The sequence below is a fragment of the Lepidochelys olivacea genome (assembly GCF_965140295.1).
Source record: "Lepidochelys olivacea isolate rLepOli2 genome assembly, chromosome: 5".
NCBI lineage: Eukaryota > Metazoa > Chordata > Testudines > Cheloniidae > Lepidochelys > Lepidochelys olivacea.
Window position 1 is genome coordinate 136,827,916 of NC_140415.1, and position 70,836 is coordinate 136,898,751.

At 51.4% G+C, this 70,836-nt stretch overlaps 1 protein-coding gene across 3 annotated transcripts; it reads left to right on the top strand.

Annotated features, from left to right (window-relative positions):
- Positions 1-23,868: 23,868 nt before the first annotated feature.
- On the top strand, positions 23,869-57,020 carry LOC311520442 (class I histocompatibility antigen, F10 alpha chain-like). 3 transcript variants are annotated; one of them, XM_084627887.1, is made up of 8 exons: positions 23,869-24,010; positions 37,556-37,819; positions 48,300-48,575; positions 49,777-50,052; positions 51,713-51,814; positions 52,228-52,260; positions 55,200-55,241; positions 55,786-57,020. In XM_084627887.1, exons 1-8 carry the CDS (start codon positions 23,944-23,946, stop codon positions 55,788-55,790), a joined length of 1,065 nt encoding a protein of 354 aa, XP_084484013.1. In that variant the 5' UTR covers positions 23,869-23,943; the 3' UTR covers positions 55,791-57,020. The 3 variants fall into 3 exon arrangements, with proteins under 3 accessions (XP_084484013.1, XP_084484014.1, XP_084484015.1); XM_084627888.1 differs by lacking the exon at positions 55,200-55,241; XM_084627889.1 differs by lacking the exons at positions 52,228-52,260; positions 55,200-55,241.
- Positions 57,021-70,836: the final 13,816 nt, after the last annotated feature.

The window sequence follows — 70,836 nt, forward strand, 5'->3', positions numbered from 1 at the left end:
TTATCCTTTTTGGTTTCCCTTTTCCTCTTTCCTCCTCTTCTTTTGCTTCTTTTTCCCCTTTTCCCGGCTTCCCTCCCTCTACTAAGGAGGGGTGTGTGTGGCGTGTGGGCGAGGGAGGGGGGGTTGCTCTCATTGCGGGAGGTCCTCACAAAGAGGTGGGTCTGGATCTGAGAGTGATCCCCTCTGACGGTGACCTGGCCCGTCCCTTGGGACATCTGGTGAGACCTCTCAGCCTCCCACCGCTCAGCGTCTCAATGCTGATTGGCCGAGCAGGGGGCTATCGACAGCAAAGAGACTCAGGTCCTTTGGTCTCCTTTCAAATCAGGCAAATAAGTCACAACCAATCCAATGTATGGGATTAATCTTGCTGCTTCTCTCCATTAATTGTCTCTGAGCAGTTCGTGATTTCCTCTCATGTTCTAGGTCTTCTAAAATACTTGCTGAATAATTCCTATGAACGACTGTTGGTCTGTAGGTCACCTGAGAGCACTTTATTCTGATTGGTCAATATATGAAATTCAAGATGTGACAGACGGGTTGAAAGTCAGGAGCAGTGTTTCCTCTAACTTGTTATGTCCGTGTACGGAATGAATTTTGTTATATGCACCTGTCATAAATATAAAGGGAAGGGTAAACACCTTTAAAATCCCTCCTGGCCAGAGGAAAAACACTTTCACCTGTAAAGGGTTAAGAAGGTAGGATAACCTCGCTGGCACCTGAGCACAATGACCAATGAGGAGACAAGATACTTTCAAAGCTGGAGGTGGGGGAGAAACAAAGGGTCTGTGTCTGTCTGTGTGATGCATTTGCCAGGAACAGAACAGGAATGGCGTCTTAGAACTTAGTAAGTAATCTAGCTAGAGATGCGTTAGATTCTGTTTTGTTTAAATGGCTGATAAAATAAGCTGTGCTGAATGGAATGGCTATTCCTGTCTTTGTGTCTTTTTGTAACTTAAGGTTTTGCCTAGAGGGATTCTCTAGGTTTTGAATCTGATTACCCTGTAAGGTATTTACCATCCTGATTTTACAGAGGTGATTCTTTTACTTTTTCTTCAATTAAAATTCTTCTTTTAAGAACCTGATTGCTTTTTCATTGTTCTTAAGATCCAATGGTTTGGATCTGTGTTCACCTATGCAAATTGGTGAGGATTTTTATCAAGCCTTCTCCAGGAAAGGGGGTGTAGGGTTTGAGGGATTTTTTGGGGAAAGACGTTTCCAAGTCAGCTCTTTCCTTGTTATATATTTGTTAGACGCTTGGTGGTGGCAGTGATAAAGTCCAAGGGCAAAAGGTAAAATAGTTTGCATCTTGGGGAAGTTTTAACCTAAGCTGGTAAAAATAAGCTTAGGGGGTTTTTCATGCAGGTCCCCACCTTTGTACCCCAGAGTTCAGAGTGGGGAAGCAATCTTGACATGGTGGCAAAGCGGTGGGATTAACTTGAAATCATTTTGAGATCAATTTTGAGATTTTTTGAACCAGAAACACAGATTTTTTAAAGGAAATATTTTTTTTCCTTTGGGCTGCTGGAAAGCAGGTTTTCAGCTGAAAGCAGTTAGAGGGTTTTTTGTCTCTACTTGGGAGCCAGAGCAGAGACAAAAGGGAATTGTCTTTTGTGAGTTGGAGTTTTCTCTACCTAAAGGCAGGGTAGTTAACCTCCTGCAGGGAAATTCACAAGTTTGTCACAGACCTGAAGAGGGGTTTGTTTGTTTGTTTTTTTAGCTAAGAGCAGCTGGAGGGTTTTTCTGTCTATTTGCCTGGAGACAAAGGTGTTAGTTTTTTTTTTTTTAAGGATTTTTCTGTAGGCTGACAATCACGATCCGAGAACATCGGGATCCGGTTACAGCACTATCTATCTATCTATCTATCTATCTATCTATCTATCTATTTTTGTCAAGCCAAGTTTTTTGTTTGTTTGTTTGTTTTATTTCTAACTCTCGGGTGTAAAGTTAGTTAAAAACAGAGAGGCAAACATGACAGTGCCCAAGGCAGAAACAGCCAAAGAGGCTGCCCACAGGAGAGAACTGGAGGCAGTGAGAGAGACAGAAAAAAACCAAGAGGCTGCCCACAGGAGAGCTATGGAGGCAAAGGAAAAAGAAATGGAGGAAGAGGAAAAAGAGAGGAAGCATGCTGAGGAGGAGAAGGAAAAAGAGAGGAAGCATGCCCTGGAGATGGAGAAGGGAAAGGGTAAGTGGAATCAACTGGATAACCCTAACCATCCTTCCCCAACAATCCACAAATGGGAGCGACTACATCCACAGTATGATGAATCCAGTGATATTGCTGAATATTTTCTCACCTTTGAGAGACTGTGCACTCTCCATAAAATTCCTGAAACTCACAAGATGACCACATTGGTCGCAAAATTGACTGGAAGAGCTCTGGACATATTCAATAAGATACCTATTGATGAGGCTTCTGACTATAATAAGTTCAAGGATTTGGTTTTAAAGCAATTTCAAATTACATCTGAAATGTACAGAGTAAAATTTTGAACCCTTAAGAGAGGGCCTGGACTAAGTAATATGGCTTATCTAAACCAGATGAAGGATCTGTTAGATAAATGGGTCCAAGGAAGGGGTGTCACTAACTTTGACGGAATGTGTGATTTGATAGCTCAGGAGCAATTCCTGAATATGTCCAAGGAGGAAATAAAACAGTGTTTATGGGATAAGGAAATGGACTCTGCAGAAAGTCTTGCTTCTTCTGATGATCGATACGAGCAGTCCCAGACCGCCAGAGAGGCAGGGCAAGCCGGAACAAAACGGGTGGAGGGAGGAGAGAGGAACAACCCTGGTCGCAGTTGGAGTGGATACCAGAAGGGACATCCTCAGACCACACCCTACTACCGGGGGCAGCCCAAGGCCCCAACTACACACCAAGGAACCCTCCAGCCACCTTATCGTCCTGCCACACTGGACTCCAGCAACCCACCTTGCCCCAGTGACCCGTCAGCTGGATGATGTTTTAAATGTAACAAGCCGGGGCATGTGAAGGCCAACTGCCCCAAGAACCCCAAAAGATTACAGTTCATTGCACCGGAATCACACCAGAGGTCCTCGGGCCCAGATACCTCCCAGATACCCTCAGAGCGGAGGGAAACTGAGTGTGGATGGAAAAAAGGTCACTGCGTGGAGGGACACTGGAGCGCAGGTGTCGGCTATCCATGCTTCCTTAGTGGACCCCAATTTAATCGACCCAGAGATCCAAGTGACGATTCAACCCTTCAAGTCCAACTCTTTCAATTTACCTACAGCCAAGTTGCCTGTCCAGTACAAGGGCTGCTCAGGAACATGGACTTTTGCAGTATATGATGATTATCCCATCCCCATGCTGTTGGGGGAAGACTTGGCCAATCACGTGAAGCTAGCCAAGAGGGTGGGAATGGTCACCCGGAGCCAGGCTAAGCAAGCCGTTCCGCCTAGCTCTGTTCCGGAAACTTCTACCAGGACCCGGTCAGAGGTGATGGACCTGGACCCCATGCCAATGTCTGCAACAGCAGTAGTGGATCCAGTCCCAGACAGTCCCAGAACTGGAACCGGCAGCAGCCGATAACCCTCTAATGCTCTTATCACATGATCAGTAACATCTGCAAGTTGCTGCCCTCACTTGCCACCAGAATCTGCTCCCTGCAACGAAAGGCAGGGAAAATCCCCCTGAAGGGGGGAAATTGGAGGGGAGGGATGGGCAAAGGGACAAAACGGGGACAGGATCAGGGGTTCAGATGGGGGGCTGCCCTGCCAGGTAGGTACAGAAGGGAAAATCCTCAGATTGAGGGTGGCAGAGGGGATAACAGTTCCCACAGATGGAGTGAGCCATCAGCAGCAGTTCCAAAACAGGGTGTGGTGGATGGTAGAAGGACTTGTGTTCCTCACTGGATGGTCCATCTCAGCACCCCCTTCCCAGGGCTGTGGTGTTAAAGGTCCCCGGGTGGCCCAATGCCCAGGGACCGCAGCTCTTCTCTAGCTGAAATGGTGGACTGAGCTGCCAAAGGAAACTTGATTCAGGGAAGTAGTTTACACCCTCGCCCCAAACCCCCTCAGCATAAAGCAAACGGAAACTTTTATAAGTGTTTAGCCAGTTTCAAAGAATTCCTGGCCAGTTTCCGTCTCTATAACATGTCTGCTTGGAGCCTCATAGTAGCTCAAAATTTGTCATATCTGCTGTTCTGAACCCCCCTGGATTTCTGTAGTTCCGCATCTTTTCATGATTGATTTTTAACAACGTTATTTGGGTGACACTGTCCAGTAGTTCAGGAACCCACCGGAGAGGTCGCAATTAGGAAACCCTGGTTATCCAATCCCCCTGGCCCAAGCTCTTTCATTATTTAGCCTCAGGGGACCAACTTCAAAAGGAGCGCTGGAGAGAGCCCCACCACAGCACCGTGCTTCACACACTGACCTGGAACACGGGGACCCTGGTTCAATCCTTTCTCCCTTGCAGACAGTGGGGGGTGATGCTGGCAGCACCAGCTCATGCTCAGGCCTCACTGAACCATGGATCTAGAAGAAAGGCAGGCTTGCCTAGGTGGCAGGATAGAGCACAGTACCTAAGGGGACTGTCTGTGACGCCCTGTTCAGGCTGTTACCGTGCCTGGGGAGTTTGCTCTTGGTGGGTGAAATCAAAATGTAGAGCTCCCACTCCCCATGGGTTTCAGAGTAGCAGCCCTGTTAGTCTGTATCCGCAAAAAGGGGTTTGTGCCCTGGTGTGTAGCAGTCTGCCCTGAGGTTGGTACTCACGCCCCGAGCTACGCGAGGCAGCTGGACACAGCCCAGGTGAGTGCTGTGAGAGACGGGTCAGGCTAGGACACCTCCCCCTTGACAGTCTCTCCCATTCGCGGGTTTGGCCGGCTCCCTGCCCAGTGAACTGGCTTTTGTGAGTTGTATTGTAAGGTGCCCATATCGCCCAAGCATTGTACGAGGAGTTTAAGCACCTAACTCTGCTTTATGGATCAATGTTGTTCCTGTGATTTTCTAGCTGTCTAAAACCATGCCCTTCAGAATTGCCACACCTCAGTCCTGTCCTGGGCTGCACCCTGTGTAACCAGTCAGCTCTCTGCAGAGCACAGCTGAGCAATTCCTGATTGACAGGGGTGTGTCCAGGACAAGAGACAGAGCACTGACTGGAAAGTGACACATCACAGCAAACCCCAAACGCTCCTCCTAGAGGCACACTATTCCCTATGGGTGCTGGAGGAGGACACTGTGATGGGATCCCCCTGTGGTGCAGCCTGGGACCATGGGACCGCTGTGCCCCCTGAACCCTCTCCAGCCTGGGCTGTCTCTCACAATGCCCTGCTAGTGACCAGCAGCACCCCGCCAGGTGCTGTGATCACTCAGCACAACCACATGTGGAGCCCCACACCCAGCTTGATCGCATGAATGCTCCCAGAGCCACTCATGAATCACACAGGGAGGCACCAGCCGGATCCCCCCAGCTCCCAGCCCTGTATCTCAGGAATATGCCACCTATATTATTAATTGCTTCCCCACTTCATCAGTGGAAAGTGGCTATACACCAGCCTTTGATAACTGAGGAATTTACCATCCACTTCAAGGAAACTCACTGGTAAAGTTAAACAGGTCAACAAGTTTATTGGCTACAAAATGGAGATTTTCAGTGGTATTAACTGAGAGGCAAAACATCCGAGTTAGTTACCAAAAGAAATAAACACATAAGCGCGCAGTCTGAACTCTCAACCCTCATAGGCTGGGCAACAACAAGACTAAGCAGTTTTTATCCCTTTCCTGAATTTTGCAGTCTGTAGCATCCAGATTTCTCCCTTGAAATCTGGGCCAGTCCCCTCAGTTGGAGTCTCAAGTCTTCAGTGTCCTTCTTGCTTGCAGTGTAGGTGGGTGAAGGAGAAAGGCCAAGCATGGGCCCCTGTGTTTGGGTTTGGTTTTTATACCCTCAGTCCATATGCTTGGGAAGCACCAATCCAGGCATGTCTGGGGGGGCGGCTGCTCAATCTCCCAGCAAGGTAGAGCAGTTCCCTTGCTGTGGCCTCATGCAGGTGAATCACTGAATGGGAGCTTCCTTGCTGGACGATGGCTATTGATGGGTTGTTTCACACCCCACCCGGGGGTTGCTGACCTTCCTTGCTAGTACCTCTGGGGAAGCTAATTTTTGGCTGATTCCACAACTTACAGCATGTTTCAGTGAAAACCGTATGATTCTTGTCATTTCATAGGCATTGAGGAGGCACATATCTAGACAGAGAGAAGAGTGACTTTTGGCAGCTCCTAACCTTTCCCCTGATCCCTTGCATGGCATGGTTTACGTGTAATATCACAATTCAATCCAAGATGAGGAATATGGGGGTTACAGGGCACCTAGAGGAGTAGGATTTTATGTTTGCATTTGGCATAATGAAAGATAAGGGATAATCATGTATTAAATGGATTGATGTATGATAGGATTTGACCATATTCTGCCAGCCACCCTTTCTGAGAGCAGGAAGAAACGGCCTCGTGTGCCATTGGTAAAGAGGCATCAGCCAGGTTCTGATGTCTGAAGCTGATTTCAGGCAGGAATAGACCAGAACAGTCCTGGCCACCTTTTGTTTTAGGATAAGGTTTCATTGCAGGATTTGCTAGAAGGTCTTGTTTCTTATCTGCATTACAAATTAAGTTGTGTTTCTTGTCTGCATTGCAAACTAAGTTGCATAAGGTTCTTTTGTAATCCCTTTAGTAACCATATCATCCTTTCTAAAATGTTATCCTGTCCGAAAGTCTCCGTCAAATTGTTTGGTGTGAGTGAGAAATGTGTGCATAGTTCAGAATAAGTGTGAAAAGCCATCACAAATGTCCAGATGGTCAAGAAGAAGTGAGAGACTTGAAAACACCAGGAGACAATCAGAAAACATCCATTGTATCCGACGCTAAACATGTTAGCAGCATTGATGACCTCACAGGCGAGGCAGGCACCCCTGAATGCAAGACAACAAACAAGAGCTTACGATGGGAAGCCAACAAAACCACCAAATGATAACAGCGGAAAACCCGGAGATTAACCCCACTTAAGTACTAACGATTACAGAATGACATTGCAAAATCCATAGAGTAAAGTGGGAACTGACAAGTATAAAGCTGGGGTGTTTTGCCATAAGAATCTAGGTTCAGTACTGCAAAGCCTCGGAGCATCGGATCGCAACCAACGGAGCCCAGCTCCTCGCTTATGTTCAATCTAACTGGCCATTAGATTGACAAAGAGCTGGTCACTGTAACTGGTAACTGTAAGACCATCTGCAGGGTGTGTGTGAATGAATAAATGCACACGCTAAGAGTTGTATTTTCAATAAATGCGGCATATTGCCTTTTCCCCTGAAAAGATCCCGTGTGCTTCTTATAAGCATAACACGCTCCCCAAGGCATAGAGTGTCACAAACACATCCCATGACTCTGCCCCCAACAACTGGAACTAGGACATGAATGTGGAAGAAACAAGAAGAATTGTGTTAATGGTTTGTTTACAGTAACTGGAAAGCAGGAAAGTAAAAGGAGCTGAGAAGGAGCTTTCATAACCACAACATAGGACAAGGAGACCCACAGATTTTGAGAACAGTTTTCATAATGGCTCTAACGTGACACTAATGGCTAGGAAGTAACCCAGGGAATTAATGAATTACCATCTCACTTGAATAAATCTCTCTGTCCCGCTCACTGTCCCGTTCTTTCTCCTTTTCCTTTGTTGTTGGTCCAAGAGTAGCTTTTCTTTTCCTGCTCGAGATCATGATTGGCTGTCGGTTGCCCCATCCTCTTCTGGGAACATGTGCAGAGAACTAGAAAAGCTTTCAAAGACTGGGCTCCTTCCGTTTTGCCTGGGAACGACGGGGCACAGTGACACCAATAGGATGGGGCATGTCCAGAAGGGGCAGTGTTGCCTAGTGCAGTGTTTCTCAACCTTTCTGGTACCAGGGACTAGCTTGCTGCCTTCCTGAACTGTCAGGGACCACTGGAGGGAACAAACTGAACAATGGTTCCTAGGTATTTCTTGTTCAGCAATAATTGAATGGATACACTGATTGCTAATGCAAGTACAGAAAACCTTTACATTTAAAATATTCATATTCTGTGTCAGGGAAATCTCAGGGACTGGCAAGGAGGCTGCCATGGACCAGTCGTTGAGAAACACTGCCCTATGGAGAGTGCACTGAGCTGGGTCTCAGCACACCTGGGTTCTATTCCCAGCTCTGCCACTGGCCTACGAGGTGACCTTGGCCCAGTCATGCCCCAGCCCTGTGCCTCAGTTTCCTCACCTGTACAATGGGGATAATGATACCAACCCGTTTGTAAATTGCTTTGAGGTCAACTGATTAAATGCACCAGACAGTGCTATGGGCTGCTATTTGTGCAGACAGATTATTAGCCAGTGATGGCAGTTCTGGCTGCCTGAGCATCTCCATTCTGAAGGGCCTTTCCCATTGGTTTCCAACTGCCTCAGACTTCCCTTTTCAGGCTGAAACACTCCTGCTCTGGGCTTTGAGTTGGGCCAGAAAAGGTCCAGCCATTTGTGAGTGTGAAGATAACAGTAGAGGCTGGGGCAGAGGAGGAGGATGCATTCTGTCATTATACAAAGAAAAAACTTGTTTTGAGCTTCTTGTGATCGGGACTGGTATCTCCGCAGTTGAGGGCAGAGATCTGGACCGGGACAAGGACTTGGGGCCATGTGACAAAGGGATTTAAATACCTGATGAGGCAGAAAGGGGACAGCTGGGATTTCTGAACAGAGACGCCTGACTCCCCATAAAATCACCAGGGTTAGGCACTGAGGGGCATTTGGAAATCTGGCCCTTAGCTCCCTAAATCGCACACGCGGGTTTGGGTGGCCTAGTGACAACCTGCCTGGGCATAGCCGTGTTACAGCGCGGGACAGCGCACAGCAAAGGAGACCCGGGCCCAGACCTGTGCTGGTAACTACGCAGGTCAGCTACACCGATGGAAGCAGCGTGAGTGACTCTGCAGAGGGGATTTACACCAGATTCACTAATTCCATTTACAGTGTAAATGGGTGAAGACCAGACCTCATGCACACATGAGTACTCGGCACGTTGTGGGGCCTCTATCTCGTCTGTTACATTGTCCCAGTTCCTGGCATGTGGCTCATGTTCTGTGTCTTCCCCCAGGTCTCAGTTTCCCCACACAGATTCTCCCAGCAGCTCCGTCACCCTCTCCTGCCACACCAGAGTCTTTTACCCACATCCCATTCATGTCTCCTGGGTGCGGGACGGAGAAGACATCCCGGCAGAGACAGACTCCAGCAGGATCCCGCCCAATGCCAGTGACACCGACTGCACGCAGTCATAAAAATCCTAGAAATCACAGAATATCCGGGTTGGAAGGGACCTCAGGAGGGCATCTAGTCCCACCCCCTGCTCAAAGCAGGACCCATTCCCAATTAAATCATCCCAGCCAGGGCTTTGTCAAGCCTGACCTTAAAAACTTCTAAGAAAGGAGATTCCACCACCTCCCTAGGTAATGCAGTCCAGTGTTTCACCACCCTCCTACTGAAAAAGTTTTTCCTAATATCCAACCTAAACCTCCCCCACTGCAACTTGAGACCATTACTCCTTGTTCTGTCATCCGCTACCACTGAGAACAGTCTAGATCCATCCCCTTTGGAACCCCCTTTCAGGAAGTTGAAAGCAGCTATCAAATCCCCCCTCATTCTTCTCTTCTGTAGACTAAACAATCCCAGTTCCCGCAGCCTCTCCTCATAAGTCATGTGTTCCAGACCCCTAACCATTTTTGTTGCCCTCCGCTGGACTCTTTCCAATTTTTCCACATCCTTCTTATAGTGTGGGGCCCAAAACTGGACACAGTACTCCAGATGAGGCCTCACCAATGTCGAAGAGAGGGGAACGATCACGTCCCTCGATCTGCTGGCAATGCCCCTACTTATACATCCCAAAATGCCATTGGCCTTCTTGGCTACAAGGGCACACTGTTGACTCATATCCAGCTTCTTGTCCACTGTCACCCCTAGGTCCTTTTCTGCAGAACTGCTGCTGAGCCATTCGGTCCCGAGTCTGTAGCGGTGCATGGGAGTCTTCTGTCCTAAGTGCAGGACTCTGCACTTGTCCTTGTTGAACCTCATCAGATTTCTTTTGGCCCAATCCTCCAATTTGTCTATGTCCGTCTGTATCCTATCCCTGCCCTCCAGCGTATCTACCACTCCTCCCAGTTTAGTGTCGTCTGCAAACTTGCTGAGGTTGCAATCCACACCATCCTCCAGATCATTAATGAAGATATTGAACAAAACCGACCGCAGGACCAACCCTTGGGGCACTCCGCTTGATAGTGGCTGCCAGCTAGACATGGCGCCATTGATCACTACCCATTGAGCCCATCAATCTAGCCAATTTTCAACCCACCTTATAGTCCACTCATCCAACCCATACTTCTTTAACTTGCTGGCAAGAATACTGTGGGAGACCGTGTCAAAAGCTTTGCTAAAGTCAAGAAACAATACATCCACTGCTTTCCCTTCATCCACAGAACCAGTTATCTCGTCACAGAAGGCAATTAGATTAGTCAGGCATGACCTTCCCTTGGTGAATCCATGCTGACTGTTCCTGATCACTTTCCTCTCACGCAAGTGCATCAGGATTGATTCTTTCAGGACCTGCTCCATGATTTTTCCAGGGACTGAGGTGAGGCTGACTGGCCTGTAGTTCCCAGGATCCTCCTTCTTCCCTTTTTTAAAGATGGGCACTACATTAACCTTTTTCCAGTCGTCTGGGACATCCCCGGAGGTGTTCCCGCAGCAGGAGGACGGGCACCGCTACGCCTGCTGGGTGGAGCACAGCAGCCTGCCAGAGCCCGCACTCATCTGGGGTAAGGGTGTGTGAATGGCAGGGCCCAGGGGTGGGGGAACAGCCCCATGGGAATTACAGAGATGGAGTGAGGCCCTGCAGAAGGAAGGTCAATATCCCTACCCATTGTTAGTGTGAACTCTTCTTGCTCAAGGTATTCATGTGACCCACAGAAAAGGGTGATGTGTCAGTTACTCTCATTAAGTTCCTGGATAAGGTGCCTTCCTGTGGCAGTGAGTTCCACTGGCTGATGACATTATAAAGGAAGGGCTGGGTTGCTGTATTTGCTGCCAGCCGGCATGTCTGGCAGTGCCTGGCAGGCTGCCTGCCCTCTGCACCCATCCCTCTCCCCGTGCCGGCTCAGCCTTTCCCCTCCCTCAGATGCCAAGTCTCTGCAGATGCTCTTGGGGAGACGTTGAAAGTGAAGGCCTGTGGATGCTCTAGGAGGATGCCCCAGCGGGTGCTCCCTGCGGTGACATGAGCCCTTCTCCATCCCACAGCCTCCCGGGGTCCTGGCCATCATCATCCTGGCTGCGCTGGCTCTGGCTGGAGTCATAGCATCCAGTGTCATCCTGTGGAGGAAAAATCAGCAAGTAAGAGCTGGTCCCCGCGGAGCTGGGATGTGGGGCGGTTCAACCAGCCCAAGGGGGAATGGCTCCTCCCACTGCCCCCCAAGGAGAGGTGAGGCAGGGCCATGGGGCAGGGCCGATCACCCTAACCCAGCCCTGCTGGGGGCAGAGTGGGCTCTGTCATTGGCTGGGTACTGTGTGCCCTGCTGTGTGTGTGGGGGGGTGCACTGGGGTGGGGCTGGCCTGGGTAAGGTGCATTCGGGGTTGTGTGGAGCCCTGTGTCCAGGGGAGGGTGTCGGGTTCACTGCGGAGGAAGGGTTACTCTGCTCCTCTGCACTGTCCCTCATTCTCTGCTTGTGTTTCAGGCCCCTACGTTCTGGCAGACAGTGACTAAATCCTGGGCATGGGGCCCAGACACCCCAGTGAACTATGGGTGGGCGCCGGGTCCCCATGCGGGCAGAAGGGAGCCCAGCAGTGACTGAAGATGGGTGCCCATCACTGGTTACTCTGTGTCTGTGGGAATCTGCGAAGCCGTCTCCAGCCATCGCCCTTCCCTGGCTCCCCGGGGTTCTCTGACACACGCACTGCCTGCACCCAAACCCAGGGAACCCCAAAGAGCTGGAGCAGCATCCACAGGTCACCCCTGAGAGCAGAGCTCATCCAGCATCCCAGCATGCCGGGGGCCCCTGAGCGTGACCCTGGGGACAGGACTGCAGGCTGGTACCTGGGGCTCCGAGAGACAGGCGTAGGGTTGTTACGCTCTCTCCTGGAGGCTTGTCCATTGTCCCGCTGTCAGGACCCGGGGTTTCTGTGCAGGTTTCTGTTTGGGGTCCATCGGGGGCACTGCGGGGGAAGCCCAGAGCTGAATTCCCATCCCCCTTCCCTAGCTGGGATCCCCCACAGCTAAAGCCACCTCTCAACAATCTTCTTCTCACTCCACAGCATAGATGGGAGAAGATTTTGCCTCTAGCTCTTCATCGGGGCAGACACCCAGAATGTGGGTCCCCCGAGCTAGGGGCAGAGAGACCCTGCTGACCCCACTGACTCAGCGATCTCTGTCCACTGACTCCCTTCTGCTCTGGGGGAGATTCTGGCTTGTTCGTTATAGCAGTTTTCTCCTCTGCGTGTTGGGTCGCTCTCCTGCAGCTTGTTCATTCCAAGTCACTGATCACTGGGACCTTCTCCAGTCAGGGCCCAGTCTGGATGGTCCATTAAGGGCAGTCAGGGCCCAGTCTGCTTATGCCAGGCTTCTTAGGGAGAACCAGCCCAGCTCAGCCAGCTGTCAGTACTTAAAGCCCGGCTCCGCCAAGGGTTTCAATGGAAGTTAGGAGAATAAATCCCTTTGTGGAGCTGGGCCTGACTGCCTGGGTGGCAGCTAATTGGCCAATGAGCCCATGGCCCGGAGAAAAGGCTCCCAGTGCTCAGGTAGGAGCAAACAGGCCCAAGGGACAGAGCAGGAGAGTTCCAGGGGAAAGAGCTGAGGCGGGAATCTCTCAGCCAGCTGCAGGAGCCCAGCCTGCCAGGAGCTGTCTGCGGCTGGGAGAGGCGCTGCAGTGAGCAGCAAGGGACTGGTTCCAGGGAAGGAATGGAGGGTGGCCATGTCCTGGGGGTGAAGGGCCTGGCTGTGGGGCTGACGCACTCACATGCAGTCTGCCCTCCTGCCAAGGGGCTGGTTGAAGGGCTGCCTTGGGTATGTTGAACTTTCCTTTAACTAAACAATGGAAGGGGGAGCTGTTCAATGCATAAAGGCCTTGGTTAGCTTACTGATGACCCGCTAGGGCAGGGAGCAGTTGCAGAGCTGTATCTGGGTGCTAGGGGTTTGTGCAGATGGCACGTGCCACTTATACCCTCCAAAAATCAGAACACTGATTCACAAATAATGAGACTTTGAACAAAAGAGGGGAGTTTATTTGCATTCTGAGTTTTGAACCTCGGGCAATCACATTTTAAAGCTTTTCTCACTGCTGTTCCTCAGAGCCTACTCGGACCAGAGCACAGGCATCCTTGGCGGCATTCCTGGCATTCATCCTGATCCAGGACGTTTGTCGGGCCTCGACATGGTCCTCTGTCCATACCTTCATGGCCCACTCTGTCACCACGCAGCAGGTGAAAGATGACGCTGGGTTCGGCAGCGCTGTGTTGCAGTCTACATGTCCGTGAACTCCTACCCGCCTCCAGGGGTACTGCTTGGGAGTTACCTACTGTGAAATGGACACGAGCAATCACTCAAAGAAGAAAAGACAGTTATCTTTCTCGTAATTGGTGTTCTTCGAGATGTGTTGCTCATGGCCGTTCCACAACCCACCCTCCTTCCCCGCTGTCAGAGTTCCCAGCAAGAAGGAACTGAGGGTGGGGGGAGCTGGCGGTGCCCTATATCCCACGGCATGTGCGTGCCACTCCAGAAGGCACCAGAGCTGGTCCCCTATGGATATTGCTGTGGGAAAGATTTCTGGCATTGTTGCATATGGTGAGCACACACACCTAAGTTGAATGGACATGAGCTACACATGTCAAAAAACACCAGTTATGGGAAAGGTAATGGTCTTTTACTCCTGTCCCAATAACAAGGAGACTGGGGATCCAACACCAGCCAAAAGTGATCATTTGGGCAAACAGTCCCATCTTGCTGAGCACCTAGGCAGGGTGGTTTTGCCCATGCAAACAAGCTAAGCCCCTGAAGTCCCTTTCCACAGCTCAGCACCAGATGTCAGGGGAGAGCTCATTCAGACTCTGCTTCAACTTAGATAATATCATTCTCCACTGCGGGGGCTAATACCAGTTAAAACAGTGGCATTAAACCCCAGCAGGGTGTGTGTAAGCGCACGCTTAATGCTGCGTGTCGCAGGTACAGCAGGGAATTGATTAGTTCAAAGAAACATGCAGGGCTGCCCCACTTTGCAAATTCCCTTAGGGACTGGCATGACCAGCAGTTCAGCTCCAGCTGCCTGCATGAGGCATGTGCCAGGCTGCCATGTGAGCTCTTTGGCTGGGCTGCAGGGGGTGCCCAGCTCTGACAGCTAACACGCTCCACTGTTTAATTCCAGCCCCAGTGAGTTGGATGCTGCCACTGCTGAGAAATCATGTGAGGAGGGAGAAACTTCCCACGCTGGGCTGAGGAAGGCACTGCAGCCTCAATACAACCTTGCCCTGAGGTTAGCTCCTGCTGGGGACGGAGCTGGGATCCTGGGTTGCGAGGGAGAGAAAATCCCCTGATTGTGTGACCCAGCCTGGGACTCCTCTGTCCCGAGTGGTGCTGGGACGCTGACCATGGAACAGGGACAGGATCACTAATGTTTGCAGTGTTGACGTAGCTTTGTTGGTCCCAAGATCATTAACGGCACACAGAGGAGAACCCCACCCTAGCTGGGCATGGGGAAGCCAAGAGCAAAGACAGAGACTGAGCTGGGGAGGTTGTTTGGTGCCCCGGCTAAAGTTCCCCATAAACACAGAGTGGTCCCCTGGTGAGTGGGGGACAGTGTCCCCCAGTCCAGAGACAGGTGTGTTCTCCCCACTGCATTGAAGGGGAAGGGGGGATCTGAGCCCAGACCTATGGAGAAAAGGCCCAGCAGAGTCAGCCAAAGAGAGGAACTAGAATGAAATCCAACACCTCCCTTCCCCGCCACCCCTGCCACCTGGCTCAGACTGTATCTTTGCTCCTGGATTTCCAATATTAGCCCTACAGAGACAGGGACGAGACAGTCATGCTGAAGAAAGGGTCTGCTGTTTAAACAGTTGCAAGGCCATTGCTGGGGTCAGGCAGTGATGTCTAGTCACAGCAGTCTGAGGTGACAACTTGGGGCTGTGAGCAACACGGATCACACACTGGAACTGCAGGGGGAAATTCCAGCTTCCTCCCCCTTGGACTGAGCTCCCAGCAGGTCACTCTGTGGGGGAAGCTTGGGGGGGGCCCTTAAATCCCAAGGCCTGTCAGATGGGTGTAGGTTAAAGGCCCCATAGGGCACTTTCCGTAAGAGCAGGGTTTGCCCCACAGCCCTTGGCTGATATTTCCTCTATGTGTTTGGTTGATGTGCTCTTCCCCAGAGGAGGCTGCATCTCCATGGGGCTGTGGGTGCTGGGTGTGACGGGTTCAGTCACAGAGACCCCCTTGAGACTGTCACTTGATGCGCTGGGGTACCACTGAAAACAACCCTCCTGCCAGAACGGGTGCCCCTAAACTCCTGTCATGCTGAGCCAGATGCTCCAGTCAGCTCCAGCACAGACCCAGAAGTTGGACCACTCCCCTCTGCAGTTCCTCAGACACTGAGATTCACTCAGCCATGGAGCTTCTCAGTTAACAGGGACTTTCCCAGCACCCAGTGTTCAGCCCTTCTGGGAGCCTGAACCCCAAATAAATCCGTTTTTACTCTGTATAAAGCTTATATAGGGTAAATTCATAAATGTCTGCCCTCTATATCACTGATAGAGAGATATGCACAACTGTTTGCCTCCCCCAGGTACGAATTACTTACTCTGGGCTTAATAACAGACAGAACAGTGTAAGTCACAAAGCAAAATAAAACAAGCACGCAAGTCTGAGCCTAGTACATTAAGAAACAGTCAATTACTGGCCTGGCTGGGTGAACCTGGGACCATCTTGAATCCACTGCCCGCTCTTCCCTACGTCTCGGCTGAGGGAGGGTTTTTTCCACTCCACATTCCCAAAGAAACCCACCCGGACACGTCCCATCCCCTGAGCCTCTGAAGCAGGGGGATGGAGAACAGATCCCTGATGGCGGTGGGTGCACCTTGGAGAATGGGGGGCGGGGGCTGAGCCCTGTTCTGTGCAGGAGGCCCCGGGGTGCGGGATTTAAGGCCCAACTCTCAAAAGTGGCCCCTAATTCTGGGTGCCTCGTATTTGGGGGGCCCTGCTTTGAGCCACCCTGAGGCTGGTGTTGTGGAGTGCTGGGCACCCACAATGCTGGCGGAAATCACATGGAACTGAGGATGCTCTGCAGCTCTGAGAGTGAGGCCCTGGGTGTCTTCACTTGGGCACCTAAAAATGTAAACATCCAGAGGCAGAGGCTATTTTGAAACTATGGGCCCTGGGGCAAGGCTCTGTAATGGCACCAGAAGGGCTGCCCCACAGCCCCACACCACTGATCCACAGCCTGGGACAGATTGACTGGGGCAATCGTCAGATGCAAGGGGGATTCCCATTGGGGTGATCATCTTGCAGTCACTCATGCATGTCAGATATACAAAATAGCTGCCCTGCCCAGAACGAGGCCAGAAATGTTCCACTTCTAGGGTCAGTGCCAGCAGCTCAGAGCCACCCACGGGGAGACAGTCAGTCTGGGGGTCATTTGGCTTGTGGTTGACCATTACCCTCAGCCAGTGTAGGGGGAGGCTCTGAGCGGGGCTGTGGGGAGCGAGAGGTGTGCATGGCAGGGGGGCAAAGCTGGTTTCTGTCCAAACTTCCCTGTGATACAGCATAAACCGAAAGCAAGTGGGAGACCCTCTGATAGCACTGGGAGCTAAAAACCAGGTAGCTGCTTTGGGGCTCACCTCCTGTGAACACCCCTCACTGACCCGACCAAGTGGGGTGAGTGTTCCAGATGCGGGAGTCTCCCATTAGCCTGGCTCCCCAAACCAGGAGAGGCCAACCCAGGGCAGTATTCAAACCCCACTGATACTAAAGCTAGGGTTGCCAACTTTCTAATTCCAGAAAACCGAACACCCTTGCCCAGGCCCCACCCCTTCCCCAGGCTGTATCCCCACTCACTCCATCCCCCCTCTCTCTGTTGCTTGCTCTCCCCCACCCTTGCTCATGTGCTCATTTTCATTGCAGGGCAAAACAGGCATATTGATTGTTTTGATAGCTGTATTATGCTCAGTTCAGGTTTTATTTGTTACAGGACGCAAGAGCTGGCAGCAAAATAGTCAAAAGGGATCATTAAAAAAATTCACAAAGGTTTTCATGGTTCTTTCCCTCCCCTCTTTCCATTTTTCATAACCAGCTCCATGTTTTTTGTTCACTAAATTTATTGTAATTTTATGTGTGGAATTAGGACCACACATTATCACAGCTGCAATGGGTCCATTAAAGGTCCACTTCTGAAGCCCAAATACAAACCCATAAAGCACAACCATAGCAATGCACACCTGTCCATATAATTAAATCTGTAGAAACTGACTGCCACACCTACATGCAGATACACACGTGTATTCATGTGTACACACCTCGCATGCACTAACAGATACACTTCCGCATTATTTATTATTACAATTGTTGGTTAGTGCCTAGAGACCCCAACTAAGATCAGAGCTCCAGGGTGGAAGGTGCTGGACATACACATAAAAAGAGAGTCTGCAACAAAGGGTTTATAATGTAGCTAGACAAAGGTGGGGAGAAATGTATGATCCATCGACTCTTCTGCAATTACTAATCAACAACATTCACTTTTGAAGAAATAATACGTTTCTTTTGGAGTTCCCTTCTCTTTTAAAAGTTTGTTATGAAATGAATACACACATTTTATGTCATCAATATTTTTGTGCGCAAGCCACTAAAAGGAATAAAAGTCAAAGAGTTAGGCTGTAAATTGTATTCACACAGGTATACACACATACGGCAATACACGCACCTCCCTACACAAAGACACACAGTCTCTTACACATATACAATGCATGCATGCACACACTTGCCTACACAGAAACACTTTTTAACACACTTTTCCAGGGGTTGCCGAAATCATCCAGCTGGGAAGGGAGGAGGATGGGCTGGAGGTGAAAAGATGTGGGGTGATGGAGAGAGGATAGGGAGGGAAAGAGGCCAAGGATGAGAGCAGGGTGTGGGTGAGGGGGGCAGTGAAGGAGAGAGGAGCGGGAGTGGGGGGTATGTGGGGTGGACGGGGATGCAGGGGGAGGCAGAAGGCTACAGGTGCCTGAGTAGGGTTGCCAATTTTGTTTGGACGGATTCCTGAAAATTTCACCAAATGGCATAATTTAATTCCTGGAGACTCCAGGCCAACCCCGGAGGATTAGCAACCCTATGCATGAGGATGTGGGGGGCACAGGGGTGTGTAGGGACATAATGGGAATGCAGCAGTGTTTGGAGGTGAATGAGGTGCAGGGCTGTGGGGGTGAGGGACATGGGGATGGCAGCTCTGAGCGGTGGACAGGCTGGGAGGAAGAGTGCTGTAACGGGTACAGGGCTGGGATGGGTAGGTGTGGGGGGCAGAACAGGGTGGGATGTGAGAGAGATGCACTAAGGGGGATGGGGGTGGGACAAGGAGACATGCAGTGAGGGGGATGGGAGTGAGGCGATGCAATGATGGGGGTGCGGGAGAGGTGAGACGGGAGGGATGCAGTGAGGGGGATGGGGGTGCAGGCGATGCAAAGACGGGGGTGCGGGGGAGGTGAGACGGGAGGGATGCAGTGAGGGGGATGGGAGTGAGGCGATGCAATGACGGGGGTGAGGGGGAGGTGAGACGGGAGGGATGCAGAGAGGGGGAAGGAAGTGAGGCGATGCAATGACGGGGGTGCGGGGGAGGTGAGACGGGAGGGATGCAGTGAGGGGGATGGGGGTGAGGCGATGCAATGACGGGGGTGCGAGGGAAGTGAGACGGGAGGGATGCAGTGAGGGGGATGGGAGTGAGGCGATGCAATGACGGGGGTGCGAGGGAGGTGAGACGGGAGGGATGCAGTGAGGGGGATGGGAGTGAGGCGATGCAATGACGGGGGTGCGAGGGAGGTGAGACGGGAGGGATGCAGTGAGGGGGATGGGAGTGAGGCAATGCAATGACGGGGGTGCGAAGGAGGTGAGACGGGAGGCATGAAGTGAGGGGGATGGGAGTGAGGCGATGCAATGACGGGAGTGCGGGGGAGGTGAGACGGGAGGGATGCAGAGGGGGTGCGAGGGAGGTGAGACGGGAGGGATGCAGTGAGGGGGATGGGAGTGAGGCGATGCAATGACGGGGGCGCGGGGGAGGTGAGACGGGAGGGATGCAGAGAGGGGGATAGGAGTGAGGCGATGCAATGACGGGGGTGTGAGGGAGGTGAGACGGGAGGGATGCAGTGGGGGATGGGAGTGAGGCGATGCAATGACGGGGGTGCGGGGGAGGTGAGATGGGAGGGATGCAGTGAGGGGGATGGGAGTGAGGCGATGCAATGACGGGGGTGCGGGGGAGGTGAGACGGGAGGGATGCAGTGAGGGGGATGGGAGTGAGGAGATGCAAAGATGGGGGTGCGGGGGAGGTGAGACGGGAGGGATGCAGTGAGGGGGATGGGGGTGCGGGGGAGGTGAGACGGGAGGGATGCAGTGAGGGGGATGGGAGTGAGGCGATGCAATGACGGGGGTGCGGGGGAGGTGAGACGGGAGGGATGCAGTGAGGGGGATCGGAGTGAGGCGATGCAATGACGGGGGTGCGAGGGAGGTGAGACGGGAGGGATGCAGTGAGGGGGATGGGAGTGAGGCGATGCAATGATGGGGGTGCGAGGGAGGTGAGACGGGAGGGATGCAGTGAGGGGGATGGGAGTGAGGCGATGCAATGACGGGGGTGCGAGGGAGGTGAGACGGGAGGGATGCAGTGAGGGGGATGGGAGTGAGGCGATGCAATGACGGGGGTGCGAGGGAGGTGAGACGGGAGGGATGCAGTGAGCGGGATGGGAGTGAGGCGATGCAAAGATGCAGGTGCGGGGGAGGTGAGACGGGAGGGATGCAGAGAGGGGGATGGGAGTGAGGCGATGCAATGCTGGGGGTGCGGGGGAGGTGAGACGGGAGGGATGCAGTGAGGGGGATGGGAGTGAGGCGATGCAATGACGAGGGCGTGGGGGAGGTGAGACGGGAGGGATGCAGTGAGGGGTATGGGGGTGAGGCGATGCAATGACGGGGATGCGGGGGAGGTGAGATGGGAGGGATGCAGTGAGGGGGATGGGAGTGAGGCGATGCAATGCCGGGGGTGCGGGGGAGGTGAGACGGGAGGGATGCAGTGAGGGGGATCGGAGTGAGGCGATGCAATGACAGGGGTGCGAGAGAGGTGAGACGGGAGGGATGCAGTGAGGGGGATGGGAGTGAGACGATGCAATGACGGGGGTGCGGGGGAGGTGAGACGGGAGGGATGCAGTGAGGGGGATGGGAGTGAGGCGATGCAATGCCGGGGGTGCGGGGGAGGTGAGACGGGAGGGATGCAGTGAGGGGGATGGGAGTGAGGCGATGCAATGACGAGGGCGTGGGGGAGGTGAGACGGGAGGGATGCAGTGAGGGGGATGGGGGTGAGGCGATGCAATGACGGGGATGCGGGGGAGGTGAGATGGGAGGGATGCAGTGAGGGGGATGGGAGTGAGGCGATGCAATGCCGGGGGTGCGGGGGAGGTGAGACGGGAGGGATGCAGTGAGGGGGATCGGAGTGAGGCGATGCAATGACAGGGGTGCGAGAGAGGTGAGACGGGAGGGATGCAGTGAGCGGGATGGGAGTGAGGTGATGCAATGACGGGGGTGCGGGGGAGGTGAGACGGGAGGGATGCAGTGAGGGGGATGGGAGTGAGACGATGCAATGACGGGGGTTCGAGGGAGGTGAGACGGGAGGGATGCAGTGGGGGATGGGGGTGAGGCGATGCAATGACGGGGGTGCGGGAGAGGTGCGCACCACGGGACCCCTCAACAGCCACCTGCTGAGTGCTTGAGTGGCGCTAATTCCTCCCCTGCCCTGACCCAGCCAATGGGACCTGTGCCTGAGGGCGGGCGGAGGGAGGGCCGCATGCCTCCCACCCCCAGCAGCCTGAAGGCTAGGAGCCGGACGTGCTCCTTGGTGCGGTGGCTCGCGGGGAGCCTGCCAGCCCAGCTGTGGTGCTGTGCGAACCGGACATTTAACTGCCCAGTCAGCCGTGCTGACTGGAGCCACCAGGATCCCTTTTGGACTGGGTGTTCCAGTCCGACCAAAACCAGGCACCCTAACTAACACCCACAGTGACTGTACTCGCAAAAGGAAACGGAGGACTTGTGGCACCCTAGAGACTAACCAATTTATTTGAGCATAAGCTTTCATGAGCTACAGCTCACTTCAGAGGCTCGTTCACCTGCACATCCACCCATGTGATCTATGCCATCATGTGCCAGCGATGCCCCTCTGCCATGTACATTGGACAAACTGGACAGTCTCTACGTAAAAGAATAAATGGACACGAATCAGATGTCAAGAATTATAACATTCAAAAACCAGTCAGAGAACACTGCAATCTCTCTGGTCACTCGATTACAGTCCTAAAAGTTGTAATTCTTCAACAAAAAAACTTCAAAAACAGACTCCAACGAGAGACTGCTGAGCCTTGGTACCTCCTCTCCCCGCAAGAGGAGGAGACATACCAAAAATAGTTCCCAGAAATGATGTAAACAGCCGAGTGACTTGCAAAAGCAGAGAACATAAAGGGGTTAGGTCATCCTCTGCCTGTGCGTAGATCAGGGGGTGGAGCCAGGACTCCTGGGTTCTCTCCCTTGCTCTGGCAGAGAAGTAGGGCCTAGTGGGTTAGAGCTGGGGGCTGGAGCCAGGACTCCTGGGTTCTAGCCCTTACTCTGGGAGGGAAGTGGGGTCGAGTGAGGTAGAGCAGGGGTCTGGAGCCAGGACTCCTGGGTTCTCTCCCTTGCTCTGGGAGAGAAGTGGGGCCTAGTGGGTTAGAGCCGGGGGTTGGAGCCAGGACTCCTGGATTCTCTCCCTTACTCTGGGAGGGAAGTGGGGTCGAGTGGGGTAGAGCAGGGGGCTGGAGCCAGGACTCCTGGGTTCTCTCCCTTGCTCTGGGAGAGAAGTGGGGTCGAGTGGGGTAGAGCAGGGGGTGGAGCCAGGACTCCTGGGTTCTCTCCCTTGCTCTGGGAGGGAAGTGGGGTTGAGTGGGGAGAGCAGGGGGCTGGAGCCAGGACTCCGGGGTTCTCTCCCTTGCTCCGGGAGAGAAGTGGGGTTGAGTGGGTTAGAGCTGGGGGCTGGAGCCAGGACTCCTGGGTTCTAGCCCTTGCTCTGGGAGAGAAGTGGGGTGTACTGGGTTAGAGCAGGAGGCTGGAGCCAGGACTCCTGGGTTCTCTCCCTTGCTCCGGGAGAGAAGTGGGGTCGAGTGGGGTAGAGCAGGGGGCTGGAGCCAGGACTCCTGGGTTCTCTCCCTTGCTCTGGGAGGGAAGTGGGGTTGAGTGGGGAGAGCAGGGGGCTGGAGCCAGGACTCCTGGGTTCTCTCCCTTGCTCTGGGAGGGAAGTGGGGTCTAGTGGGGTAGAGCAGGGGGTTGGAGCCAGGACTCCTGGGTTCTCTCCCTTGCTCTGGGAGGGAAGTGGGGTTGAGTGGGGTAGAGCAGGGGGCTGGAGCCAGGACTCCTGGGTTCTCTCCCTTGCTCTGGGAGGGAAGTGGGGTTGAGTGTGGAGAGCAGGGGGCTGGAGCCAGGACTCCTGGGTTCTCTCCCTTGCTCCGGGAGAGAAGTGGGGTCGAGTGGGGTAGAGCAGGGGGCTGGAGCCAGGACTCCTGGGTTCTCTCTCTTGCTCCGGGAGAAAAGTGGGGCCTAGTGGGTTAGAGCAGGGGGCTGGAGCCAGGACTCCTGGGTTCTCTCCCTTGCTCTGGGAGAGAAGTGGGGTCTAGTGGGTAGATCGGGGGCTGGAGCCAGGACTCCTGGGTTCTCTCTCTTGCTCCGGGAGAGAAGTGGGGTCGAGTGGGTAGATCGGGGGCTGGAGCCAGGACTCCTGGGTTCTCTCCCTTGCTCTGGGAGGGAAGTGGGGTCGAGTGGGGTAGAGCAGGGGGCTGGAGCCAGGACTCCTGGGTTCTCTCCCTTGCTCTGGGAGAGAAGTGGGGCCTAGTGGGTTAGAGCCGGGGGTTGGAGCCTGGACTCCTGGGTTCTCTCCCTTGCTCTGGGAGGGAAGTGGGGTTGAGTGGGGTAGAGCAGGGGGCTGGAGCCAGGACTCCTGGGTTCTCTCCCTTGCTCTGGGAGGGAAGTGGGGTCGAGTGGGTTAGAGCAGGGGGCTGGAGCCCGGACTCCTGGGTTCTCTCCCTATACTTATGGCTTCCATGGCAAATCACCGGCCTCTCTTTGTGCCTCTCTCCCGGGCCCCAGGCTGGGGGCAGGACGCTGTGGCGGGGCCGGGGGCACTGGGGGGTCACCCAGCGCCAGGGAAGGGCTCAGTTCAGGCCGTGCCGAAGTCCCTCCTGCGAGAGACAAGGTCCCAGCAGTGGCGGGGAGGTCTCAGGCCGGGGGCTGCGGGGGTCAGAGTAGAGGGGCGCACGGGGCTGGGGTGCACAGGAGCAATGGGAGGGGGGCTGAGAGCCCCTGGGCCGCGCTGTGACCCCTGTGTGATGGGCCGGCTGGCCCCAGGACCCCTCCCGGAGAGGATCCTGCAGAGCAGGGCCCGGCCACGGGCCGAGCATCACTGGGCTGGGCCGTAATTGCCGCTCCGGTCGTTACAGCCCCGGGGCCCAGTTCTCCGCGGCGCCAACCCAGCGACCGGTGACGCAGGCGGGTCTCCGCCACGCTATTGGTGGGATGTTCCCCTCTCAGCCAATCCCTGCAGACTGGAGGCTCTCACGGCCAGGAGCTGGCTCAGCGCCCGGGGAGCTCCCGGGTCCCGGCGCCGCGTCCGGCCGCGCAGCTCGGGGGGTCCGGGATGGCCCTGGCGCTGCGCCTGCTGCTGCTGCTGCTGGGGGCCGCCGCCCTGCCGGGGGGCCGCTCCCGTGAGTGTCGGGGGGGACCCTGGGAGGGGGGAGCTGGGTGTCGGGGGGGCAGCCGGGCCGGGGGGGGTGCGGGGAGGGGGGCAGCCGGGCCGGGAGGGGGGAGCTGGGTGTCGGGGGGGCAGCTGGGCCGGGGGGGGTGCGGGGAGGGGGGCAGCCGGGCCGGGAGGGGGGAGCTGGGTGTCGGGGGGGGGCAGCCGGGCCGGGGGGGCGGGGAGGGGGGAGCTGGGTGTCGGGGGGGGCAGCCGGGCGGGGAGGGGGGAGCTGGGTGTCGGGGGGGGGCAGCCGGGCCGGGGGGACGGGGGGAGCTGGGTGTCGGGGGGGGGCAGCCGGGCCGGGGGGGCAGTTCTGGGCTCTGCGTTCAGAGGTGTTGGGAGACCCCCCCGCGTCCCCCCCCCCGGCACTGAGCGGTCGCTGACAGGGATCGGTGACGTTGCTATAGTGACCGGGGGGGGTCCTGGCCCCCTTGTGCCCGGCGCTGCCGGGGGCTGCGGGGACAATGTGCCGTGGGGGGCGGAGCGCCCCTGACCCGAGCGGTGACCCCGGCATCCAACGCCGACCGCCCCCAGCCGGGGGTGCGGCCCCGCTCGGACCGGCACCCATGGGTGCTGCACCCGCCGACAAGCCCCTCGCAGCCCCGTGAGGCTCCCGGGCTGCGGGGAGTCCCCGGGGCCAGGCGCTGCCCAGGCCGGGTCTGTGCCACGTCTCCGGGCCGGTGGGGCTCTCAGACCCGAGCCCTGTGGGCAGAGCCGGGCTGACAGAGGGGGGTAAATTGACCCCCCGTGGCCCAGGGTTCAGTGACGGGACTCTCGGGCCGTTCACGGCTCCCAGAAGGTGCTTCAGTTTGACCCCCGGGGCCTGGACTCCTGAGCCTGGCTTGTCCTCGGCTACGTGGGGCTGAGCTGTGTCCGCCCCCCTCTCCTCGCACCCCCAGTCAGCCATGGGCCTGGGCAGCGGGTGGGTGGGTGTGGGGCCCCCTCTCTAGGGGAGGCGAGCCCCCAGCCTGCCCCTTCTGCTTGTGTCCCTCTCCCAGCGGCCGGGGCCACGAGTCCCCCTCGGCCGGAGGAGTCCGGGGCCAGCCCACGCCCTGAGTGTCCGCCTTGTCCCCCACCCCACCTGCCTGGAGCTGCCCCGGGCCAGCCAAGCAGCAACTCCCCTCCCCAGACCCCAACCGCTGAAGCCCCTCGCTCTCCTCCGGCAGAAGCATTTGCTGTGCCCCATGCAGGTTCCCGGGCAGCCGAGGAGGCTGGGTTTGCTGCTCGGCTTCCGGGAGTCCAGGGAGGTCACTGATGAACCCAGGAAGCTGAAGAGCACATCCAGCCTCCTCAGCCCCCCGGCATTGCAGGGGGGATAATAAAGCAAAAACTTCCCTCCACAATCGTGCAACTGGGGGTCTGGCGGCAGCGGCAGGGGAAGACGGGGCCTCCACTGGCCTGATCTACCCGCCACGCCTGCCCATGGCAGTGGGTCTCATCTGTCCTGGATGCACATCTTTAGAGGTGTCATCCTAGGGAAGAGATGTTAACCCCCTTTCTGTCTCTGGCTGTGTGTTGGTGCCATGGGGGGGATGACACGACTTTGGAGCCCCTGGAAACGTGCATTAATCAGGTCTTAGTTTGAGCGTGAGCTCCCGTTGCAGAGAACAGAACAGGTGCTGCGTTTGTGCCGTTAGGATGTCCTGTAGCTGCCGGATAAAGAGCTTCCGGATCCCATTGAGGGTGGGATGAGGAGAGGGGAAGGCACATCCTGCTTTTCCAGGCATGGATTTGAATCTTCTTTGTTCTCCATGAGGCAGGGACAACAACTCCAACCTCCACAGAGGCTGGGCAGGGGCAGGACATCAGCTTGGAGGGGAGGGGTGGGTGGGGCAGTGACATCACAAAGGCCTTTTGCAGGAACTCAGCCCATTGGGCAAAGGTGGTGGGGAGGGGGTGACCTCACAGAGAGACCCCGACATCAGCCGGGCAGGGCCGATTGAGCTGGGTGAGGCTGTGGGGTGGGGTTGGGGTATGTTCGAAGTGGTTTAAGTGCATTGGTGCCCTCGTGTCACCTCAGTAACAGGCTTGGTTTGACGTAAACTGGATTAGGCCCCAGTGCAGCCTGGCCCTACAGGGTCAAGTCATGTCAGGGACCAGGAAGGAAAGCAGAGAAGTGGGGGTGTATGTGTCGGGTTATCCCTGCAGCAATGAGGCAGGAGGCCGTCGTGTCAGGAGGTCACACCCAGAACTGGTGTAACTCCAGTGGTGCAGAGGTTTGGCCTGGGGCCTGCAGGGCTGGGTGTGTGTGCGTGGGCAGAGGAGGACGTTGATGAGGATCAGAGAGAGTCTGGGCCAAGCTGACATTCTCACTGGCTGGTTTGGCTTTTTTAATGCATTACATCCAGCACCAACTGCCGTGGGTGCCTGGCTGGGCCTTCGTTGAAAGAAAAATCCTCTGTGCCCATTACATTAGAGGTGACCTGACAAGGGGGAAATAGGGTGTCCATTTCTGTTGCTGCCTAAGGGATAGCAAAGGCCCGAAAGGGTTTTTTCCCCTCCTTGTTTTCTTGTAAGCATCATCTGCCCTGTTTTGCTGGAGGTCTGCTTGGAGCAGCAGAGACCTGGGGTGGGAATTCTCAGCCCTCAAATGGAGGGCCACTGGGTGTAGAATCTTTACCAAGGACAGCTTTTCTTTCTTCTGCTCGACAGGTGTTTGGTTGGGTAGGGCCTTTTCTACACTTCAAACTTGCTCTGGTTTAATTAAACTGGTGCAGATAAATCAGTGCCAACCCCTTTGTGGGCCCTCTTATTTTGGTATCACCGTGGCCTTTTTTAGTTTAGCTTAAACTGATTCCCAGCAACTTAACCTGAACTGAAAAAAGCTTCTGTTACATCAGAATACAAGTGTCCACGTGGGGCTTTGTGCCAGTTTAGCTGAATCAGTTGTGTTTAGTTACACTGGTGCAACTCTCCATGTGGACACGGCCCAACCGACGTAAGGTAAACAGAAAAAAAGCCACTCTTAGGCTAAGTCTACAGTAGACGGCGCAAAGTGCTGCCATGGGAGCTCTCCTGCGGCCGCGCTTTGAACTGTCAGTGTGGTGATCCGCGAGCGCTGTGGAGAGAGCTCTCCCAGCGCTCCTGGTAAACCAGGTTGACGAGGGGAATAGCTCCGAGCGCTGGGAGCCTGTCTACATTGGCGCTTTACAGCGCTCTAACTTGCTGTGCTCTGTGGGGGGGCGGTAATTTTTCACACACACACACACCGCCGAGCCAGCAAGTTAGAGCGCTGTGAATTGCCAGTGTAGACAAGTCCTTAAACTGGAAAAGGAGGGTCCACAGAGCCTCTTGCACTGGTTTAACTAAACCAGTTTAACTCACACCTTAACTTAAACTGGTGTGAATTTGTGGGTAGAGAAGTCCACGGTTTGAACAATGAAGTTTAAACAGTTGGAATAAACTTTTTAGGGCTGTTTTACATGCAGGGTTTGTACTCTTTTTACACCAATCACTTAGGCTGTGTCTATGGTGCACACCTTACAGCGGCCCAGCTGTGCCGCTACGGCCATGCCGCGGCAAGGCACGCAGTGTGGCTGCTCTTTGTTGGCAGGAAAGAGCTCTCCCGCTGACAAAATAAAACCACCCCCAATGAGGGGCAATAGCTTTGTTGTTGGGAGAGCGTCTCCCTCCCACAAAGCGCTGTCCCTACCGGTGCTTTTCATCGGTAAAACTTTTGTGGGTTGGGGTGTGTGTTTTTTCACACCCACCGATGAAAGTGCAGTTGGACATAGCCTTAGTGTGGACACAGTTGTACTCAAGGCTTTAATTGTCATAGGAGTATTTCCCGGAGCCCCCAGGCCTCCCCCATGTTCAACAGCATCAGGCTGGAGTCAAGGTTTGAAATTATTTACTGGCGCTCCGCTCCTGCTGAATGTAAACCCTGGTTGTACAGATACAGATTATTCCCCTACATTTACTGGTGTAAAGCATGGCTGTACCGATAGCACTGCACTTGCCGTAGGGATTTTAATTATTTTGAGGAACTAAAACTCTTTTGGTATTGAACCGATTTAACTATTTGGGTGAAAAGAAACAAACAACCAAATTCAACAGTTAAAGCCAAAGAAAAATGGTGTGGAGCTGACCTCGGCATAGGGTTGCCAACCCTCCAGGAATGTCCTGGTGTCTCCAGGAATTAAAGGTTAATCTGCAATTAAAGAGTGTGTCCTGTGATGAAACCTCCAGGAATGTGTCCAACCAGAACTGACCATTACGATGAGTGTAATGTGTTCGGGGCAGGGACTGTCCCTTGCTCTGTCTGCACAGCCCCAGCCCCAGCATGGTTAAAGCTGGGCTGTGCTACCATGACATGAAATAATAATTCCTTCCCCTCTCATGTTCTCGGGTTACACGCCCGCCCCTCAAGTTCTCCAGCTCACTGTCGAGTCTTTCACGAAAAACAGGGCCAACAAGACGGGCCTTTCTAGTGGGAAAAGCAAGCCAATTTAAAAAGTAAAGCTCCCTGCTATCCTCATCCTCAGCGTTATTTATTATTGTTTTATGGCGGCACCCAGGCACCCGAGTCCTGGACCCCACCGTGCCAGGCGCTGTACAGATACAAAACAAAATATGGTCCCATTGGAGTGTAAGGCAGATGGGGGATTATAAGGAGACCGCACTGACCAGAGTGACAGGCTGTGGTTTCAGAGCACCAGTGGTCTAATGGTTATCCGGGTTTTTAGGCATCCTGCCAGAGGAGAGTGTTGAGAAGGGCGTGGAGGATAATGAGATAGTTTTGCAGACATTTACCAGGAGCTCCTCCGAGGCATGAGGGGGTAGCATGGGACACGGCACAAAGGGGCTTGTGTGAAAATTTAACAAGTGGGTGATGGAGGCTGGGATCATGTGGCGTTGAGAGTTGACATTTCGGTAGCGAATGAGAGATGACAGGTCTGTTGGGGATAGGCTATGAAGGGCCTCACAGCTGAAAATAGGCAGCTTCTATTTGATGAGAAGGAGGAGCCAGTGGAGAGAGGCAAAGAGAGAAATGACATGGTCAGATCAAGGAGCTGGGAAACGATCTTTTCAGCATCTTCTGAAGGGATCTGAGTGGGCTAAGTCTGCGTTTGTCAAGGCCAGAGAAAAGGATGTTGTAGCAGTTGAGACACGAGATGCTGAGAGCCTGAACGAGAGGTTTAGCTGTGGGGGTGGATAGGAAAGGCAGTGTCTTAAAGATGCTCTGCTGAAAGAGTCAGCAAGATTTAGACATAACCTGGATGTGAGGACCTAGAGAGAGCTCCAAGTCAAAGATGACACCCAAGTTACAGTCTTGAGTGGCAGGCAGGATGATGGCGTCGTCCACAGTGACTGACAAAGGAGGTAGAAGCGAGGTCTTGGGAGGAAGATTGGGAACTCTGTTTTAACCACATTGAGCTTGAGCTGATGACGAGAAAGCCACAAGGAGATGTCAGAGAGACAGGCCAAGATTTTAGTTTGTGCTGAAAGAGACAGATCTGAAGTGGATAGGTAGATCTGTGAGTCATCAGCATTGAGATGGTAGTTGAATTTGTGTTTGCAGATGGCTTTGGTATAAGGTGTAGAGGGAGAAGAGAAGGGACCATGACAGAACCCCACAGAAAGCTGGAGGGGGATGAGGAAGATCCTCTGACGGACATGGTGAAGGAGTGATTAGAGAGGTCAGAGTAGACCCAGGAGGGGACAGAGATAAAAAAGCCAAGGGGGACAAGGTATCAAGAAGAGCCTGGTAAATGGTGTCAGAGGCGGCTGGCAAGCCAAAGAGGGTGAGGATGGAGCACTGATTTTGAGTGTTAGTTAGGAAGAGTCATTAGAGACTTTGGCAGGAGCGATTTCCCTGAAGTGCAAGGGGTGGAAGCCGGGGTGGGGAGGGTCTTGGAGGGAATGGAGGACAGGAACTCCAGACAGTGATTGCTGAGGCACATTCAATGAGTTGAGAGATGAAAGGGAGAAGGGGCTGTAGCTGGAGAGGCAAACCGAGTCAAGGGTCTTTAGAATGGAAGGTGCTGAAGTGTGTTCATATTGTGAGGGGGAAAGAGCCAGAGGAGAGTGAGAGGTTAAAGAGAAGAGTAAGGGAGGGAGGAGAGCGGGTGTGAGGGAGATCAGGAGATGGGATGGGGTCTGTGGGGTGAGTGGAGGGGTTAGGAGGAGAGCAGATGGAAAAATGTCCACATCTGCAAGGGAGAGGGAGGTAGGAATTGAAGGAAGGGAAGGAGAGGGGAGGAGGACTGTCATGTTTTATTGTCATGGATCCACGTGACTGGTGTTGTCACACATAAGAACAGCCATACTGGGTCAGACCAAAGGTCCGTTTAGCTCAGTATCCTGTCTTCCGACAGTGGCCAATGCCAGGTGCCCCAGAGGGAATGAACAGAGCATGTAATCATCAAGTCATCCATCCCCTGTTGCCCATAGGGACACCATTCCTGCCCATCCTGGCTAATAGCCATCGATGGACCTGTCCTCCCTGAATTAATCTAGTTCTCTTCTGAACCCTGTTAAACCCTGTTTAAACCCTGGGCCTTCACGACATCCTCTGGGAAGGAGTTCCACAGGTTGACACTGTGTTGTTTGAAGAAATACTTTCTTTTGTTTCAGAGTAACAGCCGTGTTAGTCTGTATTCGCAAAAAGAAAAGGAGTACTTGTGGCACCTTAGAGACTAACCAATTTATTTGAGCATGAGCTTTCCTGAGCTACAGCTCACTTCATCGGATGCATACCGTGGATCCGATAAAGTGAGCTGTAGCTCACGAAAGCTCATGCTCAAATAAATTGGTTAGTCTCTAAGGTGCCGCAAGTACTCCTTTTCTTTCTTTTGTTTGTTTTAAACCTGCTGCCTATTACTTTCATTTGGTGACCGCTAGTTCCTATGTTATAAGAAGGAGTAAATAACACTTCCTTATTTACTTTCTCCACATCAGTCATGATTTTATAGACCTTTATTATATCCCCCCTTAGTTGTCTCTTTTCCAAGCTGAAAAGTTCCAGTCTCATTAATCTCTCCTCATACAGAAGCCATTCCATATCCCTAATTATTTTTGTTGCCCTTTTCCAATTCCGATATGTCTTTTTTGAGATGGGGCGGCCACATCTGCACGCAGTATGCAAAATTTACCATGGATTTATTACTCCTATTGGAATTCTGCAGTTGTTGCATTTGGAGCCGTAGTAAAATTGCAGAATTCCAACAGGAGTAAAAATTTATGTAGAGGCAATATGATATTTTCTGTCTTATTATCTATCCCTTTCTTAATGATTCCCAACCTTCCGTTCGCTTTTTTGACTGTCGCTGCACATTGAGTGGATGTTTTCAGAGAACTATCCACAATGGCTCCAAGATCTCTTTCTTGTGTGGTAACAGCTAATTTAGACCCCGTCGTTTGATATGTATAGTTGGGATTATGTTTTCCAATGTGCATTACTTTGCAATTCCCAGCACTGATCTTCATCTGCCATTTTGTTGCCCAGTCACCCAGTTTTGAGAGATCCTTTTGTAGTTCTTTGCAGTCTGCCTGGGACTTAAGTTTCTTGAGTAGTTTTGTATCATCTGCAAATTTTGCCACCTCAGCGTTTACCCCTTTTCCCAGATCATTTATGAATATGTTGAATAGAACTCGTCCCAGTACAGGCTCCTGGTGGGGCACCACTATTTACCTCTCTCCATTCTGAAAACTGACCATTTATTCCTGCCCTTTGTTTCCTATCTTTTAAGCAGTTACTGGTCGGTGAGAGGACCTTCCCTCTTATCCCATGACAGCTTACTTTGCTTAAGAACCTTTGCTGAGGGACCTTGTCAAAGACTTTCTGAAAATCCAAGTACACTGTATCCACTGGATCCCCCTTGTCCACATGCTTGTTGACCCGCTCAATGAATTATAGTAGATTGGTGAGGCATGATTTCCCTTTACAAAAACCGTGTTGACTCTTTCCCAACAAATTATGTTCATCTATGTGTTTTACAATTTTGCTCTTTACTGGAGTTTCAACCAGTTTGCCCTGTTCTGAAGTAAGGCGTACTGGCCTGGAATTGCCAGGATCACCTCAGGAGCCCTTTTTGAAAGTTGGCGTCCCGTTAGCTATCCTCTAGTCATTTGGTACAGAAGCTGATTTAAATGATAGGTTACAGACTACGGTTAGTAGTTTTGCAATTTCACATTTGAGTTCCTTCAGAACTCTTGGATGAATGTCAGCTGGTCCTGGTGACTTATTGCTGTTTAGTTTATCAATTTGTTCCAAATGACACCTCAATCTGGGACAGTTCCTCAGATTTGTCACCTAAAAAGAATGGCTCAAGTTTGGGAATCTCCCTCACATCCTCAGCTGTGAAGACTGATGGAAAGAATTCATTTTGTTTCTCCGCAATGGCCTTATCGTCCTTGAGTGCTCCTTTAGCATCTTGACCGTCCAGTGGCCCCACTGGTTGTTTAACCGGCTTCCTGCTTCCGATGTACTTAAAACAAGAAATGCTTTTAGTTTTGGAGTCTTTGGCCAGCTGTTCCTCGAATTCTGTTTTGGCCTTCCTCATTGTATTTTACTCTTCCTTTGCCAGAGTTTATGCTTCTTTCTATTTTCCACACTGGGATTTAACTTCCACTTTTTAAAGGATGCCTTTTTGCCTCTCACTGCTTCTTTTGCTGTGTTGTTTAGCCAGGTTGGCACTACTTGGTTCTCTTACTATGTTTTTTTAAATTAATTTGGGGTATACATTTAAGTGGAGCTTCTATTATGGTGTCTTTAAAAAGTTTCCATGCAGCTTGCAGGGGTTTTACTTTTGGCGCTGTGTCTTTTAATTTCTGTTTAACTAACACAGCTCTGGAACAGTTCCTGGGGGTGGATTTGATTTAAATCCTGATTTAAATCACTAGTCAGGAGGACTCAATTTAATCATGGTTTTCCACATAAAAGTGCATTCTTGTTGTTTGTTATAACCTTAATACATATTCCACAAGACTCAGAGGTAGATGTAGGTTTCATCTTTAGAAGGTACACACTATACATTTTTAAACAGTGATTTATTTTGAAAACGTTTCAGATTAGTTTTACAGCAGTTAAGGTTTGACCCTGGTACTGAGTATTGAGACTATTTGGAAGAAAATGAGTGAGAGACAGTGCTTGTCCCATTCGTGTTTTTTAATGTTTGTAATTTAACTCTGTCACTGCATATTTCTCTTTTTAAGATCTCGCTCAGTTTAGCCCACTAAAGCTAATGCCAAAATAAATTTGTTAGTCTCTGAGGTGCCACAAGGACTCCTCGTTGTTTTTGCTGATACAGACTAACACGGCTACAACTCTGAAACAGGATCAGTGTGGACATTGCTCCACCCATCAAGACTCAGGTTAACAATTTTACCCTCTAGACTTTTTGCACACGGCTCAATTTCCCTTTCATACACTATCCAGGAATTTGCCTGCAACATCTGCTCTGTTGGGTGGACTGTATCCTGGTCTTAATGACTGAACCATGTTAATGAAGTGTGGGTTCTCAATCATGTGGAAAGGAGAGTTTGTTGCATAAACAAACTGGGTAATGTTTTCATCAATTACCTCTTTTTGTAATCTACTGGTTCTTCTCACAAATTTATGTATGGTGGTTTCTGAATGATGGAGATCTTTTTTTCCTTTTTGCTACAGGTGATACACTGTGGCTATATGACATACATGATGTGACTGAAACACTGTCGTTGGCAGATAACTCTGAAACTATAGAAAATGATGGTGATCTTGAAGGTGGATAGTGTTCAGAATCCTGTATGTTGAGGATGGAGGAACCATCTAGGGCGGGGGCGGGCAAACTTTTTGGCCTGAGGGCCGCATCGGGTTTCGGAAATTCTATGGAGGGCTGGTTAAGGGAGGCTGTGTGTCCCCAAACAGCCAGGTGTGGGCCGGCCCCTGTCCCCCGGTACCGCTGCCCCATCCAAACCCCCTGTTCCCTGCTGGCCACCCCGGGACCCCTCCCCATTCAATCACCCCTTCTCCCTGTTCCCTGACTGCCCCGGAACCCCTGCCCCCAACTGCCCCCCGCTGCCCCGTCCAACCCCCCGCTCCTTCCTGACTGCCCCCCCAGGACCTCTGCCTCCATTCAACTCCCCTCTTCCCCACCCTCTGACCGCCCCGACCCCAGCCACAGCCCCGAACTCCCCTGCCCTCTATCCAGCGCCCACCCTGCCTGCCCCCTTGCCGCACTGCCTGGAGCACCAGTGGCTGGCGGTACTACAGCTGAGCTGCCCGGCTGGAGCCAGCCACGCACTGCACAGCACGAGCCCCAGGTCCAGCCGGGCTCTGCAGCTGCACTGCCCCCGGAGCTCACAGCCCCGCCGCCCAGGGCATTGATCAGCGGCAGAGTGAGCTGCGGCTGCGGGGCAGGGGGAAGAGCAGGGGAGGGCCAGGGGCTAGTCTCTCGGGCCAGGAGCTCAGGGGCCGGGCAGGAGGGTCCCGCAGGCCAGATTTGGCCCGCGGGCCATAGTTTGCCCACCTCCGATCTAGGGGCTGTGCTCCTCTTACCTGCTGCTTACAAACAGGGAAGAATTGGCAGGGGAAGTAGAAGTGGGTGGCAACCTGGGCAGCAGTGACCATGAGATGGTCGAGTTCAGGACCCTCACAAAAGGAAGAAAGGAGAGCAGCAGAATACGGACCCTGGACTTCAGAAAAGCAGACTTTGACTCCCTCAGGGAACTGATAGGCAGGATCCCCTGGAAGGCTAAGATGAGGGGGAAAGGAGTCCAGGAGAGCTGGCTGTATTTTAAAGAAGCCTTATTGAGGGTGCAGGAACAAACCATCCCGATGTGCAGAAAGAATAGCAAATATGGCAGATGACCAGCTTGGCTTAACAGTGAAATTCAGTGAGCTTGAACTCAAAAAGGAAGCTTACAAGAAGTGGAAATTTGGACAGATGACTTGGGAGGAGTATTAAAAAAAAAAAAAAGCTCAAGCATTCAGGGGTGTAATCAGGAAGACCAAAACACAATTGGAGTTGCAGTTAGCAAGGGATGTGAAGAGTAACAAGAAGGGTTCCTACAGGTATGTTAGTAACAAGAAAAAGGTCAGGGCAAGCGTGGAACCCTTACTGAATGGGGAAGGCAACACAGTGGCAGGTGATATGGAAAAAGCTGAAGTACTCAATGCTTTTTTTGCCTCGGTCTTCACAGACAAGGTCAGCTCCCAGACTGCTGTACCGGGCAACACAGTATGGGGAGGAGGTGAGCAGCCCTCAGTGGTGAAAGAACAGGTTAAGGACAATTTAGAAAAGCTGGACATGCACGAGTGCATGGGTCCAGATCTAATGCATCCAAGGGTGCTTAGTGAGTTGGCTGATGTGATTACAGAGCCATTGGCCGTTATCTTTGAAAACTTGTGGCAATAAGCTGGATCTGAGTCAGCAGTGTGCCCTTGTTGCCAAGAAGGCCAACGGCATATTGGGCTATATTAGTAGGAGCATTGTCAGCAGATGGAGGGAAGTGATTATTCCCCTCTATTCGGCACTGGTGATCTTACAAAACTGGTTGATTGGGCAACAAAATGGTAGGTGAAATTCAGTGTGGATAAATGCAAAGTAATGCACATTGGAAAACATAATCCCAACTATACATATAAAGTGATGAGGTCTAAATTAGTTGTTACCACTCGAGAGATCTTGGAATCATTGTGGATAGTTCTCTGAAAACATGCACTCAATGTGCAGTTTCAGAGGGTTAGCTGTGTTAGTTTGTTTCAGCAAAAACAACGAGGAGTCCTGTGGCACCTTCAAGACTAACAAATTTATATGGGCATAAACTCTCGTGGGCTGGAACCCACTTCGTCAGATGCATACACAAAAGCTTATGCTCAAATAAACGCGTTGGTCTTTAAGGTGCCACAGGACTCCTTGTTTTTTCAATGTGCAGTGGCAATCAAAGAAGCTAACAGAATGTTGGGAACCATTAGGAAAGGGATTAATAAGACAGACAATATCATATTACCTCTATATAAATCCATGGTACGCCCACATCTTGAATACTGCATGCAGATGTAGTCACTCCATCTGAAAAAAGATATATTTGAATTGGAAAAGGTACAGAAAAGGGCAACAAACATGATTGGGGTATGGGACGGCTGCTACATGAGGAGAGATGAATAAGATTGGAACTTTTCAACTTGGAAAAGAGACGACTAAGGGGGATATGATCAAAGTCTATAAAATCAAGACTAAGGCTATGTTTTTTTCACGAAGGTCACGGAATCTGTGACTTCCAGCTAACTCCATAACTTCAGCCCACGGCGGCCAGAAGCTGTGGGGTCCCCCTGCCACCTATAGCAGCTGGGAGTGGCGGGGTGGGCTCCGTGGGCTGTGGGGGGAACCAACCGCTCCCAGTTGCCGTGGCGGCAGAGGGGACCCCGGACCTCTGAGTGGCCCGCAGTTGCCTGGCCCCTGCAGGCAGTGTGTGTGTCACGCAGCTGAGCTCCCCATTTTGCCATGGATATTTTTAGTAAAAGTCACGGATAGGTCATGGGCTTCCATGAGCTTTTCTTTGTTGCCCGTGACCTGTCCAGGACTTCTACTAAAAATATCCATGACCAAATCAAAGTCTTCGTCATGGCTGGTATGGAGAAAGTGAAAACCGAAGTGTTATTTACCCCTTCACGTCACACAAGAACTAGGGGTCACCCAAGAAAATTAAAAGGCAGCAGGTCTAAAACAAACAAAAGGAAGTATTTCTTCACACATTACACAGTCGACCAGTGGAACTCCTTGCCAGAGGATGTTGTGAAGGTCAAGACTATAACATGATTCAAAAAAGAACTAGCTAAGTTCATGGAGGATAGGTCCATCAGTGGCTATTAGCCAGGATGGGCAGGGATGGTGTCCCTAGCCTCTGTTTGCCAGAAGCTGGGAATGGGCGACGGGATGGATCACTTGATGATGACCTGTTCTGTTCATTCCCTCTGGGGCACCCGGCATTGGCCACTGTCGGCAGACAGGATACTGGGCTAAATGGACCTTTGGTCTGACCCAGTATGGTCGTTCTTATGTTCTGAATAAATGACAGTAAATTGTGTGCACAGCTGGTGTCCTGGCTCCCACCTTTCCCTTGGACACATCCTGCTGCCCAACTTGCCTTCCCCAGCATCAGCTCCTGCATCCCCCATCTCCTATCCCCCAGTCCTCCTGCTCCACCCTCTCCCATAACACCGCCTTCCTTTTCCCCACACCGCACTCCAGCCCTGCCCCTCCTCCTGGGCCTCCTTTCCTTTGTCACACTCCCCTGAATCCTAAATACACTCTCCCTATATGCTCTCCTACTCCTCACACACGCTTCAGCCCCCCTATATCTCCCGACCCCTTCCCCTTCTCACTCCCCCTCCAGCCCTGCCTCCCTTTCTCCTTCTACCCCACGATCTCTTTCTCCCCGGTCAGGCCGTTTTGTGAGCTCTTTCCCAGGTCTCCCTCCCATAGGAGCGCTCCTGAGGGCTGGCGCCGCCTCTTGTGTATTGCCAGGGGCTCCCTGGCAGGGTCTGGTTGGGTCTGACCTCCCTGCCCCCAATCTTCCCCCCTCCCAGGCCTGCACTCCAGGCGCATATTGGACACGGTGGTGTCGGAGCCCGGCCCGGGGCTGCCCTGGTACAGCCGTGTTGTGTACGTGGACGATCAGGTCATCTACGTCTACACCAGCGAGATGCAGGGGGCGAAGCCTGGCCCAGCGTGGATGGCGGAGAACGAGGGTCCGGAGTTCTGGGACGAGATGACCTGGTGGGCACAGCGCCACCAGAAATGGTTTGGAGCGAGTCTGAACACCCTGAGTCAGCTCTACAACCAGAGCGAGGGTGAGTGCGGGACACGACCCAACCTAGGGACGCAGGGACATGGGGTCGGGGGGCGCGGTTGATGTAAACAGGGTGAAGGGACACAGGGATGCATGTTGGGGATGGGGGGAAGGGACCACCCTCAGGGACATTTTCTCACTAGAGTCAGTGTGGGGGAGGTTTAGACTGGATATTAGGAAAAACTTTTTCACTAAGAGGGTGGTGAAACACTGGAATGCGTTACCTAGGGAGGTGGTAGAATCTCCTTCCTTAGAGGTTTTTAAGGTCAGGCTTGACAAAGCCCTGGCTGGGATGATTTAACTGGGAATTGGTCCTGCTTTGAGCAGGGGGTTGGACTAGATGACCTTCTGGGGTCCCTTCCAACCCTGATATTCTATGATTCTATGAATGTGGGGGACAAAGGGACATGGGGTGGGGAGGGGCTGCAGGATGGAGGGTTCATGCAAAAGATATTTTTTGACACCCTCCAACGTGGGACACTCATACTGTCCCCTCCCCAAACACCCCAGATTTCTGCTACCAGTCCCACTTGCAGCTGCCCCTGCTGCCCCTCGGGGGACCCCCCCACCCCTTGTGTTCAGAGCTCACAAGTCAGGCCCCAAAAATCCTGAGTTTGACTTAAATGTCATGAGTATTTTGGGATTAATATTGGAGTTTATTTTTCTTTGAGCTGTTAAGGAACAAATTTCCAGGGTTTTCCCTGCTGCTAGAAAGGCTAGAAGTTACTGCTGTAAAAAAACAAAACAAAACTCAGACTCTCCCCTAATCCCATGAGTCCAGGAACTGGGGATTTAACGCCCCCCCACCCCATCATGAGAGACACAGTAAAGTCACAAGATCAGGTACGCTGCATTCACCCCAGCCCTGGGGAAAAGCTGTTCACCAGTGAGTCTCCTTCATTGTTCGCTTTGTCTTATTTCCCAAGTGAGTTTATCGAAGGTCAGACTCCACAGAGCGAGGGTCTGACATTGACTTGGGCTGGAGAGTTAGTGAGAGAATCAGCCCCTGCAACATGCAGAGACTCCCGGGCTTCCAAACCCCAGCACATGTCCCCGGGTTGGAGCCTCCAGGGTCAGCCAGGTTCCCCTGCACATTATCGATAGATGTGTAAAGAGCCGTTCTTCCTGCTCAGTCCCTAATGTGGGGGGGTGTAGCCATGTGGCCAGGCTCCCGATTGTTCTGTCTCACTTAAGACTGTGATGATCCATCCATAAGCATTCAGTGCCGGGCGCTGCTGAACTGTCCCTGGCAGGTGAGGGTCTCTCTGATAAAAAGAACAGGAGGGCTTGTGGCACCTTAGAGACTAACCAATTTATTTGAGCATAAGCTTTCGTGAGCTACAGCTCACTTCATCGGATGTAGCTCACAAAAGCTCATGCTCAAATAAATTGGTTAGTCTCTAAGGTGCCACAAGTCCTCCTTTTCTTTCTGCGAATACAGACTAACACGGCTGCTCCTCTGAAATCAGTCTCTCTGATGTAATTGCTCTGCCCTTCCTGACGAGATTGGCGAGTGAAAATCCCTGATTCCCCCATCTCAGTAATACTGGCCTGTCGCATTGGTCCTCACCCAGGAGTGTCCCCAACCCCTTGTTGTAATCACCCCATCACCCCCCCGCAATCCCTCCTGGCTCCCGGCACTGAGACAGCAGCAATGAGAACTAATTCCCATCCTGCCCTGGACACCTGAGTTTCTGGTGGCCCTGCCCCAGGACTAGGCAACAGGGAGGAGGGTTGCCAAGTGTCTACCCCCCTAGCCCGCCCCCTCTGTAGCTAGTTTAACCCTCTCCTGACTAGTCTCGACCATTGGTCTCCAGCTGCTGAGCCTGTCCAGCCTGACCTGCTCACACGGACACCGGCCTCCCCAGTGCTGAGAGAGGGGCTCCGCTCGCCTGCCCCTAACCCTGCCAGGGCTGGGCAAGCTGCTGTTGTGTCCCCTCTGTCCCTTCCCCAACCACTGTCCTGGCTGCCCCTTCCTTCCCCCATTTACCCCCTCCTCGCAGTCCTGGGGCTGCCAGCTCGCCAGAGACTGTCCTGAGTCCTGCATTTTGTCCACCAACAGTGTTCCCCTCTCTAGCTGCATCTGCCCCCAACACGCACATGGGGGAATTCGGGGTCTGGTCCCTCTGAGACCCCATCGGTGCCCCCACCCTGCTCATCCCTGTGGAGTGCAGCACAGAGGAGAAGAGGGATAGGTGGGGAGGTCTGACCCACCCCACTTCTCTCGGGTGCCTGGCTTGGGATCTCTGTGTGTCTGACCAGCCGCCCTGCACCTCTCAAGATTCTCAGTGGTTCTTTCCCTGTTACTCCATCCCTTTTCCCCTCCGTTGTTTTCTCACCTTTTGACTTTAGTTGGTGTAAATAGTTAGTTGGACTCTCGTAGCAGAGTTTCTTTGGCTCCTGAAACTGGGCAAGCCTCGGTCTCCGGGCTTCAAACCCAGGTCCTCCTGCAGCGAGCCCATGCCTTTGAGTGACCTGCACTCTAGCTGTCTAAAGTGCTTGGATGAGACTCCTCTTGCGGATCGCTGTGAGCTCTGCCACCAGTTCAGGCCACATGTGAAACAGGACAGGGAGGCCAGGCTGAAGTCCCTCCTGATGGAAGCGGCACTCAAACCTTCTTCGGAGCCGAGCCAGTCAAACTTGGCACCATGTACTTCTGTGTTGGTATGAAGAGCTGCTGCAGAGAGAGTCCATACAGGACTCTCTGCACCGTTCCCCAAGCCCAGGGCCAAGAAAGAAACATAAGCAGCAGCTGTCTGAGAGGTTCCCCATTTGTAAGAATGGCCAAGCATGGGGAGTGCCGGGGGACCAGCATCTGGCCAGTCCTCTGCCCCTGCTCCGCAGGCGGTACCGTCGACTCCGCCCTGTCCACAGGCTCTGTGGTGTCCAGTGCCCGACCAGCCGCTGGCACCAGAGGGACCATGAGGCAGCAGCAGGGTCGCGGTGCCGGCCACCCCGGAGGGGTTTGCGGTGGCCAGGGACTGGCTGGCAGTACAGCAGTTGGTGCCAGCAGTGGGGGAGGCAGAAGGGAGCGTGTTGGCCCGAGCTCCCGTCTGGTACCAGGCCCTTGCTCTCTGCTTATGTCAAAGCAGCTTCCCCATCTCGGCCCGATCCCTGGATCCTGAGCACCGTCCCAGGGAGTCGACGGGTACCACACCCCCCTCGTCTCCACAAGATGACTCATCATCCAAGTTGGCGTTTGAATCTTGCACTCAGCTGAGGGACCTAGTACCAGTACCCCACCAGTCAGCCCTACGAAATGGTGGATCCCAGGGTGGGGGATCCTCTGAGCACCTGGCCCAGTGGGCAATGGCCCATGCAGATACAGTGGCCTTTTTGGAACCCCTGGGGTTTTCCTCTGCTTCCTGCCCCCCCCCCCATCTCCCATGTAGATGCTCCTACTCAGTGGTGTCTGAGAGAGGGATTCCTCTGTCACACTGAACAGCAGCTGATCCGACTAAGATATTGAGCCAGGTACTGACTCTCAGAACCTGGAGCTACAGGATCTGGTTGGTGCAGAAGGAGAGAAGGAAGGTCCCATGCTGATGCAGGCTGCCTCCTCCCCAGAAGAGGCAGGGATGGGTGTTTCCCCTTCCCAGGACACTTCAGGGCTCTCCAGGAGTTAGAATCATAGAATCATAGAATATCAGGGTTGGAAGGGACCCCAGGAGGCCATCCACTCCAACCCCCTGCTCAAAGCAGGACCAATCCCCAATTAAATCATCCCAGCCAGGGCTTTGTCAAGCCTGACCTTAAAAACTTCTAAGGAAAGAGATTCTACCACCTCCCTAGGTAACGCATTCCAGTGTTTCAGCACCCTCCTAGTGAAAAAGTTTTTCCTAATATCCAACCTAAACCTCCCCCACCATTACTCCTTGTCCTGTCCTCTTCCACCACTGAAAATAGTCTAGAACCATCCTCTCTGGAACTACCTCTCAGGTAGTTGAAAGCAGCTATCAAATCTCCCCTCATTTTTCTCTTCTGCAGACTAAACAATCCCAGTTCCCTCAGCCTCTCCTCATAAGTCATGTGTTCCAGACCCCTAATCATTTTTGTTGCCCTTCGCTGGACTCTTTCCAATTTATCCACATCCTTCTTGTAGTGTGGGGCCCAAAACTGGACACAGTACTCCAGATGAGGCCTCACCAATGTCGAATAGAGGGGGACGATCACGTCCCTCGATCTGCTTGCTATGCCCCTACTTATACATCCCAAAATGCCATTGGCCTTCTTGGCAACAAGGGCACACTGCTGACTCGGATCCAGCTTCTCATCCACTGTCACCCCTAGGTCCTTTTCCGCAGAACTGCTGCCTAGCCATTCGGTCCCTAGTCTGTAGCGGTGCATTGGGTTCTTCCATCCTAAGTGCAGGACCCTGCACTTATCCTTATTGAACCTCATCAGATTTCTTTTGGCCCAATCCTCCAATTTGTCTAGGTCCCTCTGTATCCTATCCCTGCCCTCCAGCGTATCTACCACTACTCCCAGTTTAGTATCATCCACAAATTTGCTGAGAGTGCAATCCACACCATCCTCCAGATCATTTATGAAGATATTGAACAAAACCGGCCCCAGGACCGACCCCTGGGGCACTCCACTTGACACCGGCTGTCAACTAGACATGGAGCCATTGATCACTACCCGTTGAGCCCGACAATCTAGCCAACTTTCTACCCACCTTATAGTGCATTCATCCAGCCCATACTTCCTTAACTTGCTGACAAGAATACTGTGGGAGACCGTGTCAAAAGCTTTGCTAAAGTCAAGAATCAATACATCCACTGCTTTCCCTTCATCCACAGAACCAGTAATCTCATCATAGAAGGCGATTAGATTAGTCAGGCATGACTTGCCCTTGGTGAATCCATGCTGACTGTTCCTGATCACTTTCCTCTCATGCAAGTGCTTCAGGATTGATTCTTTGAGGACCTGCTCCATGATTTTTCCGGGGACTGAAGTGAGGCTGACTGGCCTGTAGTTCCCAGGATCCTCCTTCTTCCCTTTTTTTTTTTTTTTTGGCACCTTCCCACGGCCAAATGCTCCATCTGCCTGACAGCCCCATGGTTAAACCTGCAGAACGGGCCTGTTCAGAGCAGGTCGGCTAGGTCTTGCTAGGCAGTAGGAAACCTTCTAGCAGTGCTACTTACCTCACCGAGTGGAAGCGTTTCTCCATTTGGTCGACTCAGCAAGGCCTCTCACCGGGGTGCCAGAACCTCCCTATGAGTGGTGAGACCGGTGCTGAAACTGTGACTCCGCCTCTTCCCCGACGCTCCCCCCCCGCCCCCGCTCCACCTCTTCTCCTGAGTTTCTGCCCCCTCCCCCCTGCTCTCACCTGCTGCTGAAGTGGCAGGGCCATGGCCCCTTGGTCCCCCTGTTCCGGCACCCTTGCCTCTCGCCCACTGAGTCATCTCTCAGATGAAGCAGATACTCCAGAACAGTCTGGAAACAGCGGACACAATATGGACAAGAGTACACAGAAATTACAAGAGCAACTTGCTGGAAGCGCCAACAGTTGGACACACTTACAATACACACTGCAGGATGGCACTAACAAAATTTTAACCCTATCAAAGGAGGAGAAGCTGTGTTTTTGGTGGTGGCCAGGATGTTGGACCATACTGCAGTGGTCAGGACTCTCAGTGTTGCTGTGGATTATCATAGCAGCTGGTGTATTGATAACTCTATCCGTGTTATGTTGCATATGGAAACAATCAAGGGGGGCACAACCCCCTAGAGAACAGCCACTAATTATAACCTATAAGTAATGTAGTAAGCCTTCCCCCTCGGTGTACTAGACAGCCTGGACCCAACGTTCTCAGGCCCACTATAATGGGAAGTCTGGAACACTAATTAGAATAGGTGTGGTATGCCTGTACGAGAGAAGTTGCAGGGTATTGTACTACACAAGGGGCAGTGGGACAGGTGGAATATCGACACCTTCCAACTTGATGGCTGGCCCTATCAGGAAGTGTGTCGCCATATGTCCTGGGGGGGAGGGATAGCTCAGTGGTTTGAGCATTGGCCTGCTAAACCCAGGGTTGTGAGCTCAATCCTTGAGGGGGCCATTTAGGGATCTGGGAGTTGGGGATTGGTCCTGCTTTGAGCAGGGGGTTGGACTAGATGACGTCCTGAGGTCTCTTCCAACCCTGATATTCTATGCTTTTCCAGGGATACCTGGGCAGGAGGATCCCAAAAGGGGGAGGGGTATGGAGTGCTAGGATATAGATATTCAGTCCAGTCTGTAAAGGCCTGTACTTTAAGAATTTAGGTATATGTTTATCATTTAGCTAGTTATAGAGGTACAAAAGAAAGAATCACTGTCTGCCAGTGTAAGGGCCTTCTCTCACTGTGACGGTCTGGGGCCCTGTTTTTAAGCTAAGGCCTCTGGCTAAGCAGTGAGAGCAGCCATAAGCTGGAAAGCATACAGTCATGTCCTCACACATTTCAAACCAGTCCTATTGAAATAAGGCAATCTGGGGCTGTTAAAAAGGTGATCACCTCCAGATAAAGGGAACAGCCTAGAGGATGTACAAGAAAATTTAGTTTGATAGTTTTCTGTTTGATAAGAAAAGGAGTACTTGTGGCACCTTAGAGAGTAACCAATTTATTTGAGCATAAGCTTTCGTGAGCTACAGCTCACTTTATCGAAAGCTTATGCTCAAATAAATTGGTTAGTCTCTAAGGTGCCACAAGTCCTCCTTTTCTTTTTGCGAATCCAGACTAACACGGCTGCTACTCTGAAACCTGTTTGATAAGAACTCACTTATCAATAGATACACCTGGGAAACCCTTATGTCTTTATAGATGTAGTTGTAAAATCCTCACTTCTGTATTGTTTTGTCATTATAGTTCCCACTTTGCTGTTGTTTATTTGCATGGTCTCTGTCTGGTTTTGTGATTAATTATACAGCAGGCAGAAACAATTTTGCTGGGTGTAAACTAATTAAGGTGGTGGCAGATAATTGCTTATCTAATCATGTTACAATATGTTAGGATTGGTTAGATAAATTTCAGTAAAATGATTGGTTAAGGTATAGCTTAAAATATTACTTTATAAATTAGGGGCAAACAGGAAGTAAGTTGGGATTCGAAAATGAGGAAAAAGGAACTTGGATTTAAGCTTGCTGGAAGTTCACCCCAATAAACATTGAATTGTTTGCACCTTTGGATTTTGGGTATTGTTGCTCTCTGTTCATGCGAGAAGGACCAGGGAAGTGGGAGGGTGAAGGAATAAGCCCTCTAATAAGCAAGATTTAGCAGTTTCATCTGTTAAGGTACACCTACCAGCAATCTCAGCATTCTAACCCCTGCTGGGTGGGTGGTCAGTTTTTTCACATGAAATGTCCATTCACTTCCTCAAGGGCTTTGAAAGGCTATATCCGCTGTCATAACCGTACAGCTAAGGATAGCCTAGAATTCCTCCTTACCTGTAAGGGTAAATAACCTGGTTGGCACCTGACCAAATGGACCAATGGGGAAAGAAGATACTTTGAAATCTTGGGTGGGGGAAGGCTTTTTTTGTGTATGTTCTCTTGGGAAGCAGAGAAACATCAAGTCAGAAAACTCCTTCTCCTATAAACCATCCTAAAAGTCTCTCATATTACAAAAATTAAAGGAGACTTGTGGCACCTTAGAGACGAACCAATTTATTTGAGCATAAGCTTTCATGAGCTACAGCTCACTTCATCGGATGCATCAAAAATTGTAAGTAAAAGCCAGGCAAGGCGTGTTAGATTATATTTTGTGAATTTTTCCTTTGCTGGAGAGAGGTTTATTCCTGTTTTCTGTAACTTTGAAACTAAGCTTAGAGGAAGTTCTGCTGTGTTTTTGAATCTTTTGTTACCTTGTAAAGTTATTTTCCATCCTGATTTTATAGAGGTGATTTTTACCTTCTTTTTTAAATAAAATCCTTCTTTTAAGAACCTGACTGATTTCTCTATTGTCCTAAGACCTGGGGGTTTGGGTTTGTGATCACTTTGTAACCAACTGGTTAGAATATTATTCTCAAGCCTCCCCAGGGAAGCGGGTGTAAGGGCTTGGGGGGATATTTTGGGGGTATAGGAACTCCAAGTGGTCCTTTTCCTGATTCTTTGTTAAATCACTTGGTGGTGGCAGCATACCTTCCAAGGGCAAAGTATTTTTGCCTTGGGGAAGTTTTAACCTAAGCTGATAGAAATAAGCTTAGGGGGTCTTTCATGGGGGTCCCCACATCTGTATCCTAGAGTTCAGCGTGGGGAGGGAACCCTAACACCCACAAATCTTGGAACCCATCCCCCTGGGAGACTTAAAACTGGTCCTGTCAGAGCTCACGGGGCCTCCCTTTGAGCCACTGGCATTGTGCCCTCTGTTGTTCCTTTCCTGGAAGGTCGCCTTTCTGGTAGCAATTACCTCAGTCAGGAGGGTCTCGGAGATTAGAGCTCTTCTGTCAAAACCTCTGTATACAGTGTTCTTTAACAACAAGGTACAACGTCGCTTCCACCCCATGTTCCTCTCAAAGGTAGTCTCGCAGTTCATGTAATCAGGCTATTGTCCTTCCTATTTTCTTCCCGAAGCCACACAAGAATAGGGAGGAATGACATCTCCATACTCTGGATGTTAGGCACGCCCTAGTGTTCTGTATAGAAAGGACTATATAGAAAGTCGATCCGTCAATCCACGCAGCTCTTTGTGGCAGTAGCTGATAGGATGAAAGGCTCAGAGAATTTCATCCTGGATCACATTGTGCAGTCGCATGTGGTACGAGGAGGCAGGTATCCCACCACCCGCCTTCCTGACGGCCCGTTCTGTGAGAGCACAAGCTTCCTCAGTGGTGTTTGTGGCCCAGGCCCGATCCAGGACATTTGCAGAGCAGCCACCTGAGCGTCAGTACGTACTTTTTCTTCCATCTATGTCATCGCTCAGCAAGCTAGAGATGACACTGGGCTTGGTTGGGCAGTGTTGTAATCCACGTGTCCATGAACTCCGAGCCCACCTCTTAAAGTACTGCTTGGTAGACACCGAACGTGGAATGGACGTTTTTGAAGCAGTTGAAGAAGAAAAAATGGTTACTAACCTTTCTGTAACTGTTCTTCTTTGGGACATGTTGCACACGTCCATTCCCCGAGCCACCCTCCTACCCCTCTGTTGGAGTTGCTGGCAAGAAGGAACTGAGAAGGTGCGGGGGGGTCAACCGGTCCCCTCGCCCTGCGACATGAGCGCATCGTACCAGGGGGCGCTAGAGCCGGCCTGAGGGGTATCACGGAGGGAAAATTCCCGGGGACTGTGGGTGGGGCCCGCACACCTAGCGTGGAATGGACGTGTGCAGCACAGCTCTGAGAACAACCGTTACAGGAAGGTTTTTGTCCAAACCTGGGGCATGGTTCAGGGATGCAGCTTAGTAGGCTTGGCTCTCACCTGTGGCTGTGACACCAAATTTTATTTGTATTTTAATCCCTTGGCCGACATTTTTCCAGAAGTGATTAGTGATTTTTGGGTGTCTGAGATTCAGAGGCCAAGTGCTTCCACATTCTGATAAGGTCCCTTTAAAAGGTCTCAGTTGGGCACCCAAAATCACTAGTCATTGCTGAAAATCCAGGCATTTACCTCGATGTATCTAATGCAGGGTGGGGGAGGGGTGAAAATATTTGGGACCCTGTTTGGGTTATTTTTGTGCCCCCACATTCTGCCCTGTTTGCCAAGCGAGGGCTCTGATCCGTTCCTCACACGTTTCAGTCTTCCTTGTGATCCCCACAGTGATCTCTGTTCACCACAGCCTCCCTCCCTCTCCCCTAAATTCTCCTTCCTGTCCCCATCCTCACCTCCCACCCCCCAGTCTCCCTCCCTGTCTCCTGTCAGCCCAGGGGTGGCTGTATTAACTGAGTCTGCTCTTGGTGGTGTGCGAGATGGGGGCCGTTGTGAAGATTCGTCTGGCTGTAGGAAAATGGTGGCCAGCTGTACTAAAGGCCGTCAATGGCCTGATCCTTACAGGGAATCACCTTGAGACAGTGGCCATGTGAAAAAGAGGCCAAGCGCATCCGAAGCTGGTGCTTTGCCATTCCTAGATTGAGTTGGGAGGACGGGGAAGAGGGGGCAGGGAAACAGAGGGACCCTGGGGATTCTGTGAGGTCATGAAACCAGAGCAGAGGTTAGTGTCGGGGACAGACCTCCTGTACCCCGTCCTCACGGGGACATGGGGGTACTGTGAATGGAGGAGGTGGGGGACCAAGTGACCCCGAGGACCTGCAAAATTAATACAACCAGAGCAGAAGAGAGTGGGGAACAGACCCTCTGCACGCTCTCTTTCCCTAAAATGACCCTGACGACAACAGGCTCCCTCCTGAAAGGAGCTGGGAGGGTTTAGGACCCCACAGCATAAGTGGGAACCCCATTTCTCAGGGGAGGGAGGGCCCAATAACAAGGGGAGGATCCACTGGGCTACCTGCAGTGGTGTCTTGGTGAGATTTTCAGAGAGAGGCTGCTGCTGACCCTCAGCTGTGTTTTAGGGTTTCACATTATTCAGGTGATAAGCGGCTGTGATCTCCAGGAAGACGACGTCATTCAGGGGTTCTACCAGGATTCATATGACGGACAAGACTTCCTTACCTTCGATAAGGAGACCATGACTTGGGTAGCAGCAGACATTGGGGCTCAGATCACCAAGAGGAGATGGGATGCTGAAGTACTTGACAATCAGCAGTGGAAACGCTACCTGGAGGAGAAATGTAGTCCCTGGCTAAGGAGTGCTCTAGAGTACGGGAAGGAGACTCTGCAGAGGAAAGGTAAAATGGGGGACAAGCCCCACCCAAGAGGTCACTACAGGTTACATCTCCATTCCCCAGCCCCAGTTCCAAAATGGAGCAGGGGGGTAGGGGGCCGTTCAACTAACCTCGCATCAGGGATGGGTGGGGAAACAACCCCCCCCCCGCCCACCCTCTGCCCGCTCTGGTGGAAAAAGATATAAGAAATTGATAAATGATAAAAGCAGCTCACTGTAGAGGAGCTGTATCTCCAGAGCCACTTGACCAAATGAGCCGAAATTCACAGCACAAATTCCTCCTCTTCCCCTGGTGTGATGCAGCAGTTATCAAGGCAATCTGCCTGTGCCTGTGCATTTTAGAGCACTCTTAAAAATAGACTCTGTAGAGAAAGCTCCACTGAACTTTAATTATGGAAGTGCCACCACTTCTCTGGACACCAGCTTCAAACACCATATAACTCTTCCTCATTCACTGTCGCACCATCATATTTGTTGTGTTACCCTCAGCCCCTCTGTTCCACCAATGACGGTAGTTTTGTCCTTGTTGCCTCTTTGTCCAACTTCTCCCACGGTCATCTATGTGCTTCCTTCCATGCCATCCCCTACATTGGAATTGCCCTCCCCATACTAATGTAGAAGAAGGCTCCCCTTGTCCTTGAAGTCTTCCTTCTCAAGACCTACCTTTGCTGCAACACTTCCTTACTTATTACTTGATTCTTTTATCAATAAGACCTCAGATAATCACACTCAGTCACATTTATTACCAAAGCTTTTTAGTTAAAGATTAATCAGCACAAACATAGAAGGGAAGAGGATAAATGCTTTACCACTCCAACTCAGGAGGACAGTTGCAGGATAGGATAGGAGATGACCACAAACGTAGCGTGTGATTAAGGATTGACATCTGTGACACCTGTATCTGGAGCTTAGTGAGGCCTTTTAAGGTACTTGTGTCACTCTGGCTGGGAGCAGAGGCTTCTGGTTTCCACACTCATAAAATCTGGTCAGGGACCTGGATTCGGGGTTCACCGTTGCTGATGCTGTGAATTGGGCACAGAAATCCTCTAACACGGTGGTTCTCTCTCATCAGAGGGATTCCGTCTCATGGACTTTCATCCTCTCCCCCTGCTCGGGTCTGAAAATTTCATGCTGCAAAGCTCCAGCAAAGGCTGCCTGGATTAGAGCTTGGAAACAACTAACTTCAATTTCTTCTTTTTTCCCAGTGCGCCCAACAGCTAGAGTGAGTGACAGGTCATCTCATGACGGCCTCATCACCCTCTCCTGTAAGGTCAGTGGGTTCTACCCCCGGGACATCACCGTGACCTGGCTGAAAAATGGGGAGAGCAGACAGCAAGAGACCTACTCTGAAGGCATCCTACCCAGTGGGGACGGGACTTACCAGACCTGGGTGACAATGGAGATTGATCCCAAGATCAAAGCCCATTATTCATGCCATGTAGAGCATGAAAGCCTGTTGGAGCCACTCTCTGTCTCCTGGGGTAAGGCATTTGTGTGTTTGTCTGTTTTTCTAGTGGGAGAGAGGGAATCCATTAAACTCAAACCCTGAAAAATTCTCATTCGGATTTCTAGGCTGAAGCTGGAATTTCCTCAGGGTCTGTGAGGCCCTGTCCCCTTTGGCCCTGTCCCTCTGCAGTCAAGTTCTTGTGCTAGAGTTGGGACCCACAGTGCTTGGGGCTCATGTCTGCTCTCCAGTTTTCTGCCTCTGGGGCTGTTGGATACATCTCAGCAATACAGTGTCTCCGAAGGGAGAAGATTAGTCATGAGGCATTAATGCTGGAAGAGAGCAGTCTGAGCTCCTGCATAGGCCAGGGCAGGGAATCACACCAGGGACCAAGCTGGTAGCCTGTGGGCAAGCTAGAACTGATCCTTCAGAAAGAGATGCCCATTCCAGATGTAAAGTCTCTAAGGGATGGAGAATTTACCACATCCCAAGGGGAGCTCAAATCTGCCCCTTACTTGCAGTCAAAATTCGTCTTGCTTCAGCTTCCAGCCTGTTCTCAACTTCAGCAGGTTCTCAGAAACACGGCTCTGGGGGCCCTTCATCCTTGCCCATGTGGCCAGAGAGAGAGGTTTAATTTTGGGAGCAGCTTGTTTCTGTGTGCAGTGATGCTGGAAGGGGGGGTATGGCCTTGGAATGGAGCGAGGAGGCAGATAAGAGCCCTGCATCAGGAGGGAGAGTCTGCTAGTTCCCTAGCACAAGAAAGTCTTGGAAGAATTTTTTACCCATGGAGCTGCCTTCCAGCCATCTTTTTGCGTGTTAATTGGGATGTGAAAAAATGCAGCATTTGGAAGTGAAAACAATTTCTGAGAGGGCAGCCTGCACCGGGACTCTCGTCAGCAGATGGTTTCGCATCATAATCTTGTTACCACACCCCCTGCCAATTTTTGTGTCATAAACCACATTTCCTTATTCTCTTAGAAATATTTTTCTTTTTGCTGTTTTATTACGTGCCTCTTTCTGACAACAGGAGAAGCTGATTAGTGAAACTGAATGTGTATGGAGAACTCGGGGTTTAACGGGCTTATATAAACCAAGAACAGTATTAAAATATCTCTGTCTTCTCCTGTTCAATTCCTGCCTCCTCTAAAAACACGCATTGTGTCTGTAACTCCATTCTTGGCAGGGAAATCCAGAACTTTGAGGTCAGTTTCCAGTTTGTCACCAGAATCACGCAATGGGACTTTCCATTAGTCATTAAAGTCAGCGTGGTCAAGGGGGGGGGGTGAGGGGCTGGGAGCCAGGACTCCTGGGTTCAGTTCTTGGCTCTTGCACTGACTCGCTGTGTGACCTTCAGCAAGTCTTTCCCCCCTCCAATTTAGGGACGATACTGACATCCATCCTCCCCCACACAGAGGTTTATGAGGATTGGTTAATGTTATAAAAGTCTTCTAGTTTAAGTGCTACATATGTATTATGATTTGAAGGAGTAGAGGCTGTGTCCAGGACTTTGTATGGTGGGGTGCAATGCATGGTAGGTGTATGGTGGCTGCGTGGAGCTCACTGGAAGGGGTGGAGGGTTGCAGGACTTAGCCCTAACCTGGGGAGCTGACTGACGGATCCCTGCAGTGGGATGGAAAGGGGGTTCAGTGGGGGGAGGGGATTTTTCCCCATTGATCATTCTCTCCATTCCATTTCAGAACGAAATAACAATCTGTTTCCCGTTTTGGCTGGCGTTATCACTGCAGTTTTCCTGATTGGTGTTATAATCGGAGTAGTCATCTGGAAAAAGAAACGCCCGGGTAAAGAATTGGAATGTGGGAACTCCCTTGACTTGCTGGGCCCTGCACACCCGCCTAAGGACAACAGCAGTACAGGAACCAGTGTCAGTCCGGTGTAACTGCCCCACTGTGGTACTGAGCTAATGACCCCCAATGGGAGCTGCTGGAGAGAGAGACCCAGAAACTGGGTGCAGGTTACAGTTTATATGAGGCTAGATTTTCCAAAGAGCACCCAGTGGGCTGAGTTCTTTGGAAACTCTGTCTCATTGTGTCTTTCCCTCCTGCCGATCATGAGTGCCTCGGACCTTGAGTCCATTACTGAGCGCCAGGGGTCTGTGCTGGGCCAGGGGCCCGGTTTCTAAGGTGCGGACACAGATCAGAGTTGGTTCCTGCCTTGGGAGCTGCATTCACTGAAATTTGCCTTTTCTCTGCAGGGAGGAAGGGAGACGGCTATGCTGTAGCTCAGGGTAAGTGACGAGAGACCCATCGCCTCTTTTCAAGTGGCCATCCCTGAACAGCGATCAGTGTTTGCTTGTGGATTTTAGCCTAGAGGCTCTGACAGGAGATCCTCGCTCCCACTCATAGGCCTTGTCTACACTGAGGATTTTAAGGAAATCTCCAACTATTGCTCTAGTACCATAGAATCATAGGACTGGAAAGAACCTCAAGAGGACATCTAGTCTGGTTCCCTGCACTCAGGGCACGACTGTTTCATCTCTAGACCATCCTTGACAGGTGTTTGTCTAACCTGCTCTTAAAAACCTCCAATGATGGAGATTCCACAACTTCCCTAGGCAATTTGTTCCAGGGCTCAACCACCCTGGCAGGAAGTTTTTCCTAATGTCCAACCTAAACCGCCCTTGCTGCAATTTAAGCCCATTCCTTCTTGTCCTGTTCTCAGATGTTGACGAAAACAATTTTTCTCCCTCCTCCTTGTCACAACCTTTTATGCACTTGAAAACTGTTATCACATCTCCCCCTCAGTCTTCTCTTCTACAGACTAAACAAACCCAATTCTTTCAATCTTCTCTCATAGCTCATGTTTTGTAGACTGTTAATTATTTTAGATGCTCTTCTCTGGACTTCCTCCAATTTGTCCACTATCCTTTCTGAAATATGGTGCCCAGAACTGGACACAATACTCCAGCTAAGGTCTTATCAGCGCAGAATAGAGTGAAAGAATTACTTCTCATGTCTTGCTTTCAACACTCCTGCTGATACATCCCAGAAGGATGTTTGCTTTTTTTGCAACAATGTTACACTGTTGACTCATATTTAGCTTGTGATCCACCATGACCTCTAGATCCCTTTCCTCAGTACTGCTTCCTAGGCAGTCATTTCCCATTTTGTATGTGTGCATGTGATTGTTCCTTCCTAAGTGGAGTACTTTGCATTTGTCCTTATTGAATTTCATCCTATTTACTTCAGACCTCTTCTCCAGTTTGTCCAGATCATTTTGAATTAGAATCCTGTCCTCCAAAGCACTTGCAACCCCTTCCTGCTTAATCACGTCAGCCACAATCACATCAGCCACAATATCAGAGGCTCGTTCACCTGCGCATCTACCCATGTGATATGTGCCAGCAGTGCCCCTCTGCCATGTACATTGGTCAAACTGGACAGTCTCTATGTAAAAGAATAAATGGACACGAATCCAGACGTCAAGAATTATAACATTCATAAACTAGTTGGAGAACACTTCAATCTCTCTGGTCACTCCATTACAGACCTAAAAGTGGCAATTCTTCAAGAAAAAAACTTCAAAAACAGACTCCAAGGAGAGACTGCTGAATTGGAATTAATTTGCAAAATGGATACAGTTAACTTAGGCTTGAATAGGGACTGGGAGTGGATGGGTCATTACACAAAGCAAAACTATTTCCCCCCACTCCCTCACCCCCCACTGTTCCTCAGACGTTCTTGTCAACTGCTGGAAACGGCCCACCTTGATTATCACTACAAAAGGTCCCCTCCCTCCCCGCTCTCCTGCTGGTAATAGCTCACCTTAAGTGATCACTCTGGTTACAGTGTGTATGGTAACACCCATTGTTTCATGTTCTCTAGGTATATAAATCTCTCCACTGTATTTTCCACTGAATGCATCCGATGAAGTGAGCTGTAGCTCACGAAAGCTCATGCTCAAATAAATTGGTTAGTCTCTAAGGTGCCACAAGTCCTCCTTTTCTTCCTGCTTAGTATCTCCACAAACTTTATCAGTGTGCTCTCTATGCCATCATCTAAATCATTGCTGAAGATATGGAATAGAAGTGGACCCAGAACTGATCTCTGTGGGACCCCACTTGTGATGCCCTTCCAGCCTGACTGTGAACCATTGATAACTACTCTCTGGGAGCGGTTTTCCAACCAGTTCTGCACCCACCTTACAGTAGCTCCACCTAGGCTGTATTTCCCTACTTTATGAGACGGCCATGTGAGACCGTAGCCGAAGTCTTAGGCTTCGTCTACATTAGCAACGTAAAAGCGCTGCCATGACACCAGCGTGTAATCGCGGCACCGTCGCTAGGAGACAGCTCTCCCAGCGCTCTAAAAAAGCCACCCCCCACGAGGGGCGTAGCTGAAAGCGCTGGGAGAGCGGCTCCCCGCGCCGGTGCTGTGACCTCACGGGCACTTTAGAGCACTGAAACTTGCATTGCTCAGGGGCGTGTTTTTTCCCACCCTGAGCAAGGAAATTTCAGCGCTCTAAAGTGCCAATGTAGACAAGGCCATACTAAAGTCTAGAGATACCGTATCTATCGCTTCTCCCCCATCCACAAGGCTTGTTACCCTGTCACAGAAAGCTATCAGGTTGGTGTGACACCATTTGATCTTGACAAATCCATGCCGACTGTTACTTATCACCTTGTTATCTTTTAGGTGTTTGCAAAGTGATTGCTTAATTATTTGCTCCATTTTCTTTCTGGGTACTGAAGTTAATCTGACTGGTCTGTAATTCCCCAGGTTGTCCTTATCCCCTTTTCAAGAGGCGGGAATTGCTGTTCATTGGCAGGGGGCGAGGGTGACGTCTGTGGTCTGCATGAGGGACCCCTCTGGGAACAGACCAAAGGGGGCAGAGTTGAGGTTGTTTGGCCTGAGTATCCTTAGCCCAGCATCTCCTACTTTGCCAGCCATTGAATGTTGAGTGTTCCGGGCTCCCGTTCTGACGAGGCATGAAGAGCACAGAGCAGTGCTGACCCCCTGCAGTGGTGACATTTTTTGCGTGGGAATAATGGAAATCCTGGGCAGCTGCCCTGTAGACTGGTCTGTGCACCAACCAGCTCACTGCTAGGGAAGAGTGAGGTGATGACTGTTCCCTTTGGATAGGAGTCCCCGTATCTACTAACTCCGCTGAAACCCTGCCTTGTGAGAGATGCTAATATCCTCTCTCTTCTCCTCCTCCTCTGCACAGAAAATGACCAAGGCTCTAGTGGCTCTGACCTATCTGCCAAGGGTAAGTGATGGAGGCTGTAGCCTAGGGGTTCACTGCTCTCACTGAGGCCTCTGGAGAGAGACACCTAGTCCAAGTCATTGGACCCTCTAGCAAACCAGCCCCAAGGAGCAGGACAGGGGGGTTCTGGATCTCTTATTTCCCTTTTATTCACATGAGGGTGCAGGAACAGGTTTGTAGCCAAATCCCCCTTGTTTTATCTGTGATGAATTTAGGTGTGAAAGACTCTAGTGAGAGGGATTTCTCTGTGGCTGCTGACACAGCGTGGGCTGAGCTCAGCTTTTGCAAGGATAACTCCAGCTGCTTCAGAGAACAGTCTCCAGTGAAACTGCAGGGAGGAAGCAGGAGGGACAGAGCCCAGCACTTGGGGCTCCAGGAACCCGGGTCTGTGACCCTGGAGCTACAAGCTTTGTCAGCGGGGTTCGAGATTTTGTCCACTGAACCCTGCAGCCACTAGGGCGACCGTCCCACAGCAGCGTGCACTGTCATTGCAAAACATTCTGGCAGGTTCCCTTTAATAGACGTTGCCTGTGTTTAACTTCTGCAGCTTAACTGAGCCTGTTGGAGTCTGTGCCACGACGTGAGGGGAGCCCAGAGAGGAAGACGGATGAGCTCTGCTCTGTCTCCCTGCAAGAACCAGTCAACCCCTCCCTAGCTTTTCTCTGGCACTTGGAGTGTCCTGTGTGGGATTTCCGGCCTCATCTGTCTGCTCACTGAACCACTTTTTGCTTTTCAGATGTCATAGTTTTCTGTAATAATGTTTTATTTGCACAGAATAATTTCCAAAATGTGAATGGATAAAAACTCTGTTAGTCCGAGTTCAGTGTTTGCTAGCGTTCAGTGATGCACTCAGTGCTCTGGCTGCGCAGTGCTGTCTGCACACCCTGGGCGGTGCGCGAGATCTGTGAGCAGTAGCTGGTGTGTGTCTATGGTGGGGACGTCTGTCTTTTCTGTAGAATTTCATGATTATAACATGGTAAATGGCCAGGTCTACTCGCAGCTGGCAGCGCTGTTGCTCTCATCGGCTGAGGCATTTTGCTGGACAGGAATAAGTGTCTGTGTTTAGTTTATAAGTGCCTCTAATGTCCTTTTCACCATTGATAGAGCCATAGAAATGCTGGGCTAAAAGGGCCCTCAAGGTCATCAAGTGCAGCCCCAATCTCAGGTAGCACCAAGTTAACCTAGACCATCCCTGACAGATGTTTGTCCAACCTGTTGTTAAAAACTTCCAATGACGGGGATTCCATATCCTCTCTAAGCAACCTGTGTGGTGAAGTGGGACATTTTCCTAATGTTGCGTGTGTATACTGTGTGTGCCTCAGTTTCCCCCATGTGCTGCATGTCTACCCAAGGTGGGGGGGGGGGTGTCTGTTGTTGTAGAGGACCAGGTGTGACCCAGTCTAGCAGCCTGGACCCCAGACCATGGCCTGGACACTTTGTAACTCAGCGACTGATGACCCGAAGGCCCATCCGAACTTGGAGCCAGCCAGTTATGGGCAGCGGAGAGAACAAAGAGCTGAAGAGAGAGTCACCTGGAAACCTGTTTGCCCGGGAAAGAAGACAAAGATGGAGGCGGGGCCTTAGAGGTGAGATGGGGTGGGCCACAGAAAGGAGGAGTCACTTCTGGGCTGGGAACAAAGAGTGGCCTGATTCCACCTAGGCGGGGACAGACCCAGATGGACGCCCCTGAGAATGTCTTGTAATCTGCTCCAGATGTACAATAAACCCGTCGGTGGGCCCACAAAAGCTTATGCGCAAATAAATCTGTTAGTCTTTAAGGTGCCACCGGACTCCTCGTTGTTTTTGGGGATACAGACTAACACGGCTACCCCCTGATACTTGTCTCCAAGAAAGATGTAATTTATCTGAAACGTTGAGAAAGTATTTAGAAAAACGTCAAGTAGATGCAAGTATTAGCATTAAAAATACTTTCAGGAAACAGGTTTAAGTTTGCGTGTGAGTTTTGTCAAATACGGTTATTGTAGGTGTATCTGCATAGAGAGAGAGAAACAGATTCAAAACTTTTTCAGCCTTTTGTGGTTTATTTACCATAAGTATCAGAGTTTGAAAGAAACACTTAGTACACCTGAACTCTTCATCTTTTATGATTCAAGCCTTTCCACTAACAAACACCCACCCACCACCACTCCCAGATCCTTCTCAGCAGCGCTGCTGCCGAGCCAGTTTGCCTCATTCTGTATTTGTGCATTTGGTTTTCTTTCCCTACGTGGTGCACCCACATTTCTTTGTCGAATTTCATTTTGTTGCCTATTGCCCAGTTCTCCAATTTATCCAAATCCCTCTGAATTTTAGCTCTGTCCTCTGAAGTGTTGGCAACCTCCTTCCCCCCACCCCACAGCTTTGTGTCATCTGCAGCATTGATCAGTCTGCTCTCCGTACATACATCCAGGTCATTAATAACGATGTTAAACACTGGACCCAGAACAGATCCCTGTGGAACCCCACTTAAGACCTCCTCTTTTGCCCTCACAATTTACAGCTCTCTCCTCCCCCTCGGGGTGCAATGACCCTCTACGGGTTAACAGGACCTTTTTCCAGTGAAAGAGCCTTTATCACACAGTGAATATTCTTAAGCATGTACATGTATTTATTAGCAATCAACAACTGATCAGCAGACTACTAATGCTCACCACTCCCAATAAAGCAGACAGACGTCTCCTTATGGCCAGTCAGCGTTGTGTCATCTGGGGCTCTGGCTTCTCCACAGTCTGGTCATGCAAGGGTTAAAAATCCTAGCAGTTCTGGTCTTGAGCCGAATCCCCGAGTTACGTTCCAATGAGCTTGTTTTCTCACCCTCATATAGTTAAAATGAGAATTCTTCTTATAATGCCTTCGCCAATTGTTTTACTCAAATCATGACTATACCCTGCATCAGACCAATCATAACCCCTAATGGGCTATAACAATTTCTCTAGCAACAGCAAAACCTTCTAATTTCCGCTTATCAGCAAAAGCAGCTTTTAACTAAAACTCACACGGGCGCCCAGTAAGAACCTTGCAGATACTCCAGGTTAGCGTGTCCATACTCCCTTCTGTTCCAGTGAATCTGTGACGTTCCTGGATCTGTCCCTGTGAGTGATGCTGCAGCTGCACCTGGCACTAGTTGTCCAGTGTGCTCAGGAGCACAGCAGGGGAGCTGCCTCATTCCTTCCCCTGTGGTGGGCTGCATGGACCCACCACAGGCTGGTGAAAGCTGCAGCTGAGAGACAGAGATGGTCTGGAGACCCCTCCCTGACCAGCTTCCGCAGACTGGGCCAAGCCCCTCTGCCTGTCCCATGGAGCCTGCAGGGCTTGCTGGGTTAACGCTAACCTCCTGGGTGAGTCTGTATCACACCACAGTGTAACCGGGACGTGTTGGTGGCTCCTCCCTGGGGAATTTGGGTGCTTGGTGCCCAGGGTTCGTCTCTGCTAGTGGCAGAGAGTACAGGAGCAGCCAGTGCAAACTTTTTGCCTTCCCCTCTGCTCATGGGTGGCTGGTCTTAAAGATGCCTCTGAACCAGGCACCTTCACCCAAAAGGCAGCTGATTCCTGGCCCATCGCAGGGCATGAGCTGGCATCAAAAAGCTCACTCTGGGCAGGGCCTTGTACCCTTACTACCCCTATTTCTCCAGAGTTGAAAGGTCAAAATCCTCCTCAACTCTTCCTTTGAGATGAATAGCGTCTGAGCTGCGTGAACAGTGATTTGCACTAGTTGGTGTGGGGATGGGGGAGCTTGGTGTTGGTTGGGGTTGGGAAGCTCCCTGTGCATATCCCCCATCCCAGAGCTGGGGCTGCCTCCTCTCTGTGTGATGAGTTCCCTTCTTGATGGAAGGCTCTTGCAGCTGCTGTGATCTGGTGTAGTTTCACTCTGTTGTGGCTGTGATGATGACTGTGCTGGTTTCAGGCAGCCCAGTGGCTGTGTGTGAGGGAGCAGTTAATGGGCTGTTTTGATCTAGAACAGGGGTTCTCCAAATTCATTGCACCATGACCCCTTTCTGACAACAAAACTTACTACATGTCCACAGGAAGGGGACTGAAGTCCAAGCTTGCCTGAGCCCCACTGCTCTGGGTCGGGGGGTTGAAGCCCAAGGGCTTCAGCCCCAGGAAGAGGGCCTGTAACCTGAGCCTCATTGCCTACCAGGCAAGTCTAAGCCAGCCTGGTGACCCCATTAAAGTGGGTTCACAGCCCACTCTGGGGGCCCGACCCACAGTTTGAGAACAGCTGATCTAGAAAGTTAAAAAGTTTCAACTGGTACCTAAGTAGCAGCTGCCCTTAATGACTTTATAAAAGAGAATGTTTTTCATAGTCTATTCTGATATGCCAGTAGTAGCCGTGAAATACAAGAAATCATGTAAAAATAATCTTCTAAAATAACTAAATGAAATTTCAAAATTGTTATATTTTCTAAAATGATTTTTTTTCTTTTTTTAAAAATTCTCTCTCATTGGCAGTTTAAAAAAAATTATTTTCATTCTGAATTGGATCAAAAGCAAATATAAATATGTTTAAAATTCCCCATAAAATAGAAATTCCAGGTTCTGACTAGCTCTCCCCATAATTCCTGCCTCCCAACCCTCATTATAACAGCCAATGCTGGTCAAACTATAATGCAATTAAGACACTTTAATAGAGCTTGATGAAGAAACCAGGGATAGTCTGTTCTCTGTTTGTACAGCGCCTAGCGCAATGGGACCCTGGTTCATGCCCATGGCCACGATGATAAACATAGGATAAAGGACAGTTCTGTGGGCAGAGGGATCTGGAATGTGGGGAGTGGGGTGTGACGCATCCTGGAGCCAGCAGAGGGCAGCAACGACCTCCTAGCAGACCTGTACTCCGGCTCCTGTCTCCGGGGTCCTGAGTCCTGGTTCTGTCCCCAGCCTGTGTTGGGAAATGCACAAAGAGCAGGACTGACCTGCCTCTCCCGCAGTGTGATCCTCACACAGAGACTCCAGCTCCGGCACAACACTTCACAGGGCAGCTGAATTTTCTGGGGGAAAATTAGCTAAATATAGGGTTAAAAACCAATCATTTCTTAAAACGTCCCCTTGTGTCTGACTTTCCTAATCTAGCCTTTCTGAAAGGCCAGATGAGATGATCAGAATGGGGCCTTCTGTCCTTAACATCTTTGAATTGGGGGAAAGGTGCAAAGCTGAAATGTTAGTAGCCACTTAAAAGCGTCAAAGAGTCCCGTGGCACCTCGTAGTCTAACAGACGTCTTGGAGCATGAGCTTTCGTGGGCGAATCCCCCCGTCGTCGGAGGCACAGAGTGGAAATTTCCAGAGGGGGGTGTAAATGTGCAAGCAAGAATCAGGCTAGGGATAACGAGGCTGCACTTGTGCAAGTCTGTTCATGAGGTTGATGGAGTTCCGCTCCATACAGCTAAATGCAGTGCCTTGCATGGTGTCAAGTATCGTACTTTAGCTGTATGGAGCAGAACTCCTCAACCTCATGAAGAGACTTGCGCAAGTGCAGCCTCGTTATCCCTAGCCTGATTCTTGCTTGCACATTTACACCCCCCTCTGGAAATTTCCACTCCGTGCCTCCGACGACGGGGGGATTCGCCCACGAAAGCTCATGCTCCAAGACGTCTGTTAGACTACGAGGTGCCACGGGACTCTTTGACGCTTTTACAGATCCAGACTAAAACGGCTATCCCTCTGAGAGTGACCATTTTTTGTTCATTCTAACCGTAATTTGGCCACATTGATTTGTATTTATTTATTTAAATATGCTGCTAAATCGTGTGAAGGGGGCAACCTGCATTCATCACCTGCTCCATACTAAGTGGCCATCAAGGTCAGCAGTGAGAATATTTGGAGCTGGCCCCAGCAATCACTTCCGTCAGCACTGGTTTGGTTTTGGCCGTTTTCTAGTAGGGATCTATGAGGAGAGAGGACCAATGACTCCCAAAGCGTGTTTACAAAGGACCCCTGGCACTACACAGAGCGGCCAAAGGCTTCAGGGGTCTGATAAGATCGCCAGCGAAGAACATAGACTGAACTTCCTGTGGAACCATCTGCAGGACTGAGCTGGAGATCGATACGGCTGGTGCTCAGTCTGCAAGGAGGCTACAGCCCTGTGGGATTTGTCTTGGGGAAGATTAGGATGATTTAGTGGGAAATTGATCCAAGACAGTAATTCATTATTCTACACAGAGGGAAGCCAATAGCTATTGCATGGCTGGCTACTTCCATTTTCTGGTGCGCTCAGCCTGGCTCAGCACAGCCAGTCTGCTGGTGTAGGGTGTGTCCACACTAGACAACAGGTGTTTCTCACAGTGTGTCAGGGAACATGGGCTAAAATCCTAGTGAAGACAAGGCCATGTGTAATCTCCACTCACGTTAACAGGTCAAGGGACAGCCTAGCGGGGAGCCTTGTCTTTAACTTGACCTGCTAACTCGTGTTAAACTGACACCTACCTCATCTTCACTCAGATGTTAGCTCCTGTTAGTCACTGTGTTTGGTGTAAGACATGGCAGGAAAACAGCTCTTCTCCTGGTACAGACAAGGCCCTAGGGAGGCAGGCTCAGCACCATGGGAGGGGGAACTGGGACACAGGGGTCCATGGGCTGTGAGATGGGGAGAAGGGGGAGCTGTCTGAGGCCAGTGAGAGGAACCCGTGAGCTGGGTGGTTTCCTGGCGGGGAAGCTGTGGGAACCTCTCAGCCGGCAATTACTCTCCCCATGTAGGTTTCCGTACGCTCCCCCTCCCCCACACATCGGGGGAGGGGAAGTCATGCAGCTGACGCTGTGTGGGTGCATCAGTGAACAGCTCTGCACCCCCCTTTGGCTCCCCCAGACAGGGAACTAGCTACAGCTCTCCAGGGGCTCCCCCAGCGCAGGGCACTGGAGGCTGTGATGGCGGGTGGGGGGAAGGGGGACATGAATGGGGGCATGGATGGATGAGGGGGCTGACCGGCTTGTCCGTCACAGATTGACAGGCTCTGTGCTCTGCTCAGCCTTTAAACAGGCTCCTGGGAGTGACCAGGCCCCAAGGTTCACACTGACCCACAAGGACAGGCCTTGTAGCCTGAATGACTCTGGGACTGGGCCTTTGTCCTCCAGCACCTCCTGCTTCCCACCGTTCACACCTACAGAGAATCCACCTATGTTTAGATTCCTGCACAGACTTTACCACCCAGATCCTCAGTGATGTTTCAGCTCCCAGCTCCTGCTCATTTCAATGGGAACGAGGCACCTAAATCCCTTTGAGGTTCTGGCCCCACTGTCTTAGGAACCCAGTCAGTATTCTGCAAAACAGCCTTTGAGAACAAAGGAGCATTTATTAATCCCCTGGAATCCAGCAGGAGAAGGTATGTAGGTTAGTGTGGCAAAGGGACGCTCAAGGCAGAGTCCATATGGGTAGGAGCAAGGCCCCAAGAGACCAGGCAGTTCTCAGCTCCATCTTCACTCTCTTTGTGTGTCTGCAACAGCCGCATTAAGACTTGTCTCCTCACACCTGCCCTTCCTTTAGCTCCAGGTGCAGCCTTTTCACTTTGCTTCTCTGCAGAGTTGGGGGAAGTCACCTGCTCTGAGACCGCGTCTACACCTAAAATTTAGATCAACCCAAGCTTCTGAAGCATTCATGGCCTGTGTGACAGACAGGCTGACCTAACCCCCACTGAAGGCACCTAGGTGGATGAAAGAAAAAACCCTGTAAACCTGTAGCTGCTGATGGTGTAGACATGCCCTTAGTTCCAGTAGCTCTTAAATACAATCATACCCTGGGCTGCTCCCCTTGCCCAGGCATTGCCCAGCTCTGTCCCAGCAGTGACCCGAGTTTCTTTGAAAAGGCAGAGACCTGTCTCCTTCTCTTCAGATGAAAATCTTGGCCTGTGTCTCTGTCTCCTTGTAGATGTCTCACCATCAGTTCAAGTTAAATGTGGCTAAAACAGAGCTCCTAATTTACACCACCCCGCCCCCAGTTCTCCCTGCTACCGCCTTTCTCAATCACTGTGGACACCACCAGCCTCTTGCCTGTCACTCAGGCCCATAACTTGGGTGTCATTTTGGTCTCGGACCTCTCTGTAGGTTCTCACATCGACGCTCTGTCGAAATCTTGCTGAGTCAGAATTCTCAGCTCACCCGCCCAGCTGTAACTCCCACCCCCCATGCTGCCCCCCACACTTGGCAGAAGCCCCCATCAGCACCCGCACGGCTACCTTATTAGCCTCCTTCAAATCCCTCCAAGGTGTTTGCAAAAAACCTGACTATGGTGAGTTGCTGGTGTCCTGTTATCACAGCTGATCGTGCTGACCAGTGTTGTCCCATTGCTTCCTTGTGCTCCTCTGTCTGTCTCCATCTATTGTTTCTTGAATTAGTGTCGTGCCCCCTCCCCACCCGGTTACCTTCTTTCATGCTAATCTGCGAACAGGTTTTGATGGACAGGTCTGGGCTCTCCTGGATCCCGCCACCCACCCAGCAGGGTGCATCTTCTTTATGTTTCCCTGTGAATGTATTTGTTGGTGCCTCCAGCACCCTCACTCCTTCCTGGCAGGGTCCCCAGGGCGGCTTGGGAGGAAAATGCCAACCACAGGGTAACCCCCACTTACCTGCCAGAAAGTCGGAGACTTCCAAGAAATCACACAATATACTCAACACAGTAATTATATTAAACGGGAGACGAATATAACATAACCGGGTAAAACACTATTCTTCGTGCCCACGCTGACACTATCCGTGACTTTCCCCAGTCACGTGACCTGATGTAGCAAATGTAAGATCAGTGTCCCGTTGGTACGTGTACTTTGTTGGGGCCCTTGATGACCTATGACCGCGTTATCTTCTCTGCAGTGGTTTAGCAGGATGGGTGACTGGGCTCAGTACACCACAAAGGACTCACAAGTGGGAGGAGGTGGTCAGTCCCTGCACAGGTTTAATATGCAGTTGGTGATAAAATCCCCAAACCCGTACTCCCTGGCTTGAGGCCACAGTTCAAGGAGTAGGGGGTCCCCAAAACAAATTCCCGGACTGACTAACTAAAAGATGGTGCATTCACAAACTCCATGAATGATCCTCGGATTCAGAGATGACTCTGGACCCCTCGGTCACGGCAGAGGGGCTGATCTGTGCTGGCAGGGCCTCTTCAGGCCCGAATCAGGCGGCTTTGTCCCAGGATTTCCCCTCACCACCCAGGGGTGCAGGGCTCAAGGTGCAGATTACAGAACTGGACTAAACTCCAAACTGTCGTCTCCTAGCCCAGCGTCCAGACACACTCCCAGCCGGCCAGCCCTGGACTAGCAGCCGGAGCAGAGCTGGCCATGTGGTGACTGGTCTCCCCTAGGGAGCTGGGGGTGAACTCAGCCTGGCTGGGGAAGTTTCCCAGCAAAACTCTACGAACTGGGAGTAATCAGTGGGGAAGGAAAAGCCCAGCGGAGGGATCTGCTGTCAGGTCCCTAGAGGCCAGTTGTCAGGGGAACCTTGCATGCTGGCCTGGGACTCCCCAGCTCCCCACACAGCCAGGCCTGCCCTTGCCCTGCCTGGCTCCAGACTGACTCAAAAATGGATTCTCCCCTTTCCTGAGCTCCCTGGCAGGGCATCTCACTCCCTAGTGGTTGTCAGGCAGACTCTGAATCTGCCTTGGCTTTGCCTCCCTGCCAGGGACAGTGCCCCTCCCTCAGCTGCCTGCAGACAGAGCCCCAGGTCAGCTCCTTGGGGGTTACACTGGTAAAAAAAACAAAACAAACAACAACAAAGCAGAAAGCAAACCCGTGACCGAGAGGGGAAGTGAAAGCAGCTGTATAAAATCACTTTGTCACTGGGAGTCCTGAGGAAGTGGAACCACACAGGACAGTTTGGGAAGAGCCAAAGGGGATGTTTGCTGGAGACGAGGGATGGGAAGAACTTGGAAGACTCAGCCCACAACACGGGGCAACAGGGAAACAGCCAGGGCAGAGACAGGGTGAATCCACTCACCGGAGCAGAGGGGTTGGAAAAATCAAAGAAACTGCTCAGCAGAGAATCCCCACTGGAGACAGATCCGGTATGCTTGGTGTCTGTGGGAAAAGCTTTGCTGGGACTTCAGCCCACATTACTCCGCACAGCAAACAATCCACATGGGAGAAAAACGCTATCGATGTGCCGAGTGCAGGGAAAGCTTCAGTCGGAGCTCCCAGCTTATTTCACATCAGAGACAGCACACCGGAGGGAGACCCTGTGGATGCCCTGCCTGTAGGAAATGCTTCTCTCGCAGCACTGCCCTCATTAACCATCAGAGAATCCATATAGGATTGAAGCCCTACAAATGCCCCCGGTATGGGACGAGCTTTGCTCGGCACTCACACCTTGTTGTACGTCAGAGAATCCACACGGTGAACAACGCTGTGGAGAAAGCTTCCAGTACAGTTCAAAGCTTCTCACACATAAGAGAAAACACATGGGAGAGAACCCTTATAAGTGCCCTGAGTGTGGGGAAAGCTACAGTGACAGCTTTAATAGGCATTGGAGGGTGACACTGGAGAGAAGCCCTTCAAATGCTGTGATATTTGGAAAAGCTTCAGTAAGAGCTCAGACTTTATTGCACATCAGAGAATACACACAGGTGAGAAACGCTATAAATACCTCCCTGATCTGGGGTGGGATAGGGTGGGATCTGAGTTACTACAGAGAATTCTTTCCTGGGTATCTGGCTGGTGAATCTTGCCCAGACGCTCAGGGTTCAGCTGATCGCCATATTTGGAGCCGGGAAGGAATTTTCCTCCAGGGCAGATTGGAAGAGGCCCTGGGGTTTTTTCGCCTTTCTCTGTAGCATGGGGCACGGGTCACTTGCTGGAGGATTCTCTGCACCTTGAAGTCTTTAAACCAGGATTGGAGGACTTCAATAGCTCAGACATAGGTGAGAAGTTTATTGCAGGAGTGGGTGGGTGAGATTCTGTGGCCTGCATTGTGCAGGAGGTCAGACTAGATGATCATAATGATCCCTTCTGACCTTAATATCTATGAATCTATGAAACTATGGTAAGAAATTCCATTATAGCTCAGATGCGACTGAACATCAGAATAATAGACTCATAGAATATCCGGGTTGGAAGAGACCTCAGGAGGTCATCTAGTCCGACCCCCTGCTCAATGCAGGACCAACACCAACTAAATCATCCCAACCAGGGCTTTGTCAAGACAGGCCTTAAAAACCTCTAAGGATGGAGATTCCACCATCTCCCTAGGTAACGCGTTCCAGTGCTTCACCACCCTCCTAGTGAAATAGGGTTTCCTAATATCCAACCTAGACCTCCCCCACTACAACTTGAGACCATTGCTCCCTGTTCTGTCATCTGGTACCACTGAGAACAGCCGAGCTCCATCCTCTTTGGAACCCCCCTTCAGGTAGTTGAAGGCTGCTATCAAATTCCCCCTTACTCTTCTCTTCTGAAGACTAAATTAAACCCAGTTCCCTCAGCCTCTCTTCCTAAGTCATGTGCCCCAGCCCCTAGGCATTTTCGTTGGTGTCTGCTGGATTCTCTCCAATTTATCCACATCCTTTCTGCAGTGGGGTCCCAAAAAACGGGGCACAACAGACGTGGCCTCACCAGTGCTGAATAGAGGAGCATAATCATTTCCCTCCATCTGCTGGCAATGCTCCTACTAATGCAGCCCAATATGCTGTTGTCCTTCTTGGCAACAAGGGCACACTGCTGACGCATATCCAGCTTCTCATCCACTGTAATCCCCAGCTGCTTTTCTGCAGAACTGCTGCTTAGCCAGTCGGCCCCCAGCCTGTAGCAGTGCATGGGATTCTTCTGTCCTAAGTGCAGAACTCTGCACTTGTCCTTATTGAATCTCATCAGATTTCTTTCGGCCCAATCCTCCAATGTGCCTAGGTCACTCTGGACCCTACTCCTACCCTCCAGTGTATCTACCTCTCCCCCCAGTTCAGTGTCATCCACAAACTTGCTGAGGGTGCAGTGCAACCCAGCATCCAGATCATTAATAAAAATGCTGAACAAAACCAGCCCCAGGACCAACGCCTGGAGAACTCTGCTTGATACCGGCTGCCAACTAGACATGGAGCCCTTGATCACTACCCGTTGAGCCCGACAATCTAGCCAGCTTTCTATCCACCTTATAGTCCATTCATCCAGCCCATACTTCTTTAATTTGTTGGCAGGAATACTGTGGGAGACCGTATCAAAAGCTTTGCGAAATTCAAGGTATATCACGTTCACCGCTTTCCCCATATCCACAGAGCCAGTTATCTCATCATAGAAGACAATCAGGTTGGTCAGGATGATTTGCTCTTGGTGAATCCATGTTCACTATTCCTGATCACCTTCCTCTCCTCCAAGTGCTTCAAAATGGAGTCCTTGAGGACCTGCTCCATGATTTTTCCAGGGACTGAGGTGAGGCTGACCAGTCTGTAGTTCCCCAGATTCACCTTCTTCCCTTTTAAAAAGATGGGCACTATATTTGCCTTTTTCCAATCATCCACGACCTCCCCTGATCAACATGAGTTTTCAGAGATAATGGCCAATGGCTCTGCAATCACATCAACCAACTCCTTTAGCACTCTCGGATGCATTGCATCTGGCCCCATGGACTTGTGAATGTCCAGCGTTTCTAAGTAGTCCTTAACCTGTTCTTTCTGTAACCCTTCTGCCTGTCAGAGTTGGCAGCAACAAGGGCTGGGTTCAGTGTCTAGGGGTTCCATTCCAATAACACAATGCAAACCGGCTCGAGCCCCCACCCAGTGACCCGGGACAAATATATACGACCCCCACTGGGTGCCTCCAAGAGGCAATACTTCCCCTCTCGCAAGCACATAGTCTGAGTGTAGCAAAAAGCCTTTTAATAATAGAGAGAAACAATGTGGCATTATGTTGGGGAAACACCACCAACAGGATTCCTAACACAACCCATGAGCAAAAAACCCACCCCAAGCAAATTGGGGCATGTCCTTTCCCTTGGGTTCTTGAGTCCAGCAACCCAAAATCACCCGAAGTCCCAAAAGTCCAACGACCCAAAAGTCTCTGTCCCTGGTCAGGGCAGCCCCAGAGTTCGAAAGTTTATCTGCAGAGTTTTACCTCCCAAGCTGGGTGGAGATGGGGGTGTGTGTGTGTTAAGGGGCACCTTACATGGTCCAACGCTGATGGCCCCACCTCTCCATGGGGCTCCGCTCTGCCAGCCGCCCCATGAGCTGCTCTAGGCATCCGACAAACTGCTCTGCTCTGCTCCACCAGCCGCTCTGCTTACCCCTCCGCAAACTGCTCCACCATAGATCTTCAGGATCCGCAAGTAATGGTAATCCGCAAGTAATTACAGCATCCGCAAGTAATGGTCTCTATAATCTCCCCTTAGCTAGGAGATGCTGTTCCTTCCTGGCAGACAAACATCTGGCCTCAGTTACTTACAGCTTTGTCACCCCTCAGCGGGGCTGCAGGAATGTGATCTGCGTGGCCATGAAACCATCAGTGCCGGGGGACCTTCAGCTAGTGCAGAATGCTGCAGTGCATCTTCTCTGCAACACAAGCTCCTGTGAGCATATCACGCCTGTCCTCCACTCCCTGCATGGCCTGCCCACCGAATATCAAATTGTGTTCAAGATCTTGGGCCTTGTCTTCTGGGTGCTCCATGGCCTCAGCCGAGGTTATATAAAAACTTCCTAAAGCTCTGTGATGAAGACCACACACAGCAACTTTCATTGCTACTCAAGCACAATGAAACAGGCCACAATAAGTGTAATGTTTATTTGTGCGGGAGAGAGAACTGTCTTTGTGGCTGGTCTCAGGTGGTGGAATGAATTCCCCCAGGAACTAAGGATCGTCACCAACCTGACCATCATTTACTCCTAGTGCTTGGACTTTGCTTTCTCTAGTATAAATACTTATCAACACGCTCACTTATCACAACAAACATAGCAGAACTGTTCCACTGCACACGCTTCTCCCCCAGAAAGGATGAAAGAACAAAAAACATGGGACAGAAGGTTGCTTATCACACTACTGAAAGGTGCTCAGACACTGTAGGGAGGAACATGGTATGAGCACCAATAGAGAACAGAAGAGACTTTTGCTGCCACTCAGCTACAACCTTATTATCTTATTCTCTGTGACTTTTCATTTATACTTGACAGTAAATTATTTAATGAAATGGATATATTCAGAAGCAATAATGGTCTCCACTAGGTTTGAAATGCAATGCCCTGACCAAGGCTTAGTGGGGATGATGGTTTATTTGTGATTTTCTTGCTTTGCACGAGGAGGAATAATATGGGTCTGAGTTTCTCAGAATCATTCATCTGCAGAGGAGAAGAATGCAAAAATAGGCCTTCATGGGGTGAGACGGGACCTTCAGAAAAGTCTCTTGACATGTTTCTTTTAAATTACAGAGTCTAGGAGGGCTCTGCTGTTTATTCCCTACAGGTACCATGCATTCCTAGATCTAGACGGGTTATCTAGATGACTGAGGTTCTGATTGTTCTCTTTAGAGTTACACACTGCCACTGTCATGGGTCTGTAGTTCTCCTTCATGATACATGTCTCCTCTACAAAGCCCTGGACTAAGAATGTGAAATCCATGACCACATTTCTTGTACCTACTCCACAGGGTTGGGGGATTAATCCGCAGACATTTAGAATCCAGATGCATTAACTACAGTATGTTTCGTTTCTGATTAGCTTTCTACTTCATTTTTTTATACAGGCACTTATCAGAAAAAATATCAAAATGTTCACTTCAGAGTCATGACAGAGAAAAGATATTGAATCTAATTCCCTGGTATCTCAAAATACCTGATCAACCGAGAATGGAACAAAAATGATCATTAGAGATTCTGTTAGACAGTTAACTGGCTGCTTTTATGAACTCGTGGTAATGTCGAGTGAAAGGAACTTCACAGTGTACTTACAGCCCCTGGGCTACAAAGGGAATCCAGGTGGTTTCATCTAAAGGGGAATAGGAAAGAAACTCTGATCTTAGGCCTTGTCTGCACAGGACAGGTTTTCCTGTCTATGTTTTTCTACCACACCTGTGTGAGTCCAGAGGCAGGGCACAAGCAAACAACTTCCCTTCTGAACCAGTGCGTCTGGTGTTGTGATGTTGTTAAATTACTTTGCCGCATTCTGAGCAGGTATCCCATGATGCAATGTTCTACCCACCCCCCTGCACCTGGACCACCCCGCCAAGCTCCCCCAGGGCCCGGATCCCTCCACTGAGTCCCCCGTACCCAGACATGCCTGCCAAGCCCCAACCATCTTCCCCGGACCTCCCTGAAGAGTCCCCTTCCCCCTGCACCCAGATGCCCCCCACACCCACATTGAGGCAACTGCACTCACAGTGCCCCACACAGAACCTTTTCCCTGCACATCTGCATCACCCCGTCTGAAGCCCCTCCCCACTTGGATCCTGCCAGACTGAGCCTGCCTGCCCACACCTGGATTGGGGGGCAGGGCTGGGCATGTGTGCGAGACTCTGTCCCTCTCATTTGCTATCTCGGTGCACCCAGCACGGAGGGGAAGGCAGGGTCCAAAGGTGTTTCTGGGGCAGGCCTGGCCCTTGTGCTGTTTCACTGCTGTGCAGATTGCTGGATTGGGGCTGGAGCCCGGGCTCTAGGACCTTACAGGGTGCGAGTTTCTCCGAGCTCTGGCTCTAGTCTGAGCCCAGG

Bases quoted from the DNA above. Each gene is read 5' to 3' on its own strand.
- LOC311520442 (XM_084627887.1), top strand. From the start codon at position 23,944: ATGGCCCTGGCGCTGCGCCTGCTGCTGCTGCTGCTGGGGGCCGCCGCC. The intron at 50,053-51,712 runs GTAAGGCATTTG...ATTCCATTTCAG, and splicing joins GCCACTCTCTGTCTCCTGGG to AACGAAATAACAATCTGTTT. The intron at 51,815-52,227 runs GTAAAGAATTGG...TTTTCTCTGCAG, and splicing joins CTGGAAAAAGAAACGCCCGG to GGAGGAAGGGAGACGGCTAT.